The 70,610-nt window shown below is 38.9% G+C and overlaps 6 protein-coding genes and 1 long non-coding RNA gene across 9 annotated transcripts in view; 3 read left to right on the forward strand and 4 right to left on the reverse strand.

The window, feature by feature from the left end:
• Positions 1 to 945: 945 nt before the first annotated feature.
• Positions 946 to 6,600, reverse strand: LOC129743191 (uncharacterized). Its single transcript, XM_055735165.1, has 3 exons — positions 4,894 to 6,600; positions 2,978 to 4,838; positions 946 to 2,897 (listed from the first exon to the last, which is right to left on the reverse strand). Exons 1-3 carry the CDS (start codon positions 6,598 to 6,600, stop codon positions 946 to 948), a joined length of 5,520 nt encoding a protein of 1,839 aa, XP_055591140.1.
• Positions 6,601 to 19,743: 13,143 nt separating this feature from the next.
• LOC129745624 (uncharacterized) lies at positions 19,744 to 20,568 on the reverse strand. The gene is made up of 3 exons (XM_055738820.1): positions 20,420 to 20,568; positions 20,088 to 20,354; positions 19,744 to 20,021 (listed from the first exon to the last, which is right to left on the reverse strand). Exons 1-3 carry the CDS (start codon positions 20,501 to 20,503, stop codon positions 19,818 to 19,820), a joined length of 555 nt encoding a protein of 184 aa, XP_055594795.1. The 5' UTR covers positions 20,504 to 20,568; the 3' UTR covers positions 19,744 to 19,817.
• A 3,785-nt stretch (positions 20,569 to 24,353) lies between these two features.
• LOC129745618 (transcriptional repressor CTCFL-like) lies at positions 24,354 to 26,238 on the forward strand. The gene is made up of 2 exons (XM_055738804.1): positions 24,354 to 25,304; positions 25,394 to 26,238. The coding sequence occupies exons 1-2, from the start codon at positions 24,501 to 24,503 to the stop codon at positions 25,949 to 25,951; spliced, it is 1,362 nt and encodes a 453-aa protein (XP_055594779.1). The 5' UTR covers positions 24,354 to 24,500; the 3' UTR covers positions 25,952 to 26,238.
• Positions 26,239 to 26,463: 225 nt separating this feature from the next.
• LOC129745621 (post-GPI attachment to proteins factor 2-like) lies at positions 26,464 to 28,073 on the reverse strand. Its single transcript, XM_055738811.1, has 3 exons — positions 27,438 to 28,073; positions 27,149 to 27,370; positions 26,464 to 27,079 (listed from the first exon to the last, which is right to left on the reverse strand). The coding sequence occupies exons 1-3, from the start codon at positions 27,868 to 27,870 to the stop codon at positions 26,943 to 26,945; spliced, it is 792 nt and encodes a 263-aa protein (XP_055594786.1). The 5' UTR covers positions 27,871 to 28,073; the 3' UTR covers positions 26,464 to 26,942.
• An 873-nt stretch (positions 28,074 to 28,946) lies between these two features.
• Positions 28,947 to 40,527, forward strand: LOC129745623 (rho GDP-dissociation inhibitor 1). Of its 3 annotated transcripts, none has more exons than XM_055738818.1 (5): positions 28,947 to 29,045; positions 30,328 to 30,512; positions 30,576 to 30,685; positions 30,758 to 30,872; positions 38,565 to 40,527. In XM_055738818.1, the coding sequence occupies exons 2-5, from the start codon at positions 30,329 to 30,331 to the stop codon at positions 38,759 to 38,761; spliced, it is 606 nt and encodes a 201-aa protein (XP_055594793.1). In that variant the 5' UTR covers positions 28,947 to 29,045; position 30,328; the 3' UTR covers positions 38,762 to 40,527. The 3 variants fall into 3 exon arrangements, with proteins under 3 accessions (XP_055594793.1, XP_055594791.1, XP_055594792.1); XM_055738816.1 differs by lacking the exon at positions 28,947 to 29,045 and adding an exon at positions 29,060 to 29,371; XM_055738817.1 differs by lacking the exon at positions 28,947 to 29,045 and adding an exon at positions 29,713 to 29,865.
• A 27,631-nt stretch (positions 40,528 to 68,158) lies between these two features.
• On the forward strand, positions 68,159 to 68,761 carry LOC129745628 (uncharacterized). Its single transcript, XR_008737160.1, has 3 exons — positions 68,159 to 68,312; positions 68,399 to 68,562; positions 68,631 to 68,761. It is a non-coding gene; the product is annotated as an uncharacterized LOC129745628 (long non-coding RNA).
• Positions 68,762 to 69,825: 1,064 nt separating this feature from the next.
• Positions 69,826 to 70,610, reverse strand: part of LOC129745627 (glucose-6-phosphate isomerase-like) — an 849-nt gene continuing 64 nt past the window's right edge. The window contains exon 1 of the mRNA XM_055738823.1: positions 69,826 to 70,610. This exon is cut by the window's right edge and continues 64 nt beyond it. Coding sequence (XP_055594798.1) covers positions 70,173 to 70,589 — 417 coding nt within the window. The 5' untranslated portion in view covers positions 70,590 to 70,610 and the 3' untranslated portion in view covers positions 69,826 to 70,172.

Below are 70,610 nucleotides of genomic sequence, written 5' to 3' on the forward strand. Positions count from 1 at the left end.
CGTTATTGAGAACCCTCACGATCTGTCAAATAACGGGTCAATTTATCGGATTAATATTACCCCTTATTTCGAAAAGATCGATTCCCTTCAAAAGGGTAGTTTCAGATGTTAACAAATCCAAAAGCGTTTTTTTTTGTCCGGAAAACAGATTATGATGAGAAAGATTGTAAGTATTTTCGTTTAAATTATAATTCTCGCGTGAGCTTTCATTACGTCGAATGAAACAAAATTTGAAAAACTGAGATATTCACTAAAAAAGCTTCATTATAACATTATTTACCTATGTGATTGATAAAACAATAAATTTAAACCCTTTTAATGTATAAAATTTAAGACTTGCAAAATGACGAATGAAACAAAACCTTGATCGCCAATTTCAATGTTGCTTACGTCCCTTCTTCCAAACGGCGAATATGCAGAGGAAGAAAAACCTATAGCACATTCGCTATGGATTCCATGAGCAAAGTGTATACAGGTAGAGGTTATCAGAATATAAACCTGGCAATGAATATTGTTGTTACGCGAACTTTCGGAGTTATTTGAAGCAATCGTCCGTTTTATTTTATGGATGTGATAGCTCAAAACTGTAATTATTTTTCATTTTGATTAGTATTAAATTAGGTTAACAAATTTGAATGACTTACATATTAAATCTCCTAGTCACTATTTTCGTAACAACTGTTTTAATTTTGATTGTGAGTTTAGCCGAATATACTAGAATAATAAATTTAAGATGCTGATTTAAAGAATTTAGTAAAATTTTGATGATTTGATACCTCTTTCGATAAACGTGCTATATGGTTCACAATCGATTTCAGAATGACATTTTTATTTCCTGTTCTACAAAGCAGTGGAGCCTATTCTGACAAGTATCTAGATCACTGTCATTATGGTTTCTATATACTATAAACAGTATTGCTAAAATAGCACGCAACATCCTCCCCCTCATGTCACCGTAGTCTCTGCATCGGTGTCATGCACTCCGACATCTAGCAGTGCGATTTTGGTAAACGGTCTGGTTAAAATACCCTTGTTTGTTTGTAGATCTGCGGCTCTGGCTATGCCATCTTTACCCAAATGAGTTTTCAGAACCTTTCCACGTATCCAACGATTCCTGACACCCTCATCCACAATTACAACCAACTCACCCTCTTTTATCGGACGTACTTCTTCAAACCATTTTGTCCTACGTGTAATGGTTGGTAGGTACTCGACGATCCAGCGTCTCCAGAAGCATTGTAGAACATATTGTATCGTATCCCAACTTCTTTTGAAGGCAACAGCTTGTTCTACTGGTTTTTTCATACCCTGGCGCACTCCTTGAGAACTCATCAGCAAAAAATGATTAGGTGTCAGCGATTCATCATTTTCTGTTTCCAGCGGAATAAATGTCAACGGCCTCGAGTTCACCATGTGTTCTGCTTCCGCCAATACGGTGCTAAGTGATTCGTCATCAAGTTTCCTTTCTGTCGGTATCGATCCTAATGCTGCCTTAACCGATCTCACCATCCTTTCCCAGCACCCGCCCATATGCGGCGCTGCGGGGGGAATAAAATGCCACTGCGTCGACGTGTCGGTAAAAGTGCTGCTAAGTTCGTTGTTGATTTTCTGCATCTCTGCTTGTAGCTCACGACTAACACCCAAGAAATTGGTTCCGTTGTCCGTATAAATTTCTTCAGGCGCACCTCGACGAGCAATGAATCGCCGAATCGCCTTCTTACATGAATCACTTGTCAACGTCGCTGCCACTTCCAAATGTATAGCTCTTATGGTCAGGCATGTAAAGAGCACAACCCAACGTTTCACTGCTGATCTTCCCACCTTAACCAAGTATGGCCCGAAATAATCGATTCCCAAATAAGTAAAGGGGCGCAGAAAGGGAGTGATTCTCACTCTGGGAAGTGGCCCCATTATTGGTGCTGCCGGCACTGTCGTGTAAACCCGACACCACATGCAGTTCTTCTTGGCAAATTGCACTTGTACTCGTAGTCGAGGAATTCGAAACCTCTGTCGAATTTCGTTGGTCACTGTTTCGTTATTCGCATGATGGTGTTTCCGATGCATCCAGTCCAGTAACAAAACGGTGATCCGATGATTTTTGGGAAGTATTATAGGGTACTTTGCGTCATAGGGTAACCAATCAGCCGCTTCCAAACGCCCACTTACTCTCAAGACGCCTGCTTCATCTAGAAAGGCGTTGTAGCTTGCTATCGGACTTGATTTCTTAATTTTCCGTTTCTTCTCCAACGTGACATTCTTGTTATAATTCAAAACTGCAATTTCCTCACCGAACTCAGCTTGTGCTACTTTCCACAAAGTTTGCTCCGCTTTTCTTAGGTGTTCACTAGTCAATTTTTTCGACTCCATTTTCCTGGAATCGATGAAGCAATGGACGTAGCCTGTAGCACGTAACAGCCTTTCCCATTTGGAAAAGGGAGTGGGATCGACGATCGGTTCTGATAAAACGTGTGTGTTGATACGGAATGAACGCACCTCCTCGATTGTTTCCGGTACAGCACGATCTTTAGGCCATTCTTCTTGTTCATCGTAAAGGAAACTTGGGGCTCTAAACCAACGGCCTTCCGGTTCAAACGACGGTCCTTTCCCCCATTTCGTTGCGTCGTCAGCGACGTTGAGGCGAGTTGGAACCCATCTCCACTCGTCGATTCGAGACGATTCCAGAATTTCGTTGATTCGGTGTCCCACATACAAACTATACTTCCGTAGATCCGACCTGATCCAAGCAAGGACCGTTGAAGAGTCGCTCCAGAAAAAGGTCTGCTTGACTTCCAGTGAATGCTCTGATTCAATCGTTTTTCTAATCCGAACACCTAAAACCGCCGCAAGTAATTCCAAACGTGGGATATAGATAACAGCTTCAGCGGTGCAACCTTGGTCTTAGATGAAACGAGGGTACACCGAACTACACCACAATCCACAATTCTGAAAAATGCAACTGCTGCATACGCCTGCTCACTAGCGTCTACAAATATATGAAGTTGCAGGCTCTGGAAACTGTCTCTGCGATACCCAGGGAAGTAACATCGATGGATATGGACCATTTCTATTTTCCTCAAAAACTCTATCCAAAGCTTGAAACGTGCCACATTTTCAGGGGTAATCTGTTCGTCCCATCCTGTTTTTGATCTCCAAACTTCTTGTAAAAGTATTTTACCATGAATTACGAAATTTGAAACCATGCCGAGCGGGTCATAAATGCTCATCACGAGTCTAAGAAGTTGTCGTTTTGTGGGAACCACTTCACCCAAGATCAAATCAGTTACTTCCTTACGGAATACCAGTGAGAATGAGAAGGTATCCGTTATCGGTTGCCAAACCATTCCGAGAAGACGTTCCTCCACTACTTCTCCTGACTCACCATCAAATCGTAAAGCTTTAACGCTAGCAGGATCCACTTCACCTAGTTTCTCCAGAACTAATTTAGAGCTTGACAACCAGTTGACTATTTGGAATCCCCCGTTGGCATGGACCTTCGACACCTGCTCGACTAACTCCATCGCCTCCTCTGGTGTATCAACGCTTTGAAGATAATCATCAACGTAGTGTGAATCCATGATCGCTGCTGCTGCTTTAGGGTATCTGTCCGCATGTTCGGCTGCATTCAAGTTTTTCACATACTGGGAATGTGCAGGTGAGCATGTGGCACCGAATATAGCAACGTCGGCTACCATCGTCTGGATATCTTGATCTGGAGTGTCCCGCCACAGGAAAAGCTGGGCGGAGCGATCTTCCTTCCGCATAGTCATCTGGTGGAACATCTCTCTGATGTCACCTGAAATGGCTACCTCCCTTTCTCGATAACGAAATAAAACGGACAATAAAGAAGTCAATAGATCTGGACCTTTCATCAGCATGCTGTTCAGTGAAACTCCCTCGACCTTCGCCGCAGCGTCCCAAATTAGACGAACTTTTCCCGGCTTTTTATCGTTCAGTACAATTCCAAGTGGCAGGTACCATGTCCGTCGGATATCAAAGGATTGAATTTCTGCTTCCGAAGCCTGATGTGCGTATCCCTTTTGCTGATATGCTAATATTTGTTGTCGAACTGAGTTGTACAAAGCTGGATTCTGATGGAGCCGTTTTTCCAAACATTTGAATCGTTTTTCAGCCATAGGCTTACTTTCGGGAAACTCCACGTAATCGTATCGCCACAGCAACCCCACTTCAAAACGACCGTCTGTGCCTCGTTTCGTTGTAGATTCCAAAATGTGTTGTGCTCGAAGATCATCAGCTGATTTTCTCTCTGGAGCCACCGTTACTCCCAAACTCTCGAACTCAAAGAACTGTCGAACATATTCATGAAGATCTTGTTCCTCTCTAGCGCAAACATGCATTTGACGATGTGGCATACTTTCTGCTCCCCCTGGTAAGCAACCCTGCACCGACCAGCCAATGCGAGACTTCATCGCTACCGGTTCTCCTGTACCTCCTTCTCTGGCCTTCAAAGTTGTCAATAAATGCATATTGCTGAGACCAATAAGTATTCCTGGCACTGCTGAATTAAAACTCGCCACCGGAAGACCCCTGAGATGACTATATTCTCTAGACAACGCTTCGTAATTAATGCTTTGTTCAGGAAGACCAAGACAATCTACTGTATAAACTTTCGACAAAGGAAACCGAATTCCACTACTATTGGCTGCTATCTCTAACTCCACGATCCTGGTTCCGGAAATCGTTTTAGTTACGCCTCCAGTCCATTGAATACACAGAGACGTTGCTTTTCCTTCTGCTCCTAATTGTCTGGCTATATTGTCCTCTAACAATGTTACTGCAGAACCGTCGTCTAAAAAGGCAAACGTTTCCACCTTTCTTTCCTTTGGGACCGTACAGAGTGACTGGAAGAATTCGATACAGGATTGAACTACTCACTTGCCGATGGATAGAAACTGTTGCAACTGTTGTCTCAGGAGCCTTTGGTTCGAAATGCAGCAGTCGATGATGCTTCTTCTGGCAATTGTTGGTTCCGCATACTTCTCCTTTGCATGGCCAACGACGGTGCGGCGTAAGACAACGACGACATACTTTGCGTTCTTTCACTAACGACCAACGATCATCTAATGACATGTTTAAAAATCTAGAACACTTTTCCATCGAGCTACACTTTCCCTTGCAAGCTATGCACGATTTGAATTCTGCTCCCGTATCTGGAGGATGGTTTATATTAGGAACTTCAGTTAAATCACCAGATATATTCACGGCTGTGTGGGTGTTCACGAACGCTTTGTTCTTGGACTTGACCCGATCATCCCGACGTAACGTAATCTTACTCGTGGCAGCTGTAACCATTTCCATATACTGACCGAACGATTGAAGGTCCACTGTGGGTAGCTGATGTTGGTAAAGTGCCCAATTAAACTGAACGACAGGCGGTAACTTATCCACCAGCTCCTGTAGAAGATTTGTATTCCCCATATGACTTTCCATGCCGACCGCTCTCAAATGACTGCACATGTTCTGCACTGCGAGGCCAAAACTTACTAGTGTGTCCAACCGATCTTCTTTCGGGGCTGGAGTGGAACGAATTTTACTTATCATATGATGTACGATTTGTGTAGGACGACCATAAAGCGTTAATTGCAAAGTGGAAATAACTTTCGAAACGGTGGATGGATGCAAAAGAAAGCTATGAACCTCTTCTTTTGCTTTCCCCTTCAAACATCGCTGAAGACGTAAAAGATTTTCGGAATCGGAAAACCCACACGCATTCGAAGACTGCTCGTAGCTGGTGATAAACAGTGGCCAATCAAGAGGATTCCCATCGAATATTGGCAAGTCCTTAGCGAACACATGACGAGCTACCATTTGCGTGGGAGTTGGACCGTACTGAAACTGCGTATTATTCTCTACAGGGTGTTGAAAATCGTTCGGGTGTGTTTGAATGTATGTTGGTTGAATTGGTGGTGTGTAATTTGGAAAAATATTTAGTGGAGAGGGTGCCTGAGGTTCAAAGAACATTTGTGAACGCGCCCCAACTGGAGAGCTTATGGGTGCGGTAAACACATTTGAAAACTCTGGGTTCATATTTGCATTTTGGTTCGGAATCGTGGTACTTACCGGTGACGTAGCAGATGGAGGAGGAGGAATGTTACCTGTTCGGGGACTAATATTGAAAACACTATCCCCTAAGCTTGGTTGTCGTCCATGAGCTACATCTAACTCATCGCGTAACTGCTTTTCCACCCGTCGAAGTTGGTTCAGCTCGTCGTCACGTTTCTCCAAATCTAGCAAGCGCTGTCTATAGATTCCTTCGTGATGTTCCCGAAATTCTTGCAGTTGCTGCCGAAGATCTGCTTCCACCTTCCTCATTCTGTCTGCTTCTGCTTGCCGCTGTATATCCAAATGTTTAAGCTTTTCCGTCAACTCTATTTCTCGTTTCCTACGAATGTCGCTTTCCTTTTCGTGCATCTGCTGCAGCTCACGAACCTTGCGTACTCCAATCGTTTCGCGTTGCCACTGTTCGAAGGATGGTTTAACGGTTTTGGGTATAGTTCCTGTTGGTTTCCGGTAGCTTAGCTGATCCTCGAGCATGTTAACGAATGGTTGGATGTCGACTTTTGGAATGTGATTCAGGGACATGTCTGTCGATACCTCTGAGCCACCCTCGGGTAGGAAACCGATAGAAAGGCTGTCAATCGTTCTTCACCTGCCTTCTAAAGTCGATTCAACTATGGGAGTCGATGTCATTTTACCACACAGTTTCTCTATTGTTGCTGTTCCAGGTTCGTTGGTCCGAACATCGGGTTTAGGCGTTTGTCCAACAACACCTCGGCCGGATTTCTCGGTCGCAACCGCTTGCTCTCGAACCCAATCCGCAGTTCTGGAACGCGACTGCCCACTGTGGTAACTACGTTCACTTTTACCGTCCTCCACATCGTCTTGCTGTTTGAGTAACTCGTACCGTTTATCCAAGTAGGCACGATCCCGCTCCAATTTCGCATTTGCCGCGTCATTCTGCAGTTTTAGTTCCTCTTCCAGTTTCTCCAAATCCCTAGCAATTTTCGCTCGGCGAGTGCTGCTGGAAGTGGATTGCCCAGTAGCAGAGCTCGGTGGTGGTACTGGTATTCGCGGAACACAGCGAGCACAACGGTAAACGATATCTTTCGCTGTTTCTGTGGTAACACCTGCGCACGCAAAATGGTCCCATCTTTCGCACGATACACACTGCACCATAAATCGTTCCGCGCCATTCGGTCGTTTACAAAACCGGCAATCGTTCTTGTTAGCCCGGTCAACATCCACAAAACTCGGAACAAACGTATCACCCCCTGGGAATCTTTGTTGACGTTTTCCTCAACCAGGTTATGTCCATCTTGTTCTCGAGAAGCGCGTGTCTGTGAACGGGTCTGGGGCCTATTCATCACGATCACGTTCGTAATGTTAATATTTTTGAGTGTTGTTACGCGAACTTTCGGAGTTATTTGAAGCAATCGTCCGTTTTATTTTATGGATGTGATAGCTCAAAACTGTAATTATTTTTCATTTTGATTAGTATTAAATTAGGTTAACAAATTTGAATGACTTACATATTAAATCTCCTAGTCACTATTTTCGTAACAACTGTTTTAATTTTGATTGTGAGTTTAGCCGAATATACTAGAATAATAAATTTAAGATGCTGATTTAAAGAATTTAGTAAAATTTTGATGATTTGATACCTCTTTCGATAAACGTGCTATATGGTTCACAATCGATTTCAGAATGACATTTTTATTTCCTGTTCTACAAAGCAGTGGAGCCTATTCTGACAAGTATCTAGATCACTGTCATTATGGTTTCTATATACTATAAACAGTATTGCTAAAATAGCACGCAACAAATATTATTTCAGATTCTTGTTTTCAAGCGTTTTTAAATCGATACTCAAGCGGGCTTTCGAACGCTGTAAAATAATGCAACAAGGAAAAGGAACCGAACAGCAGCAGAAGCAGCAAACCTAACAACTAACAGCAGCAGGCTGATCGGCAGCAGCCTGCTGCTGTTAGTCACCCAATCACCCGATTCACACTTTTATTACGCATTAACTAATAAATTTACCGCTACACTCGATAACTCACTGAGTTAACATTCACTATGCCGAGAAAATTGAAAATTTATCGGTAATTGCCTCAGAAACATTTGGGCGTAAGTGCAAGTTGAACGAATCAAAGGACGAATGAGACAAATTTCCCCTCCAGCTGATCGGCAACAGAAAACTGATCAGCAGCAGCGAGCTGGTTTGACCGATGGCGCACCTGATTCACACATTTCATTATGCATTTACTCATCAATTTACCGCTACACTGGATATTTCACTTATTAAACAGCCACTACGCCGAGAAAATCGAAAATTTTCCATAGTATTTGCATCTGAAACATTTGGGCGTAAGTGCAAGTTGAACGAATCAAAGGACGGAAGAAAAGAAACGAATGAAACAAATTTCCCCTCCAAACGACGAATGTGTTCAGACGTATGAACGATTTATGTTTGAATATGTCGTATGTTCCTATATGATTAAAAAATAGCTCTAAAAATTGCAAAAAATTAAATTCACAATGTGCAATATCTGACACAATTAGTTTCCATGAATATTGCGTATTTTTAGAAGGATTATCGGCGAAGGAATAAAAATAGGATTTGAAAAACACTCTTCAAATTTCAGAAGCGTTTTTCTCGGTTCGGTGTTTCTGTTTCATTCGACGTAATGAAAGCTCACGCGAGAATTATTGTTTTCATTCAGAAATTATATTTTTTCGTAACATATTTCAGCACTGCATGGTTCCGGATGAGTGCGACGATAAAAAGACGATTGTTAAAACCCGAATCACGATGGATTGGTGGTGAATACACATACAAAATGAATTTTATATTTCAATTTTCAGTGATCTGAATAAATGAAATGAAACATAATATTTTGTGTAATTTATTTCCCATAAGCAGTTACTGAAATTGCATATGCAAGCCTTTTGGAATAAGGGGTAATTTTCATCCGCCACAAGCGTTTTGAAATAAGGGGTAATTTTGATCCGCTACAAGCGTTATCAGGCTGAGTATCCCTTAAAGGGTAAAGGGACTTTATCCGGAAAAAGGAGTTCTCCCAGTCTTATTAAATAACGGGTCAAAAGTATTCGTTAAGGGGTAGCCAAAAGTTAGCGTGTCGTCTACTCTTTTTTTAAACCGGTTTAAAAACAAGGGAAGTCGTGATGATTCTTCCACACACTGAACCCAAATCCACTCTTAAAATACACATGATTTTTCACTTAAAAACAAGGATCCAGTGATTTTCTTCCATTCAAGTGCGACATATACATTTCACTTGGCAGTCACTTAAATTTCAAGTGAATTTATCCCCATTCACTTCAGTCGTCACTTGAATTTGAAGTGAGAAAAAATATTCACTTCCCCATTGTAACAAACGGCTCGCTAGCTGACAACTAGGCAGAAACCCCCCGAACAACACCTCAGGGTCGGCTAAAGCTAACGCGAACAATGCCCAAGAAAACACTTTAACTTCACCCGTCGTAATTTCCCACTTTATTGCACTACGAACACACTGGTAAGTTTTGTGTCCCACTACCCACAATTTGCGGTTCTCAACCTTATCGTAACTCCTACCTTAAAACGGTGCCGTGGTACGGGGAGGTAAGGCTGCGGAATATCCACTCTCCCTCTCGTCTTCGGAACGATATCTCGGTGTGGACGAACTAGCTGCTGGCTACCACGATATAACGGTCCTCAGGTGGCGGCTTGACGAGCAGAATTTCCAGCGTCGCCTCAGTGCCGTAGGTAGACCGCGTGGGATGGGTGCCTAGTGGATCCGCTGGATCCGGCCTCGGAGCTGGGTCCACAGTTGACCTTGGGATTTATGCGTTCCAGATGTAGGCCTAACGGGTTGGTAAGCTTCATAAAGTTTGAAGCATAAACTTCGGGGTCCTGGGAACATGATGGGGAATTTAATGGTGTTAATTAGGGTGACTGTCTACGCTGGCTACGGGTTCGGTTTTTGTGGTTACCTGGATGTCTCGGTTTTGACAGACTCACGGACACGGACTCACGGAGTCTAAACTACGGTTCTGGACTTTGCTTCCAGACCATTTATTTTTAGTGTCTTCACCAAAAGTCGATGTGTTGGCTTTAGCAATGGCGAACCAGAATGAGCTGTCTCAATGCGGATATTGACCTCTCAGCCGCATATGGTAGCCCATGACGTCATCCCTATTTCGCCCCATCATGTTCCACAATACGCCATCTTGCAGGCCCTGATGGTAGCAGCCATCTGTTGGTGAAGTTCCGAACTTCTCTCGTCGTTAGGGTGTGGGTTGGCGTAGTGCTTGAGGTACACCATCTTTGAGGTCCTACTGGTAGCAGCCCTCTGTTGGTGAAGTTCCGAACTTCTCTGGTAGATGGTTGAGTTGGGTGTGGGTTGTCATAGTGGTTGAAGCAGGAGGATCACTAAAGGCAAACCAAAGCACTTTCTTGGAGCTCTAAATTACTACACGCACAAGATTTCGACAGAATTGACAGATCCCTTACCGTTGGTACACTCTCCCCCCGCTCGGGTTAAAAAAAAATGTTAGCAAGCTACACATTTTTTTTAAAGACATTTCTTACGGTACCCGACACATGACTGCTGAACCAGAAAATCCTAAAGAGCATTGTTAACACTGTTAAACGCTTTGTGAAACGACCAACTTCGTTCCACCCCTCCGGGCTCTAAGAGAAACCAGATATCTGTTGAAAATGATGAGCAATTCATTAAAGTGTACTTTGGGTCGGGGTCATAAGGCATCATAGTTGTCATTGCAACTCCGCGCAGTTTCAAGGTAAACCTCCTACTGACCATCAACGTCTTCGACTCCGGTCTCCAGCGATCCCAAAACTTTAAGTTACTGACCAACGTTTTGAAAGGAAAATTCCAAGTAATGACAATTGCAAAATTAAAACTATAAATTAAAAATCAACACAAAGCAAATAATAAACAAATTAAAAATAGAAAAACTTACACTAATATTACAAATTAAATAATCCGGATTTGTTGATTTATTCAATAATTATTGATTATATTTGCGATTTTCAAAATATTTTTTTTTTTGAGTGTACATCTTTTCTATAGTCGGAACTGATCTAGATAAGTTAACAAAACCAAACCTTATTTGAGTTTCTTTTGGTGGGAGTGTAATAAAAATCGAACTGTCAACCAAAAAAAAAAATAAAAATACAAAACCTAAAAGAACAACTACAAGGAAGTGATTTTTTTTTTTGCAGAAAAGCGTGGTAAGTCCTTACTCAATTTATTTTTTTGATTGTTTCCCCTATTATTCTTATTTTAGGACTATTTGTTTTATCGTGTCTGCGACGATCGTCGAATATTGGATGGGCCCTGATCTTTATCGTGTGGTTGCCCTACAAATAGGAACCATAGGGGAGGATCTAAAAACAAATTGGGCCGGGTCTTACAGCCTAAAAAAGGTAAGTTATTGTTGAAAATGGGACCTTTGATGCATTTGAGCTCTTGTGATGTGTGATGATACCGTTGTTGATCTTCGGAACATCAATCGGATTCACCGTTACTCCTCATAAAACTCCTCCGTCGATGAAATGCTATACAAGATGCAACACAATTTCTATCATCTTGTATGCAAGTTCACTGTCTGTTATTTTTCTGTAAGAATAGGGTGGATCCAAAAAACAAATAAATATATATATTTTTTTAAATTCTAATCGTAATTTTTTTTTTTTTTTTTTAATTCTATTTCACCTGCAGGTTTTCATTGCGATTGACTCTACAACTAGGAATTACGAAATGTACCTTCAAGCAATGACAGGAAGACAATTTTTTTTGGCCATTACCGCACTGGATTTCATCATGCCCGATTACTGCAGGGGTTCACGTAAGTTTTCTTTTAATATTAGAGTTTCTTCAAAAATTTTTTTTTTTCACCAAATTCATTTTATGGCCCGAACAAAACACAAATAAATGGACATTTTTGTTCCAAACTGAACACAACTACAAACCACTAGGGTTTCAGCATCATTTACACGTCGAAACAAATATTTTTTTTTCACGGTTTCCACGGTCAGCACGCATATTTAAACTCTATTTCAATACTTTTTCTTCAATCGTGCAACTTATCACTTTTAAATTGATTAAACGTAAGAAAGTTTCTTTAACTGGGAACTCATATTTTCTTGAACTTAAAATACTTGATGCACAAAAAAAAATTTTTTTTTTTCCACGACAAATTTTGAACCATCACATTATGCACGAAGGTCGGCGGCTGAAAAAACCCCTAGGGCTCGTCCGTTTAAATCCGACACTTCGTAGGAACTTGTTCCTTTTTTTGACATCACTATGCATGGTGTATAAACAGGACCAAGCTTTGCGTTAAAGTTGTTTCCAGCTGAAGATTGTTTGAATGCTCGTTTAAAAATTCGTTGTCCGACATAAAATGTCGGTGAGTATGGCTTGTGTCTCAGGTCGTATTTCTTTTTAGTGGATTCATGGCACTTCCTAAGGTTTTCTGTCACTATCTCATACACTTTTGTATTGACGCATTTAAACTTTTCCATGCGTTCTTCTTCAGATCTTTCATCATTTGGTTCCAATTCATGCTCTAATCCTCGCGTTACAATTTCACTGCCAAACAGGATCTTATGAGGCGTAAACTTTGTAGAAGCGTGAATAGTGTTGTTGAGCACATATTCTATCTCAGAGATTCGACTGTCCCACAGCCTTTGGTCCTGACGAACGTAAGATCTGATCATGGCGTTGATCGTTCGATTGACGCGTTCGACCGGATTTGCCTGGCTTCGATGACGGGAATTGGCCCAATGTTGCACCTCATATTTGTGTAGTAGGGCTTGAAACTCCTTCGATAAGAACGTTGACGCGTTGTCGGAAATCAAAATTTGCGGGACCGACAGCTTCCGAAACCACTGGTCCTCCAAAATGGTGCATAGACTACTAGACGAGATCTTCTTCACAGGAACAAGCAGGCTGTACTTAGAAAATACGTCGAGTACGACTAGCAAGTGAGCATTACCTTGCTTGCTCCTGGGCAGAGACTGTATGTAGTCTATGCACACAATTTGGAAAGGCCTGTTTGAAATCCGCTGCTTTCCCATTTCTGGGACGGTTGAATGGGTAACGTGTTTATTTTCTTTGCAAGACTCACACCGTGCAATCTGTTTTTTTAGGTCGCTTGCCATTCGCGGCCAATAATATCGCCGCTTCAACGATTCAATGCACTTTTCATATCCAATATGAAGTTTTTGTGCATGCTCCTGTTCCATCACAACAAGACGTTGGGATTTCGGAACACACTCTTTCCACTCGAAGGAGTAATCGAGTACGTCCGATTTAGAAGATACTAATTTATACAGTTTTTGATTTGTAATTCTGAAGTCGAGGTATTTTTCAGGATCATTTTGTACAGCTTCAAACAGATTTAGGTACCACCGATCATCTGATTGTGGCTCCAGAGACTCAATGGAGCGAGAAAGAGCATCCGGGACTATGTTGTCCTTTCCCTTACGATGCCTAACTTCCATATCATATTGCTGGAGTGTAATACTCCAGCGACTGAGACGGGAAGAGGATTTCCATTTAGCACGCATTATAAATGAGAGAGCTGAGGAATCGGTTATGAGCGTAAAACGGGTGCCTTCGATGTAGCACCGAAATTTTTCTATGCAGCGAAGGGCTGCAAGGCCTTGTTTTTCTGCGGCGTGGTAATTCAACTCAGCTCCCCGCAACTTTTCCGAATGGAAAGCTATTACCCTCTCCACCCCTGCTTGTACCTGCGTGAGCACACCAGCGATTGCAGTGTCGCTCGCATCTGTTTGGACGCAGAACGCTCTGTTGAAATCAGGGTTGGCCATCACAGGAGCCGTGATGAGCTTCTCCTTGATAGCCTGGAATGATCCTTCTGCTGCGTTATTCCACTGCACTCTCTTCGGCTTGTTTTTCAACAAGTCGGTGAGAGGTGCAGTGAGTTCGCTAAAGTTCGAGATGAATCTGCGGTAGTAGTTTGCCATACCGAGAAATCTACGCAAGGATCTGACCGAATTGGGTGCCTGATACCCCAGGATCGCTTGTATACGATCGGGGTTAGGCCGAAGTCCGTCTCTAGACAATATGTAGCCCAAGTACGGAAGCTCATAGCAGCAGAAGTTTGATTTTTGGAGATTGATGTAAAGGTTTGCGTCCCGCAATCGTCTGGCAAGCTCACGCAGTTTTTCTAGATGTTCCTCGAAAGAATTGCTAACTACAACTATGTCATCCAGATACACGAAAATAAAGGGTTCTAAGGCTCCGTGACCCAAAACACGGTCCATTACCTTACTTAATGTTGCAGGGCTGTTGACTAAGCCAAATGCAAGGCGCTGAAATTGGAATAAACCTTTTCCAGGTACTGAAAACGCCGTAAATTTTCGTGAATCCGGATGCATAGGCACTTGTAGGAATGCCTGTGACAAATCAATCGTCGACAGGTACTTAAATTTGCCCAGATGGCTTAAAATGCGATTTTGGTGGGGGAGAGGGTAAGCATCGCGTTTGGTACGTTCATTAAGTTTCCTGGCGTCCAGGCAAAGTCGGACTCCATCACTATCCCTTTTTTTAACCGGTACTATTGGCAAAGACCAATCTGAGTCGGAAGGTTCGATGATCCCCTCATCTAACATCTTGTCAACCGCCAAATGTATTTTCCGCTGAATTTCCGGACTCCACGGGTACGGATTTTTTCTGACAGGTTCAGCGTGTGCGAATTCTTCTTTCAGCTCAATCCGGTGTTCTAACAGACTAGTTTTGCCAAATTTACCTGGACCTGCTACTAAAAACATTTGCTTAACTTTCTCTAACTGACTTTTTTTTTCGTCACTAATTTCCTCTTCTTCTTCTTCTAGATCAATACCTACATCTTCGTCGACAGATTCTACAGATTCTTGGATGGTTGGTCGGATTCCGAACTTGCGCCAAAAGTCGTAACCGAGAATGCAACGCCTATTGAGATCAGGAGCTACGAGCACAGGCATCAACCTGGTGATTCCATTGAATGTGATCGGCAACTCGACGGACCCTAATACTTCTAAATGTTGACCTCCGGCCGTGGATAGATTGATGTTGGTAGGTATCAGTTTCAATTTTAAACACTTTATTAATTTTCTAGCTCCTATTCCTATCACTGTCCTAGCTGCTCCACTATCAAGCAGTCCTACGACTGAAATTCCCATCAACTCGACTTTTGCAAACGGACGAGAGTCATTGTTGAGAGTAACGAGCATCGTTGCAATCTCGATATCCTCATTGATGTCACCGTCCATGCGAGCATAGCCAAGTTGATGAAGAATCTCTGTCGTAGAATCTGTCTGTAGTGTTTGAGGTCTGGTGGAGTTTTCTCTAGACTTGCCCTGCCTCATTGGGCAGTCCCTTTCACGTTTTTTGAGAAACAGTACGGGCACTCTGTTGCCGGAAATCCTGGGAAACCACACGACATACAAAAACAGTTCCTGTCCCTCCTACACTCGGTAAACCCGTGCCCTACTTCGCGACAGTTGAAGCAAACCCCATGTCGCGGCGGAATGTAAGCTTTAACTATACGTTGCAGAGCGCTGGTTCCACTGGGACCAGGAATGGGTTCTGTTGGAGCCGACATATGACTTGTTTTCCAGCTCTTTCCGTTTCCTGAATCGTCCTTCTTTCTTTCACCTCTATCCAATGGCTTGCCAGAAGTTTTCTGAAAGTTTTTGTTTCCTTCTGATCGTGGCTGTTGATATCGGTCACGGTTTTGATTAGTAGATTGCCACTTTTTTTCCCGTTGTGCTTCAGAAAATCGCGACTGGTTGATTTCCTCCACAGGCGCTGATCTACCTAAAATTCTGTTTTCCCTTCTACTGTATAACTGCCAATTTATAGCATCAAACCGTTTACCAAATTCTTTCATTTTAGGAATTGAAGTAACATTGGCTGCAAGCATGGCTATGCGACAATCTTCCCGCGTGTTCCGGAATAACAGGTCAAATTTGCGCTGTTCTTCCCAAGGACGGGATAAGTTTCGGAAGATTTTGGCCATGTCAAGATAAAAATCTTGAAATTTTTCTCTCGGCCCTTGGCGCCGATTCGCAGCTTGGCGTTCGTAGGCATAATCCATGTCCACAGGTAAGAATTCTAGTTTAAGTTCTTCCACTAACTGTGCCCATGTATTGATAGATCCACTAACTTCCATATACCAAGACCTAGCCTTCTCTGTGAACAAATGGTGAGCATACTGAATAAGTTCTGCTTGTGAAAAGCCCTCCGAACGAGCAATGAACTCGACCTCCTTTACGAATTCATTAAGTTTTCGGCCATTATCCATGCCATCGTATTTGATCATCCATTTGTGCACTGGGAGACGGTTAGATTTTGGCATATTTTCTCTAGGATGCTGAGTTACGGATTCCACCTTCTCCTCCAGCTCCTTCGCTTTCAGACTTCCCATAGAACTGTTCCGTTCCTTTAGCCAGGCCAAAAAATCCTTGGGCTTTTCATTTCCTTTGTCTTCTTTACGCTGATCCTTTCCATCCTTGAGAGTGCTGTTAGTGACCTTGTTGGCACTTTTCTTTGCTTTTTTAGTGGCCAGCTTAGATTCCAAAGCTTGAACTCTTTGTAGTAGTCCTTGCATAAGGGTCATCATCTGTTTACATTCAGCTGCTACCTGTTCATCGCTGTCGCTATCCTCATCATCCTGATCGGTGCTATGTTCTGGTTCATTCCCATTATCATTCACTTCCGGTTCCAGTGGGTTATTCAAAAGAACCATATCTTCTACATGCTGCTCCTCAGGTTCAGGCTCAGCACGAACCCTATTAATGCTCCCATTGATTAAATCCAATTCTGCGTTCCGCACTTCTGGATGGGGTGAAGCCAGCGAAAAGAACACATTGATAAGTTTAAGGCATTCGCCTGCTATCAAGGCCAGGGACTCCAAATCATTTTCTTCAGTAGTGAGATTTTTCAATCTCTCCATTCGGAAAAGGATGTGAAGAATCCTGGTCTTGAAGCTCTGCTCAGGTGCTCTTTTTGCTCGCCCTCCCTCCAAGAAGCTGGAAATTGAGTTTAATTTTTCCGCACACACTTGTAATTCAACTTCCACTGATTCACTAATGAATGCGTGATCAACTCTTAACTGATTTTTTTCTTTTTTTAGATCCATTCGTAACAATCGTTCGCACTGGTTACGCGTCAGACTCGCATCGACAGGAATCTTTCTAATATGCAGCTCGTATTCAAGCTCGTCTTCCGTCAGGTGAGCCGGATTCAACGAATGATATTGGGAAAGCAGGTGTGACATTTCCATTTTGCTTAAGATGGTACAACGTTGCAGGTGAAATATTTAAATAGATTTTAAAAGAACGACTAACCAAAGTATTAACACGATGATTAGATTAGAATAAATTAGTTAAATTAAAATTTACATTAACACACATTAAAATAATAATTACAAATAAATGCGTATTAATAAAATGTTGCGATAAGCATAAGGACTGGACCGAATACAATTATTACACTGGACTACCAGGTCGGCTCAAAATCTTAGTATGATAAATTAACGATTTTGAAATTGAGTCCAAATATTAAGCAAACTGAAATAAATAAATTTACGTTACTATATTAACAAAACTAAACTACTAACAAATTAAAATCGGAGCCTAAATCAAGAAGAAACAACAGTATGCTTGATTAAAAAACAATTTTGAATATGGGCCAAAATGAGAAATTTAGAGCTAAGATACTAGAAAAATTAAAAGGTTTTTGGTTTTGGTTTTGATTTTTATTTCCTCCCTCCACCGAAGAAGAAAATTTTCCGGATTATCGTGAAAATTTGTACTTTCCGACTTTAATTAATTATTAGGTTTTTCAAGTTGTTGGTTGCTTCATCAATTTTCGTTAGACGTCCAGAACCCCTAGAAATTGGACGAATATCCCAAAGAATAGTTGTATAATCACAAAACGTAGTGTGTTAAGACAAATTTCTTCAAGCTTCTGGGCGTTTTCCCAGAGACTCACGCAAGACGGGCTTTTGTAAGAAGTGTCTACCGAGCAACTTAAATCGTTGTGAGCAATTTTAGTTGGGCGCCAAGTGTAACAAACGGCTCGCTAGCTGACAACTAGGCAGAAACCCCCCGAACAACACCTCAGGGTCGGCTAAAGCTAACGCGAACAATGCCCAAGAAAACACTTTAACTTCACCCGTCGTAATTTCCCACTTTATTGCACTACGAACACACTGGTAAGTTTTGTGTCCCACTACCCACAATTTGCGGTTCTCAACCTTATCGTAACTCCTACCTTAAAACGGTGCCGTGGTACGGGGAGGTAAGGCTGCGGAATATCCACTCTCCCTCTCGTCTTCGGAACGATATCTCGGTGTGGACGAACTAGCTGCTGGCTACCACGATATAACGGTCCTCAGGTGGCGGCTTGACGAGCAGAATTTCCAGCGTCGCCTCAGTGCCGTAGGTAGACCGCGTGGGATGGGTGCCTAGTGGATCCGCTGGATCCGGCCTCGGAGCTGGGTCCACAGTTGACCTTGGGATTTATGCGTTCCAGATGTAGGCCTAACGGGTTGGTAAGCTTCATAAAGTTTGAAGCATAAACTTCGGGGTCCTGGGAACATGATGGGGAATTTAATGGTGTTAATTAGGGTGACTGTCTACGCTGGCTACGGGTTCGGTTTTTGTGGTTACCTGGATGTCTCGGTTTTGACAGACTCACGGACACGGACTCACGGAGTCTAAACTACGGTTCTGGACTTTGCTTCCAGACCATTTATTTTTAGTGTCTTCACCAAAAGTCGATGTGTTGGCTTTAGCAATGGCGAACCAGAATGAGCTGTCTCAATGCGGATATTGACCTCTCAGCCGCATATGGTAGCCCATGACGTCATCCCTATTTCGCCCCATCATGTTCCACAATACGCCATCTTGCAGGCCCTGATGGTAGCAGCCATCTGTTGGTGAAGTTCCGAACTTCTCTCGTCGTTAGGGTGTGGGTTGGCGTAGTGCTTGAGGTACACCATCTTTGAGGTCCTACTGGTAGCGGCCCTCTGTTGGTGAAGTTCCGAACTTCTCTGGTAGATGGTTGAGTTGGGTGTGGGTTGTCATAGTGGTTGAAGCAGGAGGATCACTAAAGGCAAACCAAAGCACTTTCTTGGAGCTCTAAATTACTACACGCACAAGATTTCGACAGAATTGACAGATCCCTTACCGTTGGTACACCATCACTTCCCGAATAGCAAAGACCATCCCGCATAAATAAGGATTGTATCCAAACGATTTCTTAAATAGTCAAACGACTATTTAATGAAGCGTAAAAAAACCTTTAGCAAACGGTTATTCAAACTGTGAAATACTTTAGTTGAACCGTGAAATCCGAATTCACAGTATTTTTAATATGTCGTTAGGTTATGTAATTGTTAAAAACGGTTAAAACACTTATACGGAGGAACTGTTTCACAAACAGTTGAGATAACGTACAAAATTCACTTGTAGAAAAGTTTTTAGTGCATCAAACAGTTACTGCTAAAGTTTTCCTTAAAGTTATCTTGTACCTTAACATTTACAATAATAGTTATGACAAGATTTGACAAAACGTTCTTCCAACGTTACAAAAACGGTATTCAGAACCGTGCGTGATTAGATCACGTACACATACACAAATGTGAGTGGAGTTATCGGATTCGAATAAATAAAATACAACATTTTCTTTTCACTATTTTCTATTATTTTAATTAACTTTTTCCGGTCAGCTTTTATCATCGCCTGCGTATTTCATTTAATTCATGTAGTGGGAGGTCCTCACGGCTGGGGAACTAGAATCGGGCGCTTGCTGTAGGTTGCAGCTAGCTAGAAGCAGTTCCGGCGGCTTTTCTGCCCGGTTCGAACGGCAGCCGAATAATTTTGGGTGATGGTTGCGGTCCCTATCCATGAGCTCCAGGGCCCTAAGAAATCGGCTATTGGAGGCCATAAATACGGGTTTCTGCAAAGAAAAATTAAACAGATTAATAATGGTAGATTGTTTTTGGTGTTTTTAAATGTAACTTACGCTTTTTACCCTTTTCCGCTTTTTTCCCTTCAATTCGTTCCGGGTGGAAGAAATGCGATGGTGGTAAAGATCCGATTGAGGTTCCATTGAAAGGATCCTTTTACCCAGGTGGAGTATCCTGGAGAAGTTGTGAAACGCCAACGGGGCTGGTCGCAGGAATCTTAAACACTGCCAACGGGGCTGGCCGTCCGGACGCATTTGGTTACTGGAATGCATTTTTCCCCCAGCGGGGCAATTTTTTTTAGTCGCCATTTCCTGGGTGTGTATCTGAAAATGAAATACGGGAAATACGGTGAAAAAAACGGAAAGTAAAGAAAATTGATAAAATTTACCTGATTTGTTTGCAATTTATGTTTCGCGGCTAACTTTTTGGGGATAAATTCACGAAAACGCGCGAAACCGGACGGCTGGAACATATCGCGATTTCGAATTTCCGAAGCACTTTTCGTCTGTGGGCAGTGGTGCCAAGTATATCGATTTTTTTTCAGAACAAAAGTTTTTCAAATGTGATTGCTAAATTCTTTGACAGTAATATGTGAAAATATTTAATAAAAATTTCAGATATTGAAAGGTGTGGGAGACGGGATGGGGGGTGGGGGGGGGGGGGGGTTGTATTTTATGAGGTAAACATATACTTAAAACGAAACTATGTTTTTTTAAACTTAAGTTTGTAGGTGTTTGACAGAACCGTGACATCAATATAATTTATTAATGAATGTGACACAACTAAACTTAAGATTAATGATGTGATACAACTCCAAGGCGTTTATTCAACTGAGCAAAACAAACGTAAATTAATTTTGCAGGCTCTCTTGCTTGAAATTTGGATTCATTGGACCGTCTTGAACCTGGCTGCATGGTATTAATATTCTTAATTAAATGAAAAAGTTTTAAATATATGAATATTTTCATAAATGTGTGCTGATTTTTTTTTTGCAAAACCATCTGGCAGCTCTGATCAGCGTTTCGGTCAATTTTTGACGAGAGTTTGACATAAGTCATGGATGCTAGGTGTAACGGTTTGCGATCATTTTGACATTAAAGAAAACTTGAAGTTAACCGTTCATACCATTTATGAACCGTTCTGAATACCATCACTTTTCCACATGAACGTTCATATTTCGTTCTTATCGATATCGAACTAAAGTTTAATGTAAAAGCTACGTCTACAGAGACAATCACTATTCCTGGAGCCGTAGATGAATCGTATAGACTGTTTGAGATACAGTTTTTTAGTATGCGGGATGGTTTTAAGATAACTTAACAATGATTTTCAATTTAACAATCAATTTCATCGTAGTTTCTAAATATCTTTTAACCGCATTTTATTATGAAATCACCATAATTTTCACCGTCACCGTGAAGTATATCTTAAATTCAAAATATTTCATAGTGACAGGAGTACGGTTCCACAATAACTTTCTTGTGATTATTATTGTTACACACACTAAGATTGCATTTATTCCGCTCGGGATAACGATTTTTCGAATCACAGGGAATAGCTCAATTATCACGAAATTCAAACCAATTCTCATCCGTATCTCGTGATACTTCATTTCTCCTGAAATTTAGGATGATACTTCTTCGAGTGCACAGGAACTTGAACTATCCCCGTAAGTTCAAGACAGTGTCCTCCAGAATCACGGGAGACACATTTCTTGTAATTTTTTTTCTCTTGCTCCCATGTTTAAAAAAGGATTTTTTCTCTCTTTTTCACCAGTGCAAAAAAAAGTTATAACCGTTAACCATTTCTGCTTGTCGTTTTTTGCGGTTACCTACTGTCGTTTTATTTGTTAATTTTTTGGTGGCCGGTACTCGCGCAGATTTTAATTGATTGATGGTTATAGAATAGTGTTAATTGAAATTTAAGTTGAGGCTGCGAAGAACGCATTGCATTGAAGAACAGCACGGCTGTGTGGACAAACTCTACCATTGGTCAGGATTCTTTCCCCCGTTTTGGAAGCTTTGGTTGGCCAATCGACTCAGCTAGCTGACATGGACCCGGGGCGCAAGGCTTTAAATTCCATAGTTCACCCGGCGCGTAGGTAAGTTTGATTGCCATCCAGCGTTTTGGTTACGAAAGTAGTGAAAATCTTTTTTTTGTTTGTTTACAGAGGACTGTCTCGTCTGTGGTGTTTTGAAAGTGAAAAGCGTTGAGATGTGCAAAACTAGTGAAATAAGGTGAAATATAATAAAATGCTTGAAATATATTCTTCTTGTTGTATTTTTTTTTTCTGAACAGTGCATTGAAAGCAAATAAAAAAATAAAAGAATTTAGAACTAAGGGAGAGGGTAGCAGAATTCACGACAAACGGGTGAAAACCGTTTCGAGCTCACAGGAGATACTCGTTTCGAACCTACAGGACGATTCTTTTCCTGAGCTGTTTTGCTGTCCTGAAATCGTCCTGTAATTTCAGCTGTTGAAAATACAGGACGAAATCGATCCGACCACAGGAGAAAAGATTAAGTGTGCAGTGTACTTCATGGTGAAATGCAAATCCAAACGTGATTTAACTTTTGCTATTTCTACACGTTCACAATTAACCGTGTAGAAGCCATTGTTTACGCGCGCATTTTTTGCGACCGATCTCGTGAGCTGGTTATTTTTTTTATCGGAACTACTTAATCCGGGCAAATTTGGAACTTTTCCGTGGATCGGAACATGATGGGCCCATCTGCGGTGGTGATGGTAAGTACTTTTATTGCATATATTGCATTAATGAAAAGACTGATAAAATTCTTTTCTTTTTAGAAGCTGACGTTATTCCGCAGTTCCAAATTCCGACGAGGGCAGCTGACTAAGGAATTAAACTGGTGGATGCCGGGAGTCGCTATGGAATGGAAGTGCGATTGCGAGTCTCTGAATTGCCGTGATTTAGTGTGTGAATAAGTGTTATGAATAAGTGTTGAATAAAAATTTGAAACAAATTATTCGTTTTTTATTCAATTAATCTACGGAATGACAAATAAAAAAACAGGAAAAAAAAATCTCAACATGAGCAAAGATTTTTATTTCAGTGGGCAAACCATGAAAATCATCGGATTTCTATGGTTTTATTGTGAAAAACTGGAAGCTGAAAGAACCATGAACTTCATATTTTCCAGCTTTACAATGTATGGAAAATCGCCATTTTTTTCATGGTCACGCTGCATAACAATACCCCTTTTTCATGGTTATTTTCGTCAAAAGTATGAAATGTATGGTCGAAAAATATGAATTTCAATGTGAATTCACGGTATCGAGGACGATAATATTAATGGTCTGTGAATATGGAATTCATGGTTTTTTCACGGTGCAATCCTATTCGGGTTGAATTCCAAGTGAATGTCGGGTCGGTTGTGTTTATTTTCAGAGTTCAAAATGGCAAATTTTAAAGAGCAGCGTTTAAAGCTTATGCTGGATTTGGATTTTCCCAATTCTTTACTAGGCGATTTTGGCGGTAGTTTGTGTTAAAGGTGATGTGAGGATAAGTTATTTAAAGGTGTTATCATGTTTCAGCTTGTGGGTTGAACTGGACAGATTTTCTGGTTTGCAGCAGGGAAGATTTAGAAGTCGCACTATCCGCAGTAATCGATCTGCCTTGGGATTACGATGGAATTTTCCAATCAATAAATTTATGGTGAAAGCGTAATGTAAGTATTTGAAATCGAAGTGGTGTTCTATAAATGTTCTTTTTTGTTTAAAAAACGCGTGAGATAATTAACTAGAAACTTACTTGGAAACTCAGATAAATTTCACTCGAATTTCCTAGTTTAATTCACTTGACCGGTCACTTAAGTGCATTCACTTGACCCATCCCATCACTTAAAATTCAAATGAAATTACGTATGGCGAGAATTCACTACAGATGTCACTTATTTTTTAAGTGAAAATTATTTAGGGTGCATCACCAAACACAAGGTGTGTATATATTCAGGAGGTGTTACCGAATGTCGAATTCCCGATTCAGCCATTTTGGCTATGTAGGCTATGCAACTATGCGGAACTCATGAAGTTTGTTTACCAACAAACCACCGAAAAGCTGAGCAAAAAATAAACAAACTCATTTAGAGCCCCGCTCACTCCTCGCCTACTTACTGTGAAAGTCGGAGAACCTATAGTGTATCAAAAAACCTTGGCCAAACATATAAATATTGAGTTCTAATTTCTAGCAGTGTAAAAGGTGTTGGCTGCCGGGATTTTCTAAACCAGATTGAACCTGTCTACCAACATTACAGCTCACTGAAATTTAGTTTTAAAAAACTGGCAACACTGCAACTTCGAAACGAAAAAGTTTGTTGTTTTGCCATCAGGCGGTATAAATGGTTTTGTGATTGCTATGGAAAAATGTTTAAAATTCTCTTCTAATTCGGTGTAATTGGTTAAAATATTTTAGATTTTAATACGAAAACGACGAGCAGTGAGGGCGTAAAATGGAACAAGTTATTCTGATCGACGACGAAGAGCTAGTGGATCAGATGGTCCTACATCAACAGCACCAACAGAGCCATACCATAATGCATCAAATCCCGCAAGGGCAACAAATAGTGTACCAACTTGCTGCAAGCCCTGGTCCTAGCCGACAAAGCCCTAGCGTAGCGACTGCAACAGTACGTCATACGCCTTACCAAGCGCCGCATGCAAGGGGACAAAAACAACGGATGGCCACCGCTATTGGAAAGCTTCCTCCCACTCAGCAAGCGGAACCACCACTCCATTTCCAGTACACAGTTCCTGCCACCTGTACCGTATCGAATCCTGACAACCCAGCGGACATCAACTTCGGCTCGATTTATGTGGATGGTCAGGACGTGTACTACATTCAGGAGATAGAAGACAGTGCTGTGCCCGAAGAAGCCAAACAGGAACCGCAGCTGGTCGAGTTTCAAGATGCGGTACAATTCGCCGAGGAACTGCAACCAGTTTCGTTGGAACACGCACCGCAAATTATATATTCGAACGCTGACAGCACCGCTCATCAAGAAATCGTTCCTGAAATGGAAACACCTATAATCCCGGATATGGAAGCACCTATAATTGCTGCTGTAGGCGATGAGCAGCAACCGAATGATTTGCTAGGGGATGATGATTATTTTACCGTGGAACCGATGGAGCTGTCAGAGGTTTGGAACGATCTGATAACGGCCAACCAAGAGATTCTTATTCTTCTGGAACTGCAGGATCTGAAGGCACACATGGTAGACGCGAGGAAAATCGAGGACCAGCTAAAGAACATTGTAAGCTTGGGTTCGGTCATCACCGATTACCTATTTTGGGCATAGAAAGAAAAAAACAACATCATTCAAACGAGATCTCTTTCTTCCAGGTGTGTGAATATTGCCCGAGAGTCCTGCCGGACAATCGATCCTGGAACCGGCATATCGAGAAAGTGCATTTTCAAACGACCAGCTTCAATTGCGACAGTTGCTCGGGTAAATTTAAGTATTACGCCCGTTTCCGGGACCACCTTAACGGACATTCGGGCAAACGGCCGTACAAGTGCGACGAATGTGACCATCAGTACGCATTCCGGATTGGCTATCTGGTGCACAAAATTCTGGATCACATGAAGCTGAACGGCATCTACGTTTGTCCCCAGTGTCGGTTGGATTGCAAAGATGCGCTCAATTACAAGCTGCACCTGGCCGAGCACATCGATTTCGTCCCGGGGACTGTTCCCAAAGTTAAAAGCAAGGGTCCGGAAAAGGTCGAGACCAATGGAATAAGTGTCGTTTCTGGCACTGCCGCCGCAGGACCGGCAGCGGACGAACGAACACAGTTTTTGACTGCTTTTCAGAAATTTTCCAAAGAGCGTGGTACAAGACCGCCATCTTTCATGCCTGGTAATAAAAAGAAATGGACAAGAGCAGAAAAACCCTACTAGGTTAATCGAATTACCTTTTTATTACTTATTTTGTTAAAAAAAAAACCTCAACCTATCATAACGACAGCAGTGTCATCACTACTGCTTGGCAAGTAAAATTTTGGAAAGCTTTTATTTCGTTTTATTGATATCATGGATCAATTTGTGAAAGCTCTGAAAACAATAGTTTGATTTAATTTTCTTTGATTGTATCAATGTAAATATATCTTGAAGAATCTTAATGATTTAGATTTTTTTGATGACATACTTTTGGAAAAATCTGTAAATGTCATGTTCACCAAAGTTGTCTTCAGCCCTCTACTGCATGGATTATAAAATCGTTTCGTAGTCGAGTGAAGTGACAGACGTTCATTCTCAAAGTTCATCCGAAGCTCCTCACCTGGGTTTAACCCACTTTTTGACGATAATGTACTTAATTTAAAATTTCCCCCTACATTTTGATACCTACCTGAACTCTTTGGATTTAAAATAAAACGAACTTCATCTAGAAACGTTTCAGTTGAATTAACACGTTTTCATTTAAGAAACTTTTATTGAACTCAATAAGTTTTTATTTAAGAAATTTTCAACAAGTTTCTCAAAGTATAGTAAACTAGCGCCAAAGCATAGGTATATGTAGGTCTATAGGTACAACTTAGTCTATTTGTACAAACACAACAACCAGTAAAAACTGCTATGGTATAGAATCATTCCGATGGAAAACAGAAGAATGTAAGTTCTCCAACAGTGATTGGCCAAATTTTATGTACCAAGCCGCGCTGATTATCGTCGTTCATATTACTGAATAATGCTGTCGTTGTAAGCAGATGTTTCGACTTATCCATTTTCGATTCCCGAACACTGGCTTCCAGTGTGATTTCCGATTTACAAGTGGTAGTTTTGTGGGAATCCAGATTTGTTTTAGAATCTATTGTGTTTTGGTTATTATCTATCCCTGCGTTCCGCCTTTCTTAAAGTATATGGGATGATGGTCCTAGCTGTCGTCCTAATTCTACACAGCCGAAAAGTGGATCCCGCTTCGCCAGTCAAAGTATAGATACGCGCTAATGAAGTCCCAATAGGCCGTCATGTGGAAGCCTATATTACTGTACACGAACACGTACTCGCTCAAGGCGAACAGTGAGTAAACTAGAAGATTAAAATTCGATACAGTTAAATTTTTTCATCATTTTTTTCAAAATTTAGAAGGAAACTTACTTCCCGGTTCGCAGTGCGAGTTGTGTCTTACGAAGAAATACACCGCCAACAGAATGGACAGCAAATTAGCGATGAACAGTCGCTTCTTGAACATTATCGATTTGCGTTCAGAAGGCGTCAGCATTGTGTCCTTTTCGCGCGTCATCCTATTGATCGTTATCAACAGCATCATGTAGATCATGGACGCAATGACGAAGGTGCTGAAGCAGAACTTGTGAATTTCTGTAGAAAAAAAAAACAAATCCGTTTAGATAATTTTTCTCTTGTTTTGAATGAATTCCCTACTGACCATAATCGGCCACCGAGGTCCACAGCGTGAGCCCAACCAGTGAACTCAGTTCGACAATGTTGAGAATACAAGCCAGATAGGCCAGCTCTTTCCGGCGTTTGCCCAGCAAGCCCACGTGGAAGTTTTTGTACAGAAAGGCAATCGCATAGCGGGGTGGAGCATGTATTAGGACGCAAAACTGCCACACGAAACGCTGTGGCTGGTAGTTCCCAATGGCAGCCGACAGCGATGGCAGGAAGTTGTACACCAGACAGTGGGTCGAGTTGGCTTGGTCAAAATTATAGAGCAAGGACCACACTACGCAGAACAGAAAACCAACCACCGGAAACATTACCGTGGAGACGGCCAGCTTCCCGAATCGTATTCGGAACTGGCTACGTCCGCCCGTTGGGTCGGCTGGATCACCGCCTAAGCGTTCGTACTGGGGAAGCATTTCTCTGGATGGTCAGATATCCGTAGCAGTACTTCCGGTTGCAACGCGTACTATGACTATCTTTTCCTGCTATAGTTCAACTCATAAACAAGCGGACGAAAGCAGCAGAATCTTCATTTTCTCGCAGAATCCGTACACGAACCCGGGATCAGTCTTTTGTCGAAGAAAACGTAAACAAATAAATCTCGTGCGTGCGATGAGGCGCGCCGCGGTGAGTCGGAGTGGGTGGTGTTTCGCGCAAAGAGGGTGACATTTTGAAAGCTACACTGAGGAAAAAAATCAATTATCGGCAAAAAGCATAAGCGTTTTACCGGGATTATTTTAAGTTTGTGATTTAAAATGTTAACATTTACATTCTTTTTTGATAAATCTATTTCAATTTCCTTAGCCTGAACTAAAAGTTAATTGTAACTGACAGGCTGCGTTGTAGTTAATAAATTAAAAATTTTTGATATTTTCTTTCAAGTTGCAAATAAAATAAAATTTATTTACAATGGATTATCGCCTCTTAAAAATCTCATACTTTAAATCTGAATCCTCAATCTGAATCTTAAGTGTGAATCTTGAACATAAATTTGTTAATATTCAGATTCAGGATTCAGATTTAAAGTTTGAGATTTTTAAGAGGCGAATGAATTGTAAATTTAATGCCTCTATAAAATCAATAAAACAAACCACATTGAGATTCGGATTCAAGATTAAAATTTAAGATATATCTGTATATACAGGTTCAATACTCACATTAGGACAGGATTCAGTTCATAGTTCAAATTTTTGCAATTCAAATCAATTCGAAATTTAAATCTAAGATTTAGTTCAGTTTATGATGACAATTTCTAACATCATGTTTCGAAACTTAAATTACTTAATTTATAAGTCAAATTGTACATGAAGTTTAAAAAAAAAATGGATCCAGATTGAAAAAAATATCAAAATGTTCGGATTTTTTGTGCATGAGATCAATATTAAAATTCATTGAACAGAGCTAACTGTTTTGGTGTGCCCTTTCGAAATGCTTGTCCAGAAACGTCAAAAATTCAAAAAAAAAAAATCACCGCGGCGGGAGGAAAACATCAGCAAAAAGAACAAGAAACCCCTTTGGGACAGCCATATTTTTGCAAAAAGTGTTGTGTGTGATTCGTTTTTGTCCAGCGATCAGCAGCGAGGAGGAAAAAGTATTCGTATTTCTTTTCGATCGGTTTTTGATGCATAATTTCCGTTCCGGTGTTGTGGATTTGGTGCAAAAATTTATTCCTTAGAACGTTTGTGCCGTTAGTTTCTTTTTGTCGTTTGCTATCGAACGCGGCGGTATTTTGTGTGTTATCTCCTTTTGTGTGCTTCCATTAACATTTTTTGGTTCCTCGAAACTCGTTTTTTCTTCTGTGTGAAGAAAAACAGCGCAGAAAAAGAAGCATTCACGTAGAAAACCTTTTTCCCCCGATTAATCATCAGGGAATTTTCCCGAACAAGTTGTGAGATTTCAACTTTCAGCTTTTGAAACGTAAGTGGATTTGGCTAAGTTTTAGTGATTCGACTTTATCGAGACATCGTTATCTCTCTGGGGGAATGATAAAAATCCAAAACGATGTCTGAATGTTGAAAAAAAAAGGTGTCGATTGCTTATCTATAGTCGACTCGAGTCGAAGAATAAAGAGGCAGCACAGATGGGGGAGTACATTTTTTTTGTTCTTTTATTCTTTTCTGTGTCGCTGCAACTCTGGGGATCAGAGCAATTGGGTGGGATTTCCTGTGCGGGAGGTCGGTCGTATGTTTATGAAGAAATTTCAGAGCAGCTCAAAAGGAACGGGAGGGGAGAGTTATACGTCATTATCTTAAATTAGATCTTTGGCTTTATATTTGGTGGTGCAAAGCAGATCTTCCATACCAGACAAGGACAGGGTTAAGGGGCAGGCGGTTGCCTTCCGACGAAGCTAACGGGCCACTCGAAGCAATATTGTTTCTCGAGTAACTGGATGGTGTACTTTGAATCCATTCGTAAGTGATGGTAGTTAATGTGTATTTTTAATTGATCTCTTCCAGTAGCTCTCTTGAGAAATGTAAACACCTGAAACTCATTAAATGCGATGGATAAAGTTCAGATGCTTAATCTGCAATCAAACACGTACGCGGATTAAAGTGTGAATGCGTATTATGTTGATGACTAATTGGTAAAATATTTAGCAGTCATCCTGATATAGGTATTCGTTTCATTGCAAACCTCTAGACAGACAGTGGGGTGATAAAAATTACTGATGACTTGTATCACGTTTTTCCACAACGATACATGCGCTGAACAATCTGAACTATTTTATGATGTTAATGTGAATGTCACGACCTAATTTGATAATCACATTTTGCAACAGGTTGAAGATTATCAGTCAAATGTTCGAATCCATTCCTTAAAACTCAAATCCAAAATAACTAAACCTTCTGCTTTCTTCCAATCATCTCCTCCAGCATGTCCACGGAAAAGGAAGTCGTTGAGGGGGTCGAAGTCGAGGGAGAGGAGCATGATGCCAACTACCAACCGCCGCCACAGAAGACCATCGAGGAGATCATGGCCGCCGATGCCGAGGACGAAAGTCTCCGGAAGTACAAAGAAGCTCTGCTGGGTGAAGCTCAATCCGAGACAATCGTTTATGGTATGCACTATCAGTTTATGTTAAAAAAAACAGTATAAATCAATTTGATTTCTTTTTATACAGATGATTCCGACCCTCGGAAGGTCATTGTGAAAAAGCTGTCCCTCCTCGTTGCCGATCGGGATCCAATGGAGCTCGATCTGTCGGGAGACGTTTCTAAGCTTAAGAAAAATGTAAGTTATCCGTTGAATTGATTTAATCTCAATTTATAAAATTAACACTATTTTGTGTCAACTTCCAAACAGGTGTTTACAATCAAGGAAGGTATCCAGTACAAAATTCGCATCGATTTTGTGGTGCAGCGGGAAATCGTACACGGTCTGAAGTATGTACAGAAAACGTACCGCATGGGCGTGCCCGGTAAGTGCAATTTTACTTCCTAAGAAAAACAAACTGAACGGTGTCGGTTATGCTAATTGATGGTCGTGTTTTTGCATCCTTTTTATTTGTGGCGTAACATATTTGAATGCAACTTACAATGGGACGCTCTATAAACCTACCTTTTTACCGTCTCAGCAATTCATGGTAAGCGAAATGTGCTGTAAGATGCTTTGTCAAAATCAAGGTTTCGCTAGGTTAGAACTGATTAAAAATGTTCGGGGAACATAATAGTTATGTACAAAAAGCCATTCGGTTTAAGATTCATGCGCTGAGTTGCACTACAAATTACCATCTATCTTTTCGAAAAACGTTTTCTTTTTACTGACCCTAGTGGGTATCCTAGGCATTTGCTCAGCCAACCTGCTACTTAGATATGGATTAAATGTTTTAGGTATTAGTTGTCATCCATTTAGTAGAGGCATTTATAAATTCATTGTTATTTTTTTCAAACATGGGACACCAAAAAATCTGTTCAAGAAGATCCATTGTAAATCCTCCCAAGCTTGCATACTTATATGGTTATATTTATTAGCCTGGCACTAGTTCAGTAAACAATAGCCGAGTGGCACCCTCGTGCTTTTTTGATTATTATAGGATAAGATGCATTGTTAAATGTTCAATGTCTAGAAAAGAAGCTTAAAGAGATTTATGAAAATTTTCAATGTTTTTGTGTAAAAACAACACTCAGAAAAATCTTGGTGTTTGAGCCAAAAAAAAATAAATTGATTTTGATTCAAAAAAATTCTATTGAAACAAACTCTTTTTTTTTATTTGATACAATGTATTAAGAGTTCGATTCTAAAGAAAAATTTTTGAAACAAAGGATCTATTCTTTGAATTAAAAAAATCCTTTGAATCACAGAATTTGTTTTCATTTCAAAGGTGAAAAATTTTTTGAAATAAAGGAAAACAGATTAGAAACAAAGGATTTTTTATTTGTCCCAGAATCAAAGTAATTTTCCTTTGTTTGGCCTCTTAACAAAGGAAAATTCCTTTGTCATAAAAACTTTTTCGCTGCGTGAATACGACGTATTCGAAAAATGGCCAAAATAGATGAAAGCATGAAATTTTACTACAACTTCTCACAACTTGCATTAGAACCGGGTTACTTATCTAAGTTTTTATGCAAACCGGGAAAAGCTGGAAAAAATTTGGATTTGTTTCAGCTTAGCGGAAAACCGTGAAAAAAACTGGAATTTCACCTTGCAACTTTGAACAATTTAGACTTCGACTTTGGCTGCAGCGTCCCAGATGAGCCGCACCTTGCCGGGTTTCTTGGGATTGGTGACCGCGCCGAGGGGGAGGTACCATGTGCGTCGGGGGTCAGCCTGTTGCAGCTCATCCGGAGTCGCTCGATGGCAGTAGCCTTTCTGCTGGTATTCCTCGATCTAACGCACTATGTTATCCCGCATCACCGGTTCTTTTCCCATTCTTTTTTCGAGACATTGTAGTCTTCTCAGACACATTGGATAGCTGCCTGGAAACTCTACGAAGTCGTACTACTTCCAAAGCAGGCCGCCCACTCTTTTCGTAGTCTTTTCCATGATTTTCGTTGCTCGAGTGTCTTCGCCACTCAGCACTGGCGTAAACACTTCGTCGAGCGTCAGATAAGTCTTTACTGCCTCGTCTAAAGATGAATCATGTTTACAGTCAAAAATGTGATAAGTAACTGAAAGTTGGCGTTGACTCGTCGCGCTTGCCACCGTACACACACCAGCCCAGGCGGGTACCGCAGTCGGATCTCCTACTTCGCCCTCTCGCGGCTTGAGCGGAACCACCAATCGTAGATTGTCAACTCTTATGAGAAGTTGCGGACTGGTATTCTCATAACCATCCACCGGAATTCCTCGAAGATGACGAAAACGTGACTTGAACTCTTCAACCGGCAAACTCTGTGTTGGTAAGTTCAAGGAATTTGTTGTTCCGACGTTTGGAATCTTGTACCGCTTCGATTTGTTGATGCCGAAAATCTCGAACGTCACTCGTTGCGAATCGTTCTCGACCTGCGTCACATTGAATGTCCACTGCAAGCACAACGGGTGGGAGTGCCCGTTTAGTTGATGTTTTTCTGCCAGACTCTTTTCGGACAACGGACAAACTACCTTTGTGGAGCATGATTGGAAGAACACGGTACAGTAACGATGAAAACGACGACTGGTCTACGTGATGCACAACATAATTCGATGTCGGATTCGGACCCGAGTTGGAGGATGCCGTTGATTTCTCCGCCGAATGAAGAAGTGCGTGATGACGCGCATCGCATCCATCCACGCCGCAGCGAGTGTAGTGTTGTTTCTACACGAACAAGTCCCATGACTGTACAAGCACGTTTTACAAAGTCCCAAATTCTGGATGCATGGCCATCTGTCATCGATGGAAATCTTCTGGAACGATCGACATTCTCTGGACTTATGTCCCTCTTTCTGGCATACGGCACACGACAAAACTCGTTTCTTAAACTCCGCTGCACCTTGGTAGCTACTCCGCTCCTTCGGCTTCTCGAACTTTCCCGCGACGCCACTGTGCACAAAATTCCGGTCCGGCTTGGACCTTTCAGGCTTGGACTGCCTGGCTTTCGATTCGCCGGTGTACGACGTCACGGCGTATGCATCGTCGACAGTTTCGTCCATAAAGGTCCCGAACGTTCGTAAGTCCACGGCCTCGACTGTTGTGATGTATCTTCCCCAAAGCATTTGGTATTCGGTCGGGAGCTTTCTCACCAACTCCTTTAGTAGCGAGGGATTGTTCAGATGATCGTTAAAATTCGCGGCCTCCAAGTGTTCGCAAAGACCCTGCACTTGTGTCCCGAAGTCGATGATAGTGTTGAGTGCTGATAGACTCATTATACTATCATCGACTTCGGGACACAAGTGCAGGGTCTTCGGCGGGGGTGAAGATCTAACTTTCTCAATTAAGGTCTCGATGATCAAATCCGCTTCTCTAGCATTTTGATGGTTGCTGGAAAGGATCCCTCCAGGCACCGTTGAAGGCGAATCATGTTTCCGCCGTTGCTGAAACCACAGGCTTCTGTGGTGTTCTGGTAGTGGCTAATGAAAACAGGCCAGTCGGCAGGATTTCCGGAAAACGTTGGTAAATCCCCCGAGCAGACTTGGCGCGCTGTACGCTGCTCTTGAGTTGGCCTAAGTGGCCTCGGATTGACTGGAACACCACTATCAATTTGCCTCGTTGATTGTGGGGGCAACAGCTGCCGTCTCTGCGGCACTTGCACTGGCTCCTCGACAGCTAACGATGTCGGAATAGCCTCAGGTCTGGACATCAGCTCCTCCGGCGCCACACGTTCCGGTTCTATCGTTGGCTGCCTTCTATCCGCTTGCATGGATGGCTTCTGCTGACTGGGTTGGGCAACAACACGCTTGCTCTTCGGAATCGTTCCTGTCGAATGCGTAGGACCATCCACTAAGGCTTCCGGAAATGGTTTCGGAAGTCGGATTGATTCTTCCGGTCAAGCTCGAACACCTTTCAATTCCCGCTGACAAAGTTTGAGCTGATTCTCAAGCTCACTTAACTTATCTGCTGACGGCTGCTGGTGCTGTTGACAGTCGCAATTAGCTCTCGACGTTTTGGGAAGTCATTCGCTGCTTCTTCCGGAAGTGGTAATTTTGCTGACGATTCTTGGAGGATTGTTGCTCCCATTGGGCCCAACAATTCGAGGCCGGCTTGGCTCGCTACCCACTCCGTCACACGCTCAGATCTTTCGGCAAGGTTCACATGCTGCCGAAAATGAACATTACGTTGTTCGTCTTCCTCTCCCATGAGGGATTCCTCGATAATCCGGTAGCGCTCCTTAACGTAGGCCTTCTCGATCCTTTTCTCAATCTCCTTTTATTCCTCCAGGCGCTTTAGCTCCAAATTGAGCTTTGCTTTTCGGACGGAAGATGAACTCCAGCGGACGAAAGATGCCACCAGCACTGATCACAGGCCACCATATTGTCCGCTGAATCCGGACGATCGCAGGCAACACAACTGCTTGAGTGGTCCTGATTGGTGGTGTTAAAATCATCCTCGCTCGACGAGTGAACCGTCGCCATCGGATGATTATTTGAAGAATTGTTAGCGAGAGTCAAATCGCCTTGTAGCGAACTATCCGGAACGCGCACAGCAATAATGTGGTCCGATTGGACGTAAAGGAATAGTTTCTAATTTGGCAATTTCGAGACTACCTCGACCTCAATTCTCCTTGCGCAACCGCTCAAACTTCACTTTTCTCTATTTTTTTAACAAGCCTATCTTCCGCCTTTACAAACTATAGCTTTACTTTACTTTTCACTTCCGTCTTTAATCTATCTAACTTTTTCTTATTCTTCCTACTCTTATTCTCTCGCTTGGCGAGATCTGTCACACGCAGGGGTGTCGTCAGCTTCCGGTCTTATTGCCCTTGTGGCAACAAGCATGAACCAAAAAAAATACGATTTCTAAAGAATTGAGGACGATTCATGAGAACAATATCTTTTCCATCCACAAAGAGTTTTTTTTTATGAAAAAGATACATATGTCTGACAAAAGCAATAAAGAAAAGAAACAATGGAATAAATCTAGAGTTTGTCTTGATTAGGTCGTATGAACCACTTGGCGTGTTTCGAGAAAATCGCTGTTTAAGATTTGCTAAACATATTTAATTCTTATATTAAAAATATCGCTCAGAATTGTTGCAAAATTTCATATGCGATGCAGAAAAAGATTATATATACGCTCGTGTATTAAATACAGGCATAGATTTGGTTGTTTCTGTAAACATGCACATACAACCTTTTGCGTTTTATATTTTTTTGAAACGTCGTTTTGCAGGTTGATGAATTTTCTCTTAAAATCCGATTTCATTTGTCTAAAACTTCACTAATTCCTGCTAACTATCTTCAAGTACTACAAAGTACCATGATTAATATTCTTATGGAGATCTGCACAATTACTATCATGTGATGAGAAGAAACTTTTGGTGTTACAATTTTCAAAGTACCTCAATAGGGAGAATAAAAGAAAGAGGACTTACTTTTGAAGATCTGGAGTATTATCAGGATCCCCACGGGTGATATGCTGTCTACAGATTATCCGTATTGCACAATAATTGTGAAGCGGGTCTTGCCAATGTATTTAAATCTGCTTCGCTTACATTTCTCTACCAGTGGAAAATATCCTCTTCCTCGCTCCAGCAGTCTGGAATCGGTTCTGCGAGGGACTGCGTGCATCAGGAATATATCTATCCGACTGGACAGCTGGTTACTCTCTATGGCCCCGATAATTGCGGTAACACCCACTGCCACTGTAATTTAAAACAAAAATACGAGGCTGAAAACTTGTCCGACCATGATAGAAGCGTTTTTTGAACTTACCAAGTCACAGTAATGAAGAAGTTCTACTTTAATCACTCTCACAAACGACGCGACGCGCTTTCTGCGGAAATGCATTTCGTCGTAAAAACCACTTCGCCGAAAAGTGTTTTTGCGACCTTTGGTTGCACGGCATTTCAGTGCAGCTCAAAACGTCGTTAAAACCAATTCGCACGCAAAAATATTTTATTCATTATACGTCTTAAATTCAAATCAATTTTTTTCATGTTATTTATTGTTTGAATAAAACTAAATTTCTACATAACATAGAGCATGCATTTATCAATCGTTTGCAGCCAATAACTCCATTTTGTTTATATTGGTTCATACGACCTAATCAAAACAAACTCTAGAAATGCTCCATTTGAGTTTTGAAATCAGAATCTCTCGATATTGTTTGTATTTTTGATTGAAATAGGTTTACTGGTTGTTGAACTTAAAGTATGATTTTCCTATGGAAACATTCGTCCAAAATTCTACATAAATCCCATTTTAAAGTTCATGACTGAAATATTGTACCTCCCGTAATTTTGTATCCCTTCGATACCAAGAAAATCAGCTTTTTTCACTGGGAAAGCCAGAAAAAACTTGTGATTTTTTAATCAAGAAATCGCTAGCATCCCTGTGAAGTGTTTCTGTTTCCTTTTGAGAAAACGCAAAACGAAGATGTGAATCTAGCTGTGATAAAACTCCGATAAAGCTGTTTGGGAAGTGATATTCGGAGAGAGTATTTGTGGGCAACGTCTTACGAAGCAGTTTTAAAACTCCGATCAAGCTTGTTGGAGAGAGAGAGAGCGACATTACCTACATTCGGGGAGAAGATTGGGAGAATGTTTTATCCCTGCTATTCCTGCTTTCAACTAGGATAAAGCTGAGAAACATTGTTTGTTAACTACTTGCTTAAAACTATCAGGTGGCTTGAGGCCAAATCCAGCCAAAATATTGTTGGGACGTTGTGGGCCTTCATGAGAGGAAGCAACCGCTTCTGGAGGCACTCTTTCATGTACACCTGTCCGTTCATCGTGTCCTGGGTCACGAAAGGTGCACTCCGCTTCCCGCGCGTGCAGATAGCTTGCCAAACCAGAAATTTCTTTGCATATTTGGACATCTTCTAAGCGCGGACATGCTCCGAAACGCTGAACCTATACTTGGCTGTGAAAAACAGGTTGCCGGGGGTATGTTGGAAGTCGGCTTTCACATATGTTTCGTCGTCCATGATGCAGAATTCAACTTTCTTCAACATGTTGAGGAACAACTTCCTGGCACGGGTGGAAGGCTTGTTCTGATGCTTTTCGTCGCGATTAGTGGCCTTTTGTACCTTGAACATTCGAAGCCCAGCCTTAGTTTTGGACTTCTGGACAACACTTCGGCTTAGGTGCAGCTTCTTAGCCACATCCCGAATGGAGGCGTTCGGGTTTCGGTTGAAGGCCCCAACTACGCGGTTGTGATTTTTGGTGTTGTACGGAATAATTTTTCCTTTACTTCTGGGCTTCCGATCGGTGGTCAATCGTTCCTCGAACCGCTTAATGACTCGCGACACCGTGGAATTCGCGATTCCCAACGTTTTAGCAATGGAACGATGCGAGAGGTCCTTGTTCTCGTGATGAATGCGCAAGTTTTTGTCACGCACGAGCTGTTCTTTCGACTCCATTTCCGCGAGTTTTGATCACAGGACTTTAAAACTTGCAGGATGTAAACAATGCACTATGAACTAAATCCACTCAAATTTTCTTTAAATTCTACCCAATGGTTAAAAGGTTAGAGCAATTTCATCGTAGACACCCTTTATAGATTCTTCAATAAAATTCGAGGTTCCCATGGCAAGATTTCTCGATAAACCCCGGAGTCCAGGGCGTGGATTAGCGCTCTTATATGGCCATCTTTTCTTGATGTCACTCCTCCCACCTGGTGGTGGGTAATGGTATTTGGAAAAACCAAAATTTTCCAGAATTTAACAAAAACTCTCCTGTCACTTTCGAGCACAGCCTACCAAGCCTATAACATTTTTAAACGACTATAACCGTAACAAAAGACTAATCTCTAGCAGCTTTTTCATCTATTGCTATGTATATGTTCATTCTTAATGTCCTACATGTTGTTTGTAGAGTTATTTTTTGAACTAACACTAGTTTTATATGATTTTTAGTTTAGTAAGGCATGCTTACATATCTATATTCAAGGATTGTTTAAGTAAAAGCTTTTTATGCAATCAATGCAATCACCTTTAGATCTTTAAGAACAGGGTTTAGGCTAGATACTAAAGTAATGCACACGAAATTACATGATCTGTTTTCCCCTTCAATTTGCAACTCACGACATATGACAGTGGACAAAATGACCCAGATGGTTGGATCGTACCCGCCAAAGAAGGAACTCCAAAGCTACACCACCCCGTTCGAGGAAGCCCCCTCGGGGATGATGGCCCGGGGAACCTACTCGGTGACGTCCCTGTTCACCGATGACGACAAGAACGAGCACCTCAAGTGGGACTGGAGTTTCGAGATCAAAAAAGACTGGCAATAAACAAGCCACGGGACAGAGACGGTGTTGTTTATTGTTATATTATACTTTACACATACATACATACAGGTTTAAGTAACAACAAAACTTATATAATCAATGAAGAATATTCATCGTGCATGATTCATGGAAGGTGTCTAAAAGTGTCAAGGAATGCATTTGTCGGAAGATGATAAAACAACAATAAAAGTGCGCGCATTTACAGCAATTTGTATACACTGTGGAGAAAATTATAATTGATAAAAATAAAACACTGTAACGTACTGCTTTCAACCAAATCAGGATAAAAAAAGAATGGTGCATTGCACCAATGATTTCAACAAATTCTTCACTGGTTAGAATGAAGATAAAAAAATGCTCACGGTATGAAATTTATTGCTTTCAAAATATTAGAGTTATGGTTCAGCCAATGAGTAATGCTACGCGGAAACAAAAACAAAAATCGATGAATGCTTTGCTTAGGAAGGTGTGAATGAAAGAACTGCGATCAATGTGGCTCTTTTGAATTCATGTTAGGAGTTTTTCTTCTGTGAACTGTTCGAAATATTGTTAACCGATCTAGTGTTGGATCAACCTTAAAAACTTATCGCGGGACAGATTAGTGAATATGGTAGTATTAACTGCGGTATTATCCTTTCGTTTTTCTTTGCCAAGGCATTAGCATTCTCTCTTGATGTATTTTCTTATTAGAGACTCAGTCAAAAAACGTATTGAAAAGCGCTTATTTCTATTTTGTTGTGTGCGCATAATTCTAGGGAAAAATAAACAAATGTTCTGCCAAAACCCATACAAACGTGCTTTATCAAGCAATATAAAATCACCAACGCTGTATAACCAAACAATTATTGACTTAAAAAAGTAAGAACAAAACATGTGTGTATATCCGAAAGTGCTACCTTTTTATCGTAGGTTAAGGGTTAAACAGTGAAAAACACAATAAAACAACCTGCTAGTGAGCATTCAGAGGAAATCTATGATGACGAGATTAACTCGAATCATAAGCATCTTTATTAGGGAACCAATCAACCGAAACCCTTTTTATATCACTATTACTGCGCAAATTGTAGGTAAAGCCGCGTATCGACATTGCAATGAGATTACATAAATTGAATACTTTTCCTTTTTCCATCAAAAGCGGTTGCAACAAGTAGTACGTAGCGTAGAACAGATGTCATGGAAACGCGTTTTGTTCCGAATAATTTTCCGTGACCGCTTCACTGCTCAAAAGATGGTACATATTCCCCTGAGAAGTCATTATCGTTTACAGCAGACAATCTATTGGTTTATGAAATGAATTTCTAGTTGTGAAAATGGCTGGTAAAGAGGAGTTATAAATATCGATATGAGTACTATCACTAATATTTCCAAACTTCGGACTGTTCCTAGCAACAACAACAAAAAACATCAAACGCATTTACCTGTTACTACAAGCCATTAGTTCAATTGATTAGCATTTAAACCAATAACTGCAGCAGCAAAAAATTCAGTCAAGTGTCGCCATAAAATAGAGCAAATTATAATCCAGTTCCAACAACCCACCCGGTGGTGGAGATTGGTTTAGTCAAGTCAGTCAGATAATTGTTTTAAAGTACATACTTAGATGGAAAACATACAATCCTACAGATGTATTGATAGCTCAACCACAGCACAGAAATTCAATATCAACAGAACGGAAAAAGTGAGATAGGGAATGAAAGAGCCACTTAGAAAGGGCCGATAGTTTTTGTGCTCAACTTGTTTCAACAAAGCAACTGGAAATCCTAAACCGATTCGAGCTTTTCATTTGCGTAGTTTGATGTATCACACGCCATGTAGATCTTTTTGGTATTTCAATTCTATACATGAAATGTTGCAGTTCTTTGGTGCTCGTTTGTTTATATTTTGAATGTTTATTCGAAGGTATTTGGACAAAGTAATACTGCACTGGGCAACCCATAATTTTTTTTTATTCTGGCGCGATTGTTGCCCAACATATTCTGTTCAAGCACTCCTTTTTCATTTATACAATACATTAAAACCTAAATTTGAAGAAAATTAAAATCTCTTGTACCGGTGATTTTTCAAAAAAACAGATTGCTTAAATTTACTCGTAAAAAAGTATTCTAATGGTGGCTCCAGAGAGTGAATCATGTTTTGTGTACCTTGATTTTAGATATGCTGGAAGTGATCAATTGTCGTATCTGTTAGATCTCAGAAAAAATCTTCCGGACTGCTGTGAAAGATTTTTTTTATTTATTAAGATCCTTAACAACTTAGTAATTATTTAAAATTTTATTCAACAAAGTTATCGAAAGATTCCCTTTTATTTAATACTAGCTAATTTTACCCGGCCTTGCTCGGGTTCACATAAAATATAAATAAAAATTTAGTCGTTGGACTTTCAGTTATTTTGGAAGCTTTGTATTCATCATTATAACAAATTTTGCCCTGTTTTGCCATGTAAGCTGTTAAAGTTTTGGTAGTCTTGATTTTGAATTTTTGATTGAGATTATTTACTGTTTTTTTTAAACTGTGACCCAGAGATGGGTCTTGACTCAAACATTCAGTCAGCGAAACTTTTTTTGTAGAGAAATGAATCCAACTGTAAGTCGAAATTTCAGGGACTAGACTAGATGAAAATTAATGTAGAAAAACATGTAAAAAAATTCGGCTTGTCTCCCGGTAGGACTTGAACCCACATCTTGAGCCTCTCCGGGGCCCATGTATTAACATTCTACTGCAGGAGACAACCTGGCGTATGAAAGTTATACTGGTCGAGTGTCGATGTCTATCGAATTGAAGGGAATTGTTTTCCCATGTGATCATCATCATTTTCGTAGTCTATTTCTATTCCCATCATTTCAACTTACGGTAGTTGGACTCAAATTTGGATATTTTAGGCACGGCAAGATTTGCATTGCCTTCTCATATACTGCACGGGTTGTCAGTTATGATGAGAAATGATGCGTTTGCCGTATTTGGATATCGATATTGCCGTGCCTAAAATATCCAAATTTGAGTCCAACTACCGTAAGTTGAATATCGGTTGACAAAATGGGTGCCATGACTTTTGGATCGTGTGATTAAAATCGACAGTTGTATGGGAGGGCCTCTTTTCTTAGGTGGGAGGGGCTCAAAACTATTACTGAAACCTTACCATATTCCAAACACATCCATGATTTTTTGTAGAATTTTTAAGAAACGTTTACATGAGTAAATTTGAGCTTTTAAGTTTGTATGGGAAAATTGAATATTTTGTACTGAAAAATCAACATCGTTTTTGTTTCTTCTGTGGAACCGAGCCAGCTTACAGTTTTTGTGCCAATTTTTAAAATTCCTTAGGGAAATTTTTAACAACTTTGTCGAAGACTGTAACTTCGTATCTTATTAGGCATATTAAAAACACCAATAGTCGGAACATTTTTAAGACCAAATCTATACAACATTTTAAAGAAATATTAGCTAATACGCGACCAACAACTTAGCCAGCTTTTTATATATTTTCCTTAATCAATCCTAATTATAAGTTTTAATTTTTTTTGCTTATAATTATATGTATTAGTATTAGTATTAGTATAAGTAGTTATTTAATTATTTAATTAAATTCCCTTTTTTCTAAGTGGATCTCTTCAAAGGAAACTTTTTCCACTGAGATTCACTTTTAGTGTTATTTGTTTTGCTTAAAGTTACATTACCTCGCACATTAAATAAAAAAAAAATGAGTTCTCGGCATGAGTAAATTTTGAACGCGATCTTGAATTCTTTTATCTTAGCTGCCAGACGTGCCGAGAACTGATGTGTCCATTACCAGGAGGCTCAAATTGAGTTTTTTGGTGTGGGGGAGTGTGGCGGGCCATTAAGGAAAAAAAAAAAGTTAGCTGTTTAACAGAGGTATGTCTTTTGGCATTCATAAACAACAAATTCAATTGACATCACTGTTGGAGCCTCGCAAAGTATTGCAAGAAAAGTAGTCATGCAGTACCTCGCTAGGCGCCCTGCAGGGATGTCAAATGAATTTATTGTTTATTAATGCAAAAAGACATAACCCTATTCAACACCTAATAACTTTTTTGCCTAATAAGATACGAAGTTACGGTCTTCGACAAAGTAATTCAGCGGAAAATTTCCCTAAGCAATTTTATAAATTGGCACAAAAACTGTAAGCTGGCTCGGTTCCACAGAAGAAACAAAAACGATGTTGATTTTTCAGTACAAAATATTCAGTTTTCCCATACAAACTTAAAAGCTCAAATTTACTCATGTAAACGTTTCTTAAAAATTCTACCAAAAATCATGGATGAGTTTTGTACCAAAACGAAGCTTTTTAGACCCCAGGGATTGAGAAATTTACAAATGACCTCAAATCGACTCAGTCTACTGTATAGTCCAACTCATCTTTGTATATTAGATTCAACCAAGAATCAAATCAGGCAAAGATTTAACAGATATGAGAGTCATTTATACCCCTAGATTTCACTTAACTTTTTGCGATATTGAAAACTTAGTTTGTTTTAATAGATTTGTTTGAAGCCACTTTCACGGTTAATTAACTCAGACACAAGATATTAATTTCAACCCAAATTAAAATTACCGTAATTCAAAAATTTTTATTTTACGCCTATTTTTTTTAAATTTATTTCAGTAACAACATTAACATGAAAATTAAGGTTAGGGTGAATCAACGCAATCGAAACATTCCCTTTAATTCAACCACGGTATAAGAAAAGTAATTAAGGTTAGAGTCACAATGCATTAATATGTTCTTCGGTTTTTTTTTAAATTATTTTGAGGACCGCCCTAGTCCACACTAAAAAAATTGAGTCAAAAACGACTTTTAAACATTTTGATGGTCCAATGTGTGATTTTAAGCGAGTTGAAATTTTGTTTACCAACCCATTTTGAAACATTCCATATAAAACCACAGGAATCCGAAAAACGAGTCATTTACAGGAAGTCTATTTTTGACCAAGCCTTTTTCGAATAAACACAATTTATGCATTTGAAAGACATTTGGCATCAACTCTAATTTTCGATTTCCTTAGATGTTTTTCAGGGGTAATAAATCGAAATTTTCAGTTTTTTGAGGAACTGAAATTTGGCACAGGTCAGTTCTTTGGGCCAATCAACAAAATTTATTCTTCTAAATGTGTTAGAAAAGTCATTATATGTATGTTTGTATGTTTTTGATGGATACTTCGGTTATAAAAGTGCGGTGCTTTTATACTTGAATATAAAATTTTATAAATCGAGGCATAGCTCAGTTGGTACATTACTGATTTCCGATTCAATGTCCATGATTTTAAACCCAGGAGTAAACATAAAAAAAAATTAAAGGTTTCCAATGCTTTTGCGCCAACTGTATAGACCGACTCGAAGTTTTATAACAACTTTGATTGGAACAAAACCGAGTAAATAATTGAGGAAATAAAAGATCAGCATTACAAGCGATTTTTTTGTTCTAAAAAATCTCAGGATTCTCTTGATTTTTACCATACTTGCTCTTGAATTTAAATCCAAAACAATAAAATGCTTGTATAATACTCTCATTTTTATTATATTAGTTAATATATGAATAATTTGTTTAGCTGTAACAGTCACATAAGTTTCGTTTTAAGATTGAGGTCATCTCAAAATTATAGAAATTTGTATACCAAGCGAATGAATCCATTTTAGAGCAAAGTAAAATCAGTAAATCATAACCACTTCCACTTGCATTACCCAACATGAACTCTTTTTGGCAATATTTTGTTTATTACTGAAAAGCTACAAAATTGGCCATGCAGCAAAATAGTGAGTTGTCATCGAGGAGCTTCTCGACACTAAGGTTGCTAATCAAAGCGTAATCAACAATTATATTTATGCTATACCTACTGATTGAAAACAAACGTTAGTTAAATTTAAAAAAAAACTTTTTAAACTGATTTGCAAATTTTTACCAGGATCAAATAGGAAAACAACATTAATGAAAAGTTGCGTATCACATGATGAAATTGAGCTTGGCAAAAAAAACTTGAAAAATATTATCTGGGCCAAAAATATTGGGTTCAGCTTTTAAAAACATGCAACTTTTGTTCGGCAATATCTCAGCTATTTTATGACATATTGTATATCTTTTGATATCATTCGAAAGAACGTGAGCTAAACTTTCCTCGAAAGTATTCAGCTAAATGTATATGTTTGCTTTTCATGACTTAAACTTTGCTTAAAGTTGAAACATTTTCCAAAAACTGCAATTAAAATTCAAACCCGATCATCTCAGGGGTGGACTAAATTTTAAAATTTAAATTGGACTCGTATCCTTATTCCATACTGTTCAAAACACATTTGTTGAATTTCGTTCAAAAAAATTACCAATGTCGACCAAAAGTTTGGGATCACCCTTCAGTATGTATATATCGACCGAAAGTTTGGGATCAGCCTTCTAAAACATGCAGTTTTATTCCTTACATTTCTCTGTTATTTAATAACGTGGTGTTTATCTGGTAAACTGATTTGGAAGCTAATAAGTTATATTTGCTTTGTGGATATTTAGGTAAATAAATCGGCTGCAAAATGACTTTCAACGATTATTAACAAATTGCATGATGGCTCCAGAGAGTAGTTTAGGTTGTTGTTCGCTTACATAATTTTGTTTGTGTAGTATTAGTTACAACATAACTCTCTAAAGATATAATTACCATCAAAATTGTTATAAGTATTAACCATCATCCGTCTCAGAAATTTTTACCCGTTACAGTCCCTGGAGTGTCAATTTGACACGTCTGACTAAAATCAATACTCTCAACCGATTTTTACAAAATTTATAGTTCTGGAAACCTGTTTCAGACATTATTAATATAAAACATTTCAGTTTTTCGTTATTCAAAGTCTAAGAAAAAAAAATCCGAAAAACATGCTCCGGAAAAAAGATTGTAGATCAGCTACGGAATGCTAAATCACTTAATGTCATTTCATCTCTTGGACACTAATGAAATTTTTTTTGAGCATTCCGTAGTTGATCTGCAGTCTTTTTTCCAAAGCATATTTTTTGGGGTTTTTTCTTAGACTTTGAATAACAGAAAACTGAAGTATTGTATGTTAATAATGCCTGAAAAACCTATTTGAGTTACATTAAGGGGTTTCCAAAACTATAAATTTCGTAAAAATCGGTTGAAAAACAAGAGAGATAAAGCGGTTTTAAGCTACGAGTATCAAATTGACTGTCAAGGTCTGATTAGGGAGATTTTTTTCTCCTGGGCTTTCAGGATGCGTTCATAAAAAGGTAATGGTGCAAAATTAAAGATTTCAAGAATTCATTGAAGTTCCCCGGAAGAATTGTATGATTTGGATGCACCCGAATAAAGTTACAAGCCGCCGTCATCCTTCAAATTTGTTGAATATATGTTTCTACAATGTGGACCTTCTTTGATACGTTTTTTGTTTCCAAAATAGAGTTAAAATAAATTAAAAGTAGGAAAAGGTAAATTTGAATATATTATTGCTGAAAATTAGAATGTATTCATGCTATGTAGTTCACTTTAAAACCTCAAAATGAGGTGAAAAGTTGATATGTTAATTTTTCTCGTAGTTGTTAAGGACTCCAATGTGCCAATTTTCGAATACATATATCGATGTGCCAGTGGGCCTAATGGGGGCTCCAGAAAGAAAACTGTATTGTCATTCTCAACCATTGATTGGTTTCTATAATTTACTCAATTTGATCTTATCGAAATAAAGTTACACTTGCCTAAATAAGTTATTACTGAAAACAGCACTGATACGTATGTGAGATATGTTTATTATTTAATATATTATGTTGAACTAATATTGAGCGTTGTTTACGTTTGACGGACCTGAGTTTCTAGTTCAACGAAAGAAGTCTGTTCAGCTTCAAGTCAACCAAATTTTGCCAGATAGCTTTTATTTTATCACGCCTTTTATACCTAAATTGGAATCTAGTTGACTTAAACATGCTGAAAACGAAACGAAACCCCGCTATCAATTCACATTTGCATTACCTGCCGTGATTTCGATGGTATCACGCAACCTGGGGAGAACTGAACCCTAAACAAGCTATCATAAAACAATCACACCACATCGAACTCATTACCCTAATCCGTTCGGATTGTTTAAGAGTGGGCCCTTATTTAAGCGGTCCCAGGTTTTTACCTGTTGTTTTTATCGGGCCCATTTTTGCGGTTTCCACCGGACGCTTCCGTTTTGATTTTTTTTTTATGATTAGCGATTTCAGTTGGTTCTGGAACCAACCCGTATCCGGGTCCAGTCGACTTTGAATTTGATTGACGATACGAGCGCGAATTTCTCCCCACCCAAGTCCAAGCATTCTAATCGGGTCAGCTGAATCTACGCAAATTTTCCCGTCGTCAGCCGTCGTGTCGTGCTGCGGAGTGGAGAAGGCTGCTTTCCATCAAAAATCTATTAACAACTCGTTCCCTCCTGAGAGAATTTGGGATTGTAGGAACATACATTTTATTTGTGGCACTTTTGACCTCACTTATTGACCCAAATGTGCCAGTTCCCCCGAGTCGGAATCAGCAATAAAAGCGTTATCAGAAGGCGGGATTCGGTATCGATCAATGAAAGTCGAACTCTGGAAGCAGTTCAAGCGGTTGTGTTGTATTTTTTCATAGGGTAAATTATTCAATCCACCCATTACCGAATTCCGTAGGGCGACAGCCAGGTCGAAAATTGTCCGGTCAAAATTGTGCGTTATTTTTTCCCTACTGAACCAACGAAAGTCTGGGGCTATATTTATGAGAAATTTGCATGACCCAGGCGGATATGGTTGATTGGTTTATTAGTGGCGATAAAACCGAGATTGTGGTCAACCTTTTCGTGTGACTTCTGGCACCGCCACTGGCATGGCATGGCGACTAGCGACGACGAATTTATTATGGTTTGTTTCTATAATTTTTACCGAAATTAGATTTTTCGCCAGGGAGAGAAGAGAAAATCCTGGCCAAGCTCATAACTCCACCAGGTTGACTACCCTTTTATACGCTTTCCACTTGGGTATGCATGACTAAGTCATGCTCGTTTTGGTAAGTTACATGAATTCGAGCTTTTAAAATTTTTATGTGAACAAGGTACTTAGGCCAAAACGAGTAATAACAAAGTCAGAACTTAATTTATTTTGCTTAAATTTCGTTGTATGGATCCACCAGTTTGTGGTCGTTGCAGACTGAGAGTTTGTATATTTTTTAACGAATAAAACCTATACAAGGGTGTGTTCACAAAAATTTAATGAGTGAACTCAAAAATTTATGATGTCCAAGATGAATTTATTCGGTCTCGCGCGAAGCTCACTTAAAACATAAATCGAAAGGGATAGTTTCTCATTTTGAAGATTGTGAAATCAGAATCAATGAAAAACTTTTTTTTAAGTGTTTTCAAAGCCTTTCTCTACTACAAACATCAAACTGAACACCAAAAGTTACCTGATTAAGAGGTTTATGGGCTAGAAGTTGCTCGTGTTGAAAGTTTTACTCAATAATAATCCTCAAATATTGAACATCATCATCTTTCCCATTTAGAATTGGCCATTTCGTTTTGGTATAATGAAATATCGAAAATAATTGGTTATATCTGTTAACTAAAGAAACTTCTCAAAATTTTAATTTTCCAATTATCCAATTAATTTTTGAATTTGAAGGTTTGGTTCGTGTTTAAGAGACATCTTCACGTGAACATAATTAAAAACCTCGATGTTTAATTTCCCGACATGGGCAACAATTATAAAATAATCAGTCGGTTAAACCTCATCGGCTCTTCGGCTCAGGAGACAACTGGCCTCTTACTTTATTATTATTATTTATTTATGAGATTCTATGCTTTTGCCTTTGATCCTAACTAGGTACAACATATCTATGATAATAATATCTTAAGACCATTTCTCAGTTTGATTACATCACCAAATGCGTTGTAAAGCGTCATCATTCTATAGATTGGTTCTTTACGAGCGTATTCGATTTGGAAGCTGAAACGGTCTCACGTTTCGCAAGTTGCTACAGTACCGTTCATAATTGTATAGAAATTGGAAGTTGTCGTGACTCTGGGTATCGTTGCTCGGATTTTCACGCACACTGTTTATTTTATTCCCAACTTTTTTAAGCAGATACAAAATCGCGTCCGTCGCATCCGAATTTGACTAACTGAATCTCGTTTCCCTCCAACGAAGTCACTCACACCGTTTTCTACACGCAAAATAATTTTCACTTAAAAAATAAGTGACATCTGTAGTAAATTCTCGCCATACGCAGGCTTCGGACGACTCCTGAGGTGTCACTCATAAGTGCAAGAGCAAAGCTTCACAAAGAGGAGTGGAACCCACGCTCTTGTGAGCGCTAAACCGCACACACTCTGCTCATGCTTCCCAGAAAATAAATGTTCGACACTCACTTACATGAGTGATGTGTGCTCCGTCAGTGTAGCTCTTAGAGCGTGCTCTTAGGGAAATTAAGTGTGTTTTTAGGAAACCGTCCTTCCCATCATCTGAATAGCAAAAAAAGACGCTCATTAATGGAATTCTGTAGGCAGCGCTTTGAAAGCAAAGCGTGCAAGCGCTTGGTGACGAGATTCAAATTCCAATGGTTTAATGAAATTTATGTAATGTAAAGTAATCGTTTACAGTTACTCAAAAACATATATCTACATTATTATGACAATAGATGAATGGGGAAAATTTCATTATAAAATTTAAAAAAAACTTGTACGTACATTTTGATGACTGTTTGATGTCACTTGACTTAGAAATTGCATAAAACATCTGGCACTGCCATTTTTTTAGATCTCTAAGGGATTCATATGGAATATTTAAGAATTTCACAACTCGCTGAAAATCACATGTTAATCATTTGAATTTTCATAATGCATATTAAACTATGTTTCAGAAAACCGAAAAAGTCCCACAAAGTCAATTTTTGGCAAAAAAAATCTTGAACTGCGGTCCTTCCACAAGCATTGATCTCTTTACGTGTCCTTTACCCACTAATTTTTCGTTTATTCGGGTGTTTGTAGACCAAATATCTAGCTTTGCATGAATTTTAGTCACAAAATACTTCCTCTTTGAGTTCAAGTACCGTCAAACAGGGCATCATGTAACAGCGGGGTTAAATGCAACATTTGATTACTACAGCCCTGTTTTATTTTTATTATTATATAATGCAATCAAGTTGTCTTTTAATGCCTACAAAATGATGATGAAATAATTTCTCACATCTTAAGTTAGTATTTTAAAGTTTTTCATTTTCATTCAAAGTTTAAAAAAATCAAAAAAAAAAATAAAAATAATTTAAAAAATAGAGCAAAAGAAGTACAAATTTTAACATTTTTCGAAGCCGTAAAATACTTTCCCCAGTATGACGGATTGGCTTAATGATATCACCTACAAACATTTTTTCTGATTTAATTTTTCTGTAGTATTTTTTTAGTATTTTTTACCCCTAAATGTATGCAGCATCCTTATGTTCACAAAAAAAAATCAAAAATCAGTTTGAACAGATCCTAAATTTACTGAAATTGGTATTTTTATGCGTAATGGTTTTTATGGCATCAAAAATTTATCAAAAACAATACATTTATATACTTTTTCATTAGATTTTTCATTTAAAACTAAGTTTGTTGCATGTTATCAATTTTTCTTAGTATAGTGAAAATCAAATGTATTTTGAAAATTAAGAATAACTGAAAAAAACAATAACTTTCCTGACTGCGCCAATTTGATATCCCATCAACCTTAAAACATTAAATGTATAAAGGTTATGATTATCCGTGGACGTGGGTTATTTAGAAGCCATTTTAGTTGAAAGTGTTGCATGTTGCCCCAGTTGACGATATGTTATTATTTTAAATTTTGTTAAAAATAACGTTTTTCAAAAACGCATATTTTGGTCAAAATTGTAGCCTGTAACAATTGTTAGTCACATAGAACTCCATGAAAACGACTTGTTTCTGACAAACATTTAGGGTATTCTTTGCTAGTATAGGCTAGTAGGTAGGAGAGAGTGGGGATACTTGATCCCCTTTTCTTATTTTCATCATATCTTTTAAGAAAAAATTAGCAACTCGCCGTCTTTGACATTTTCTGACAGCTTTTAACTTCAAGTTTCTATGCTCCAAAAATTAGAACGATACTTGAACCCGTTGATGAACTAGAAGCATTTTCGTGGGAGTAAAAAAATTGCGATTTTTCTGAAGTTAGGGGAAACTTGATCCCCTATTGAAGGAGACTTGATCTTTTATTCAGGAAGCCCTAATCCTTGTATAAAAATCAAACAAAACCCCAAGATAGAATGTTAATTTACTATTTTGGTCATGTTTATTCTCATTTCACAGTTTATAGCAGACATAAGAAGAAAATTCTATATCTTTGTCTCAACGCTAATAACATTGCATACTTAAAGGCGCTATTTTTTATAATTAAGAGAAAATTAATTATTTTTGGTCTTTTCTTCAGACAATTGTTTGATAAATATTAGTTTTTGGATAAATATTAGTAATTTCGTGATCAGCAATCATAACGATCAATTTAGAAGAATAATATGCCAATTGGAAGGGGGATCAATTGTACCCAACTGTAGGGGATCAATTATACCCATAATCAACATTTTAGAAAACTTTTTCTGAAAAAAGTGGAGAGTTTTCGATTGCTTTGAAAATATGGCATTATGAAGTTCATTCTACGCTCGAACGATGTATGCATTGGAACAAATATTTTTTTCATAATTTTCCCATGTAAGAAACATTTTGAAGTGATGAAAAAAGATCTTCAAGTTACATTTTGTGAAATTTTTCAAACAAAGTTCAATTACTCGAACAATTATTTTGTTAAAAATTTTTAAACTACAAGTATTGTTATTTTGCTCATTTTGGCACATTTTTCTAGAACATTTGATCTTTGTATGACATTCCAGTTTCGAGATATAGCTAAGGAATCAAGTATTCCCAGGGATCAAGTATCCTCATTCTCCCCTATTGATTTTATTTCACGAATTCAAAACAATCTAAATCCAAAAAAAAAATCTTGTTGATAACACCCTCGACACTAGCTAGCGGACTGCAAAATTAACTTTCAATGTTCAATCAGCACCACTATACTGCAGATGACTTATGCTACCTTTACCACCGTGGGGGAGCAATTTAGTTTCACCCGGTAAAGAACTTTCGGATCGGTTCTAAGCGTGACTTATTTGGTTTGTTGTTTGATAGAGACTTATATTGAACCAAAGTATATAAGAATATATTGTTCTCATCTATTCCGGCTTGATGTTATTATCTTTTTGATTCATCTTCCAAAAAAAACAGCTGGATACGAACCAAAGCGAACAGCACCATCAATTTATTACTTGGACGCACATTGTGTACACCTTAGGAGTACTCTTTAGGTGACGCTCTTATAGAGCGCTCATTTCAATTTTGAGTGTTTTGTGAGTGACGAAAAACACTCCCTGTGTGTATGGTCACTCCGCTCCTATCGACCACTCTTGCTCCGCTCACAACTAAATTCAAAGAGCGGAGCTGATTTTTACACCGCTCTTGTTGGGCTCTGAAAAGAGTCCGAAGCCTGGCCATACGTAATTTCATTTGAATTTTAAGTGATGGGTCAAGTGAATGCACTTAAGTGACCGGTCAAGTGAATTACACTATGACGTTTGAGTGAAATTTACCTGAATTTCTAAGTAAGTTTCTAGTAAATTATCTCTCGCGTTTTTAAATATAAGAAAATTTATAGAACACCACTTCGATTTCAAATACTTACATCGCATACATCGTAATAAATTTATTGATAGGAAAATTCCAACGCAATTCCAAGGCAGATCGGATGTTACTGCGGATAGTGCGACTTCTAAATCTTCCCTGCTGCAAACCAGGAAATCTGTCCAGTTCAACCCACAAGCTGAAACATGATAAATTTTAAATAACTTTTTCTTACATACACAAACTACCGCCAAAATCGCCTAGTAAAGAATTGGGAAAATCCAAATCCAGCATAAGCTTTAAACGCTGCTCTTTAGAATTTGCCATTTTGAACTCTGAAAACAAACACAATTACAACCCGACATTCACTTGAAATTCAAGTGATGGGGAAGTGAATATTTGTTCTCACTTCAAATTCAAGTGACGACTGAAGTGAATGTGGATGAATTCACTTGAAATTTAAGTGACTGCCAAGTGAAATGTATACGTCGCACTTGAATGGAAAAAAATCACTGGATCCTTGTTTTTAAGTGAAAATCATGTGTATTTTAAGTGAATTTGGGTTCAGTGTATATCTCTTTCTCTCTCTCACCAAAAGTAGTACCAAAGGAAGTCACTTGTAGTCGTTAATGTCGCTCATTCTATCAATCACTAATCTGCCAGTGTTTCAAGTTTTTCTTTATTTTCTGATTTCTGATTTCATTTTCTTTGCCAATTACATAATTTGTATCAACAGTTACCGCTGATGTGTTTTTATTAGATTTCAGGATTTTATTCATTTTAATAGATAGGGTAAGTGAGCCTTAACTTGGCATGCTCCTTATCTTGGCATGCCAAAATGCATTTTGGTCATTTGTATGTCAAACATGTGCCTAAAAATATAAAATAAATCAAACATAAAAGAAAATCGCATTTGTCTACATTCTGCATAGCATTTGTCTGCAATTGAATCTAAATAACTGCGTTATAATTTATTTTCACATGACGAACTGGAAGTAAAATTACGATTTTCAGAAAAAATCTGAAATGAACCTACCTTGCTAGTGCATCTGCCACCTTTGGATCGATTTAAAAAACACACTTCTCTATGAAAAAATCACTAAAAAATACCGTTGGTTACAGCAAAACGTGGCAAAAAATATAAAATTATAACCTACTCCAAACAACGTACATATTTGATCTAAAATTGAAAAAAATAAAAACATTTTTTTCGCCTAATCTTGGCATGAAATTCCACTAATTGAGGTTTGTATGTATGTGTGAGAACGAAATCAGCAGGCAGACGGTAGCCGGCAGCCGGCAGCCGAATCGTCGGCCGTTAGTGCACAGTGGTCTGGAAATTAAAAACCGGTCGAAAGTAAAAAGAATGATTAAATTGAAATAACTTAAAAATACCATAAATGTATTTTGGACTATAATCAATTTATTTATCTCTCAAGCGTATTTGGCATCTTAGTTGGAATTACAATACTGAAAGTTTAGCTGCCTTTTTTTGGTAAATTTCTAGGACTTTTCCTCTCAATTTCTGAGCTCGAAATCAACAGGATTCGGATCCGAATCGATATCTTGGATCTCAACGCTGAAGTAACTTTATCCATACCCAAAAAAGAAATCTACAAATGAAAATAAGGTCCAACGTATTTTGATTTTATTTTATTTGTGCTGGAGATGAACATTTGCTGTTTATGTGTCGCTTTGAAAGGAATGGTTACAAAGTTCAAATTATGACATTCTAAATATTATGTTTATTAAAAAAAAAAGTAGTTGCATTACAATGTTGAAAAATTATGTTATTAAGAGCTAAATTTTATTGTTTTGAATTTCATTTGAAATCAAAAATAATATTTTGACCAAGTTTGTTTTATATTATGGATCACTGTGCATCAGAAGAGGTAACGTTAGCTTCGTTCAATCGTTAGTAAAAATCGGTTTCAACTGGTTTCTGTTAACTGATAGATGTTCAACGAGCCAATGTTTTGGTCGAAACTAGTCAGGTCGTTGTTCAATGGAGCAAGTTGAAACTAGTCGAAACCAATCCAGCTCGGCAGCAGGATTAGTTTCGACTTGGTAGAAGTCGGTCGAAGTCAATTGGAAAGAGACAGGTGATCAACTATCAATCCATTTCTACTTGTTTCGACCCGTTTCTACTAGAGTTGATTGAACAGACATGTTGTTGTTTTCCGTAGGAAAGGAATATGCGAAGGAAGCGCTGCCGAGTTTGGATGATGATTTTGCATGAGTGCGAGTGGGATGCAGCTTGAATTTCACCCAGCTTGTAAATTTGTTGTTCGCTTCCATTGGCTATAGTCCCCAAACGAACGAGTGAGATGCAATCTATTTCTATCAGGCTGGCTGGAGTGAGCGATAGTTTGTCTTGTTTTGCTATCCGGGTGTACGCAAACGATTGCTAGAAAATTCCTAAGGGCGACATTTTAAATATGTAGGTATGATTCAAAGAATCGTTCGCTTACTTGAGTTTTAGTTTTAGCTTGCTTCTTGCCTCGGTCATAATGGTTTTTTAAATGTCTCTCCTCCTTTTATGGGAGTGAAATAAAAAAATATGAACATTCGCTATCGTATGTTAACTTCAATGGAAACAGATCTATCATGATTTCATTTTAAAAAATTGAACAAACGATTTGTTTGCTCGGTTAATAAACATATTTATGTTAACCAAGGCGATATTTTGGAACCTTTTTGTTCTAGATTGTCATTCTGATAATAGAAATTTAAAACACACCTAAAACTGAAACAAACAAATGAAACTTTTTTACGTAAGATTATAATTCTGCACGAAAATATCAATTCTAAAAATTGGTTGACATTTCGTACTTTCGACTTTTTGAAAACAACACAGAACATTGTTGTGCTTCCTTCCAGGATATTATCAACGAAATCGTGGGGGCTGTTGTTGTATTAGTGAGGCAAATTTCTTCTAGAGGCGGCCAATTTAAGGAACTCATAAAGGGCCACAATTCGGAACGGGGGCCACAATAAGGAGCATTTCAATCAATAGTTTGATCAGGTTTATATCAAATTATCCACCGCTTTAAAGCAAGGACATATTTTTACTACATTTCAGGCTAGTAAGCAATCATATTTGTCGAAGGACTTTTGAAGGTACATATTACAGGAAGACTACAATCATGGGAAATATAGTCAACCATGCCTTAGGGGCCAAGTTCGGGTACATTTACCCTACACACATTATATTCTCTACAGAAGTCACTTCGACTTTGAATCTACATAACTTTTTACTTTGTTAATATTTTTTGATAAAATTTTCTGTGTAAGGTAGATCAACTATCACAATGTTGTTTCACAAAATTTGAACGTTCTAAAATTTGTGTGGCCTAAGATACAGTATTTCTATTAGAGATGTACCGAATATTCGGTTGGCCGAATATTCGGCGCCGAATACCGCCAAAAAACCGTTAAGCCGAATATTCGGCTCACCGAATAGTTGAGCTAAGTATTCGGCCGAATAGGCCGAATAGGCCGAATATCTACTACAGACTTGTAAATTTTTCAATTTTTTTGGATAATTTATAAAATATCCGAAAGTAATGTTGTAAAAGCCACACAATCATTGAAAACTTATGGTTTCAGCAGTTATTTACGAGGAAAATGACCTTAATGGGTTAAATTCCTACAAAATAGGAAAAACATGGTTTCAGTAAAACATCTAAGTTGTATCCGCGTATCTTTCACTGAAGATCGTGCAGGAGAACGCTGAACGGTATCGTTTTATACTTTGATTATAGTTTATTAGAGAGGGATATATTACGGCTTGCCCATAAATCCAGATCAGTCAAATCTGGCCAGGATGTCCGGATATTGAAAAAAACTTCGCAAGTTTTGCTCGGGTTTATTCAGATTATATGCTAAATCAAATAATAAACTCAAATTACTCTTTAAAATGGTTTAAATTTTGTGTTGAATATGGATTTTTCAAAAATTTCAAAATATTCAGAAATTTTGGCCTTTTTAATATTTTTTTTTTTTAATCGTCCTGAATGCCTGACCGTGTGGATACGTGTGGATGAAAGTATGGTATGCTTTAAGTTAAATTTCATCTATTTTTTCAACAACTATTTTGAAGATATCTTGCTCAAATCCGAGCTTCATCTAATTCAATATCAGAGAAGCAATTTCAAAAAGCTTAGCATCTGTTTCGACTCGTTTTATCCCAGATTTCACAGGAACGAGACAAGTCATCTGATGTCTTTTCAGTTATTGGTGACATTTTAAAAATCTGAAAGACCCCTACCTAAAAAATATCTTGTAGATCCGATCATCCGATAATATCTGGTTGAAAATTATCGACTTAAAAACACAAGGGGTATTAATATGGAAGAAATAGAATGCATTTAACTAATCGCATAAGTTTTTTTTTTAATTAAAAACCCAATAGAATATTCGACCGAATATTCGGCCGAATATTCGGCCGAATATTCGTTTGGCCGAATAGTTGAAAAGGTCAATATTCGGTATTCGGCCGTTCGCCGAATACCACTACACCTAGGTTTTTTTTACACGGTTTTTTTTTACGCGGTTTTTTTTAACACGGCTTTTTTTACACGGTTTTCGGGAATTAACACGGTTTTTTTTACACGGTTTTCGCGAATTAACACGGTTTTTGAGAGAAAATATTCTAAGTCCTTTTCAAAGGAAAACACTTAGAAACTTTTTGAAGTTGGGAAAATCTTATCTCTTAGACTAAGAACATGATACATGAGACCTGAGACCTGGGATCTGAGACCTGGGATCTGAGAGCTGAGACCTGAGATTTGAGACCTGAGACCTGAGACCTGAGACTTGAGACCTGAGACATGAGACAAGAGACCTGAGACATGAAACATTAGAAATTAGACATGAGACCTGAAACCTGGAAACTGAGACAGGGGATATTAGACTTGAGACCTCAGCATGAGACATGAGACCTGAGACCTGAGACCTGAGGCATGAGACAAGAGCCATGAAACATGAGACTTTAGACCTGAGACATGGGACATGAGACATGAGGCATGAGACATAAGTCATGAGACCTGAGATATGAGACAAGAGCCTTGAAACATGAGACCTGAGACCTGAGACAAGAGACTTTGGACCTGAGACCGGAGACAAGCTACTAGAATTAGTACCGCGAGAAATAAGTTTAGCTCCGATTTCAACATGCGACCCCTCTAATGAAAGGGTTTGACTTGTAGGTGACGAAAACTAGTGTCGCGAGTTCGCTAATACAAGCTACTAGGGTTAGTACCGGTAGAAATTATATTAGCTCCGATTTAGACTTGCGACCCCTCTAGTGAAAGGGTTTGACTTGTGGGTGACGAAAAATAGTGTCGCGACATCGCTAGTACAAGCTACTAGTTTTAGTACCGCGATAAATTAGTTTAGCTCCGATTTCAACTTTCGACCGGTCAAGTGAAAGGGTTTGACTTGTAGATGACGAAAAATAGTGTCGTGACTTCGTTAGTACAAGCTACTAGTGTTAGTACCGCGAGAAATTAGTTAAGCTCCGATTTCAACTTGCGACCCCTCTAGTGAAAGGGTTTGGCTTGTAGGTGACGAAAACTAGTGTCGCGAGTTCGCTAATACAAGCTACTAGGGTTAGTACCGGTAGAAATTATATTAGCTCCGATTTAGACTTGCGACCCCTCTAGTGAAAGGGTTTGACTTGTGGGTGACGAAAAATAGTGTCGCGACATCGCTAGTACAAGCTACTAGTTTTAGTACCGCGATAAATTAGTTTAGCTCCGATTTCAACTTTCGACCGGTCAAGTGAAAGGGTTTGACTTGTAGATGACGAAAAATAGTGTCGCGACTTCGCTAGTACAAGCTACTAGGGTTAGTAACGCGAGAAATTAGTTAAGCTCCGATTGAGACTTGCGACCCCTCTAGTGAAAGGGTTTGACTTGTTGGTGACGAAAAATAGTGTCGCGAAATCGCTAGTACAAGCTACTAGTGATAGTACCGCGAAAAATTAGTTAAGCTCCGATTTAGACTTGCGACCGGTCAAATGAAATGGTTTGACTTGTAGGTAACGAAAAATATTGTCGCGAGTTCGCTAGTACAAGTTACTAGGGTTAGTACCGGTAGAAATTAGATGAGCTCCGATTTCAACTTTCGATCGTTCAAGTGAAAGGGCTTCACTTTTAGGTCATGAAAAATAGTGTCGCGAGCTCGCTAGTACAAGCTACTAGGGTTGAAACTAATTTCTACCTGTACTAACCCTAGTAGCTTGTACTAGCGAAGTCGCGACACTATATTTCGTCACCTGCAAGTCAAACCCTTTCATTTTACCGGTCGAAAGTTGAAATCGGAGCTAATCTTATTTCTATCAGTACTAACCCTAGTAGCTTGTACTAGCAAAGTCGCGACACTGGCCCTTATTCTGCGCCTCGAGTGACGTGACGATAGTCGAGTCACCCAAGTCACTCTATTCTAGCAGTCGGTTTAGGTGAGAAACGTCACTTCGGATGAACTTTGTGAGTTCTTACCCTATTCTCGTAGTCACCCTGGGTGAGAATCGTCGCATTTGCGTGACCATTTTAGGTGACAATTGTCGGTACCTTTTCAGGTGGTGACGAGATAGAAATTTAAAAGAAATTTTATTGAACACGGAGAAGTTAGGCTGTAAATACCGAATTTCACTACAGTATGATGGTTTAAGAATCAATTAAGAAAAATTCACTTTCATATTTGTATTTTTAAATTTATTCATACAGCGAAACATTTTTTTACAAGACGTTATTAATAAAAAGCATATAAAATTGGGCGACGGTTAACTTTATTTCACTGTTAATATTCAACATGATAAAAAAACACACTTATATAGCACTTCACTCCATTTTATTCGATTCCCGTCGCTGGGGGAAAATTTCACTTGCACCGAGTAGTGGTTATTTCGGACAAATTAAAGGTTCGGCTTCGAAGTCCTGCCCTAAACCATTCTTCCTCACTCGCAGTATCCCACGTCTTTCGCCATGTCCCGCGATCAAATCCGCCTTTTGTGACCCGGCTGGTTGAAGCAGCAGCCATCGATTGTTGTGCTTTTTTTTGTTCTTTTCGATGCGAATTCCGGATTCATCGTTTTCACTTAGGGCGCACAATAATGCCCGTTTTTTTTTCTTTTGTTGCTTGCTGTCACCTTACGACCCGTTGATGGCCAGTTACGAACCGAAATTATCACAAAAAACTTGAAAAATCAGCTCGGAAAATTCGAATTGCGAGCCAAAAAAAACAATACAGAACAAATTCTACCATTTTGACAGATGCGTTCATTCGGCCACTCACCCAGAATGAACCTCTGTCACTTTACCCACGTCGACTCCGGGAATAAGGTGACAAATCTCACGGTGACTCCGAGGTGAGGTGACAATCATCACGTCACGCGCGGCGCAGAATAAGGGCCACTATTTTTCGTCACCAACAAGTTGAACCCTTTCACTAGAGGGATCGCAAGTCTAAATCGGAGCTTAACCAATTTATCGCGGTACTAGCCCTAGTAGATTGTACTAGCGAACTCGCGACACTATTTTTCGTCACCTACAAGTCAAACCCTTTCACTAGAGGGGTCGCAAGTCTCAATCGGAGCTTAACTAATTTCTCGCGGTACTAACCCTAGTAGCTTGTACTAGCGAAGTCGCGACACTATTTTTCGTCATCTGCAAGTCAAACCCTTTCACTTGACCGGTCGAAAGTTGAAATCGGAGCTAAACTAATTTATCGCGGTACTAAAACTAGTAGCTTGTACTAGCGATGTCGCGACACTATTATTCGTCACCCACAAGTCAAACCCTTTCACTAGAGGGGTCGCAAGTCTAAATCGGAGCTTAACCAATTTATCGCGGTACTAACCCTAGTAGCTTGTACTAGCGAACTCGCAACACTATTTTTCGTCATCTACAAGTCAAACCCTTTCACTTGACCGGTTGAAAGTTGAAATCGGAGCTAAACTAATTTATCGCGGTACTAAAACTAGTAGCTTGTACTAGCGATGTCGCGACACTATTTTTCGTCACCCACAAGTCAAACCCTTTCACTAGAGGGGTCGCAAGTTGAAATCGGAGCTAATATAATTTTTCGCGGTAATAACACTAGTAGCTTGTCTCAGGTCTAAAGTCTCATGTCTCAGGTCTAATCTTTCATGGCTCTTGTCTCATACCTCAGGTCTCATGTCTTATGTCTCATATCTCATGTCTCAGGTCTCATTTCTAATGTCTCATGTCTCATGTCTCAGGTCTCAGGTCTCAGGTGTCATGTCTCAGGTCTCATGTCCCATGTCTCAGGTCTCAGGTCTCGTGTTTCATGTCTTAGGTTTCTAGTCTCAGGTCTCAGGTCTAATGTCCCATGTCTTTGGTCTCATTCTTCAAGTCTCTGATCTCATGTCTCAGATCTCAGGTCCCTGGACTTAGGTCTCAGGTGTCATGTCTAAAGTCTCAGGTCTCATGTCTCTAGTTTACATTCTCAAGTGCAGGTCTCAAGTCTCAAGTCTCAGGTCTCAGGTCTTAAGTGTCAGAACTTCAGAGCTGCAGAATTCGAATGGTCTTTTTTTACACGGTTTTCGGGAATTAACACGGTTTTTTTTACACGGTTTTCGGGAATTAGCACGGTTTTTTTTTACACGGTTTTCGGGAATTAACACGGTTTTTTTTTACGCGGTACGTATATCAGTGTAAAAAAAAACCTTACTGTATTCGGTACATCTCTAATTTCTATGAAAATCGGACTTTTCGGAATTTTGCCATTCAAACTGCAATATCTCAAGAACTGCGAAACGCATGTTATTGAAATTTTGCACAGTTTTGTTTAAATATGTATGAAGTGACCATGTCAGAAGTTTTTGAAAAGTTCTATTGGTTGGATAAAAAGTTACGCGAGGCACACTAACTCTGGTATGAACCTAAAAATTCGATTTCTATAAAATTTTGGACGAATGTTTGCGTATGCAATTTTTGCAATATTATGTTCTGTTGAACAAGTAAATCAATTTCAATCAAAAAATCATCGTCCAAAATTCTATAGAAGTCGCATTTTTTGGTCCAACCATAATTTTTTTTCAAAAATTTTAGGCATGCTCAACTATCACTCTGCAAAATTTCAAAAATAGGCGTTTCGTAGTCTCTTAGATATTGCAGCTTAAATGGCAAAAGTCCAAAAAAGTCCGATTTTCGTAGAATTACTGTTTCTGGGTCCACAATAATTTTAGAAAGCTCAAATTCCGTGAAACAATAGTGTGATAGTTGATTTATTTTAGATACGTAAGAAGTTTGATAAAAAAATATAAACAAAATAAAAATTTACGGAGGTTCAATGTCGAAATGACTGTACGCGTGTTTCTCATTTCTATTCAATAACGAACGGTACTGTACGACCTTCGTTTGGAGAAATTTGTGATACTAAATTCGGTGAAAAGTACTTTCCTCTGGTCAAGTCTTTTAAAAAACGAGCATCTGTTGATTTCCTCCGAGTTTCGAATGACTCCAATCCTACTAACATACACAAGGATCTGTATTCCGGCATTTCTTCTTGCCACCCAAGGTTTCTTCTTAGAAATCTTTTTTGAACCCTTTCAATCCTGTTTTTATGAACGTTATATTACGGCTGCCACACTATACTTGCGTATTCAATAGTGATTCCGATAGGCCCAACATAAATAGAGACAATAGTGTAAGAATTGTCTAGCTCTTTAGACGAGGATCAATATTACAGCCACAATTTTGAAAATCAAAGTCGCGTTTTTGAAACACAAAACCAACGACTATTTCAGCGCTGTCAGATCATCTGCGTAAGATAATCTGCGTATATGTAAGTATGTATGCAGGTAGCAAGGTCCAGCCTATGGCTGTGTGGCTTGGCCTTCGAATTGCTTCTAGGTCTTTCGAGGCCGATGATTCGTCGAGGGAACGCATCCAACCTTCGAGACCTACAATGGTGGGCAATCAACTCCGGTTGCAATAATCTCTTCAGATTAACCCCAAATGCATTCCCTCTGAAATATTTATTAAATATAGTTACTTATATAATGAAACACACCTTACCTGTCGGCAACTTATGGGATTCGAACCCAAAAGTTTTCTTGCCGATACCGGGAATCGAACCCAGTACGCCTGGGTTACCAGACTCGAGCCAGCCTATCCACTAGACCACATCAGCGCAACTTTTAGATCATCTGCGTATATCAACACAAACACGTCATGCATCACTCCGGGAAACTCGTTCATAATAGTGACGAAAAGAAGGGGTCCCAAGTGACTCTCTTGTGGCACGTCGCTGTTGACCGAGAATACCATGGATCTCGCATTCCCTATCTTCACAAATTAGACTCTTTCTTTAAGATATGAAAGAATCCACTGAAAACAAATTCCTCTGATCCCATTTTTACACAGCACTGACAGGAGAGCATTTATGTTAATCACGTCAAAAGCATTTGACATTTCATTATATATAGCATCAACTTGTAAAACCAAGTCTTCCAAGTTCGTAGCCATTGATCGATCACTTTTTCAAAAAACCTTGCTACACCCAAAATAATTTTGAAATTTTTTCTACGGGATTTTTCACGTAAATTGAGATTTTGTTGCATCATATCGATTCTACGTGAATTTTGTAGTAACTACAGAGTATCAAGGATGCCCTGGTAAAAGCTGCTTTACTTTCACATAACTTACATATGATTTTCACGTAAATTCCAAGTAGATGATCTAAATCCGTTTTATACAATTGTCTCAAGCGAGTGGTTGTTAATTCTTATTAGAAAAGAATTGTCAGCCAACTGTTGTGAAAATTTGTGTGTCCCCGGTAGAGGAAATTGACAAGCATAATTAGATTTAGCTTTGTCTTTTTGGTAAGTGTCTTTGACTTTTTGATGATTCTAAATAATAATAAATTGATTTTTGTTTCCATATTTTGATAGCAAGGGATGGATCTGGATGCATGTACCCTTCCGAAACTGGTGCCGGTTACTGTTTTTTTGGTTCGACTTCCCGGAATACGAAACACAGGACACCATATAGGCAACAACGGACAAGGTAAAATTATGTTTTAATTAGATCATTTATTTTTCATTTCTGAATACTTTTCCATTTTTTCAGCATTCCGCAAACCGCCCTGCGTTGCTGGAACTGCGGGAATTGAAGTGTTTTATTGTGGTAAAAGTGAAGTGTAAGCGAAAAATATTGTGAAAATAAAGTTAGTCCTAAATGAAATTTTGTTAGTTTTTCATTATAAACATAAACAAAAATATAAATTGACCTACATTTCATTCCAATTCTAAAAACACTCTTCGTAGCTTTCATAAGCACAGTGAGTTGAGTTCACTAAAAATTCACGTAAATTGTAGGTAAGGCCCATGAAGCACGCATTCTTATAGGGACGTGTTTACATATTGATCTCGTAGGATCTACGTGAAAATCAATTGGATAAAAATTATGTAGTTTTTCACGTAGCCACGACGTGCAGATTATTTTGCGTGTAGAAGTCCGATATTTATTTTCCCTTCTAACCAAGCAAGGATACATTTGGTCATAAATTATGGTCTCGAACAGTTTGGGTATGGCAGACAGAATTGTTATCCCACGATAATTTTCAGCAGGCAGTTTTGAACCATTTTAATGGATTGGCACAATGTTAGGAGATTTTCCAACATTTCGGAAACTGACCTCTACGAATTGTAGTTGAGAAGAGCATTAATAACGGCTCCACCAAGGCGTTAACGCATTTTTTAAGAAACGAATTTGGAATTCCATCAGGTCCACTACCTTTGGATTCATCAAGCAGCAAAATTTTTCGTCGAACATCCGTGATCGATATTCCCAGCTCAGGAATGACTTCTGTCGCGGTTTGGAATTCTAGCTCTGGAACTGTATCGTTTACGTTGTAAATGCAGTGGAAATATAACAGTACTCACCATCGCACCACCGGATTAGGCTTTATCGCCTTCAAATCGAGCTAGTAAATTTTACAGAAAATCAGCCGTAAAGTACTTTTTATGCAGAAATCCCGCCCCGTGTGGTATGACAGCAGAAAAAGTTGGGACGCGTCGCAAAATTACTCAATTTTTTAACATTTTAATTTTCGATCTCGAAGTCCAACGACCGACGATAATTTGTTCTGTAAATCTCGTTAAAGTAATAATCGATCATGCTCCAATTTTAAATAATACGTGTTAAACGCGGCTGATGTGCTTGGAAAAAAACTTTGTACCATCATGTCACCATTTACCGACCAGTTAAGCGGTATTTCAACTTCAAACATGTGTAATAAAAAAAACGATTGCAGATTTTTATTCGCTTTCTTTTCCAATACATCTCCAAACTGCTCTACTTTCATTACAAAATTTAGCGGAGCGCGAAAAATGTACGCTTTTCAAAATAATTAACTAAACTTGGGGGTGTTCAACTGGACCTATTACCGCCCACTCGCCTTTTTCCGGTACCGATAATGTTTTATTAAGGAAAAACTATCTAACAACACGGAAAGGGTTTTTTTTAGTATTTTCCATGTAAGGAGCTGTCAAAACCATATTTCGGATCTTGAGAGAATACATTTTGTGAAATTTTTCCTGCAAATTTTAACAAAGTGCGTTGACTGACAAAACTATGGTTCCCGGCCAACAGCCTCAAGTAACCGGTTACTTTCAGCAATAAAACATCTTTTTTTAACATAATCCAACTAAACGCTACTTACAATTTACACATTTGACACAATACGTGCGATAAAAACAAAGAAATTGTGCGTGACCGGTCATTAGGAACCAACACTTTTTTTATGCACCAATTACCGCCCATAACAAAACGCTCCGAAAAACAACAACTATTAAAAAATCGAAACAAGGCTCATCAATACTAGACTTTCTCATAATTCCTTCTGTTAGTATTTGTTGAAAACATTCTGTATAACATCTGTTTTTTTTTCGTAAAATCTCCTTCAAAAACATTTCGATTGAAGTTTTTTGTGCTTCAATTCCATCAAAACTTACTTCTACGATACATTGAATTTTTTTTTTCGACAACTTTGTCTGCCTGGTACCTGCTCAAAAGTCCATTTCGCAGTCCATTTAACAAATTTTTCTTCTGCTCACGATTTGATCACCGTATTTAAAAAATTGTTTTTATTTTATTTGTAGACAACTTTTTGACTTGTAGACATGAAGTCAGGCGCGGATCTAGAGATTGCTCTTAGGGGGGGTGATTTTGTAAATTTTCAAAAAAAAATGACCAAAATTTTTTGAGTGATTGGGAAAACGGAAAACCTTGACAGGAAAAATGTTGATGATAAAGATGAAGAGAATTTAGCAGCATGTAAATAATGTTAAACATAATTTAAAAAAAAGGTTGTTCAAAGAATTCTGTACATCTGTTTAGTCTTAGGAAAAACGTAGACAAGTGTTTTTTACTGGTATGAAGTTGAATTTACGTTTATTTATCTAGTTGGGGATATGGAATGACCATTTGTTTATTTTTATCAGATTAGAAATCCATGAGAAAAATGTTCAATTGGTATGATTTCAACTTACTCAAATGAGCATCTCTGGTTTTATGGTTAAAATAATGTCTTATTAATTTTGAAAATATTACAATATTGGGGTAAAAAAGCCATTTACACAAGTTTCAATTATATTTAATCGAAATATTTTCTCTTTTGAGTTCCAATTTTAAACCGTATGCTGCTTCATTACTTATCGAAACCCGTCAATGTATTTATTCAATAATTTTACATATTTTTCACTTGAATATCCATTAAAATAACATTTTAAAGACGTGAATCAATCTAAAACAAATAATCATTTAAAACACAAATAAGCACGTATCTAAACAAATAAAATAAAGATTGCTTATCATTATATTTAATTATATTGAAGAGGTTTTCTGAATAGATTTTTCTCTTTATATCTTATCGAATACTTACAGTGTTTTTCTTGCTGTGATTTTTGAGAAACAAAAGTCAGTGGCTTAGTAACAAAATTTTACAATTGAACATTTTTATTAAATCCACCAGTGAGGTTAACTGCAAAGAGCGGACAGACTTTACAAAAATAACCTTGCTCAGTTTTGGAAAAAAAACTAGCCAACTTTACAAATCGTTTTTTTTTCAACACTTCGACTTTTCAAATGCTCGTAGTATGGAAACGAAAATTGTGGTGGAGGTACCCAGTGTCTAGTTAAAATGTTATGATCAACTTGAAAATAAATGATGACTTCTTTCAGGCCTTTTCAGGAAATCATTCAGAATTAGTCACTATCAACCAACGTTTCTGGTACTGGCGCTTACAACAACTCTGGATATCGGTTAATAAAGAAAACCAATCTCCTGACATGCTTAAGAAAATTCCTTGAAGAGTGAGGTGCTTTATCCTTTTCGCACGCCCGAAGCCAACACGAAGTTATACACGCGCATACTGTTTATACTCAATTCAAGCATATTTTAAGCAGCTATTTAAATCATATGCACGCGCGAAAATGGTAATGTTAATGTTAAGATAAGTTGACATATGAAAAGGTTATATTTCATCTTAATTGAGTTAAAAAAATTGTGACCATTTCACTGATGATTTATTTTTTCCGCTTGGGGGGGGGGGGGGGTGATCACCCCCATCACCCCCCCCGTAGATCCGCGCATGCATGAAGTCGGATCTGTTTTTTGGCCAGTGGACGAACCAGACACCTCCTTACTTCCATGGAAAAAATTACTACCGGGAGCTATTTGGCTTCCAAGATATTGAAAGTTTTTTCTTTTCTTAATCTGTTGCTCTCTTCATTGAAATTCATATAATTTTTTCATGACGCGAATAAATACTGCAGATGCACACCTACTTCAATGATAGGTCGTTGCTTTTCATAAGAAGGTCTTTTAAAAATATGGACATTATTTTTTTCAAAATGCCGTTTCTTCAACTTTCCATAAGAGCTTCATATGAACATTGAAAGAATTTCATAAAAATCTATTAGAAAACAATTTTGCACTCTAGAAGGCGCTTCATAAGACGTATCTTATGATAATTATAATTAGAATTTGCCCGAGTGTGTGTTGACTTCCATCGACTTGGTCTTTTCGACGTTGAATTTAACAACTGCCGCCTTGAAGCTTTCGGTAAGGTCAAACGAAGACTAGGTGGAAAAGAGTTCCGAAATTCGTTGTTTGTTCCAGTACTAAACATTTTACTTTAAATAATTTCTTTACTGATCCTTGTTCAAAATCACTTTGCAAAATGTATTTTATTCTTTTTAACAAAAAATGTTACCAAAGAACAGGATGTAAGAAAAACTTAAAATTTTCACAGAAATCTTCAACTAACATATTAATTTCTGATAATGAGGCTACTTCCTTCAACCATTTCGCGCTTCAACGGTTTCGCATGTCAGAACGCGCACATGACTACACGGAAAAAAATTGCATGGGTTTTTCAAATACAGAGTCATGATAATTTTACTATATCCATCATTTAGTATTTTCGACCATGATTTAGTATTTTCCACCAAAAATCTGGGCGATAATACTACGACATAGTATTTTTACTATGCGAACTTTGACAGCTCATAGTAATTTCCTCGTGTCTAAATTACCATGCGCATGATGTTTTGACATTACACAATTCGTGTTCCTAAAATTACTATGCCCATGGTAACATTGAAACATCGTCATTTGTGTTGTCGAAAATACTATGCTCATTATAAATTCATAGTAATTTTACCAATGTGCTTAGTTTGAGTGTTTGTTTTTTTCTGGTCAGCCGGTCGCGCCTTCAGAACGCCGACAAAAATGTTGCGCGGGTACGTCGACGAGGTGAATGCTGTTTCAACTAACCAGGTGCCGGCCCACTGGGAGTGAAAAATAAATCAGCACTTTTGTCGAGTCGGAAAACGCAGTCTCTCAGGTAAGTAAAATTGTATTTTTTTTGTTACTTTTAAACATATTCACTCCGATCCGTTTTTTCCGATCTTTCTTTTGATTAATTTTTAGCTGTTCCGTTCAATGCATCCCGAATTCCCCGGCCGTGGGGACCTCCCTTCTAACCAGCCACGGAAAATTGACCAGAGAATCGCAGTTTCCAGAAGATTAACCTTGCCCCCTTTCCGGATCGTTGGCCTCAAGATGACTGCCAATAAATCCAAATCGATTCCAGCGTAAGTAGAACATTTACCAAATTTGATCTGCTCATTAACTATTTTTTTTGTTTTTATTTTTTTTTCAGAGCATAACGACAGTTCTAAGCAGACCATTGTAAATTGTGTTATGAATATAGAATGAAAATTTGTGATAGTTGTAATTAAAAAAAATAAAATGTAATTTATTTAAAAATAAATTATATCTAGATCTCGAAGAAATCACGAAGAGTGTTAATTCTATCGTACTTCAGTATAGTTATACCATGGTGCATGGTAATTTGGTTGTCAAATCAAGCAACATGTACTCATTTATATCATAACATATCATAGTTTTATCATGAAACATATCAATTTTACTATGCACATTGAAAAACAAACCCATGATTTCATTGACAATTTTACTATGAACGTAGTCGAAAATACTATGCGCAGCCAAAATAAAAACAAAGTAAAACTACTATGCGCATGGTAATATCAAGAAGAAAACATTATTGACTCAAAAATATGGTTGCGTGTTGTTCCTTTAAACCACGGATTTAGTAATTTTACTATGCTTTTTTTTTGTGTGTAATAAACAGAAGTTCCGGTTCTGAAAAATACTCCGCAACTATTGCCGCAGATACCGACACCCGATAATTTATTTACTAGGCATATTTTTACTGCTCGTAAATACCATCATTATGAATATTCATAATAAGTTGACCAACTTTTGGAGCTGCCACCAATCATCATTATCATCGTCATCATCATCACCATCATCTAGGATAGGGTAGCGCAGAATTTGATTGTTCCGAAGCCCCTTAAAATGGCACCCCCTTCCGGTTTCGGAAGTTAAAACGAACCAAAACGAAAAAACAAAGAAGGGTTTCTTTTCCTTTTAATGATGTGGTAAAGAAAATCCTTTCCTGTTTTCGTGTCTTTCGATTCCGTTTCATTTGGTCGCTGCTGGCAGGTAATTTTCATATTTCGGCAAAGTGCCATAACTTTGTTTTTTTCTTCTTTCTGTTTGGAAAAGTGAAACAAACCAACCGAACTCTGATGACTTCTCTCGGAGTGTCCGGTTGCAATATTACCGTAAGTCGAAACAGGGAAAAATATTAGACTAGGACATGCAAACCTTCGCTGCAGGATATTGGGATGGATTTGGTTAGTATTGTTCTGGGTCCGGAAGTCTTTTTATGGCAATTGTTACAAGGTGTTTATTGTTTGCCATTTGCTGGTGAGCGGAAGGAAGTGTGATATTCGTGAAATGGATTTGGTCAAAACAAAAAACCACATTGGTAACTAGGTTCTTAAACGACAGTGTTTTTTTTATTCTGAAAGCATCTTTTCAAAGGTTTTTTTTGCATGTACGATTATAAGTAATTGCACCAAATTTTGCTTGCACGACGTGCTACTTTCTTAGCAATTTAGAGAGATTTATATGCCTTGGTAGGTCTATTTTTATAATTAGTTTTAGCGTTCAGTATTGTTTTTGCCCTAAAACGTACGTACGTTTGGTAATAATTTAAAGAAATACATATCTCAGCATAACATTAACCATATAATATGTGTACTTTTTGAGATGTGAGTTTTATAGGTTTGATAACAGCTACAGCTTAACAGTGGAATACTTCCATCTATCCATTTTATTCCCAGTGTGTTTTGATAAAGTTGATCAGGCCATTCGTAGAGGAATCGTGTGAGGTAGTTTTGTTGGGATCGGCCAGATCGACCTCGATGGCCTTGGCCAGGGCTTTGCCCAACTCAACGCCCCACTGATCGAACGAGTTGACGTCCCAGATGACGCCCTGGGTGAAGATTTTGTGCTCGTACATGGCAATCAGCGCGCCCAGCACGAATGGGGTAATTTTCTTGACCAGGATCGAGTTGGTCGGGCGGTTTCCGGTGAACACCTTGTGAGGTAGCAACTGTTCCAGCTTGCCTCCGGACAAGCCGGATTTTTCCAGCTCGGCACGCGCCTGCTGCTCGGTTTTGCCCATCATGAGAGCCTCCGTCTGGGCAAGATAGTTGGCCAACAGGATCTTGTGCATGCCACCGTCCATGACTGGGTTGTGGGTCAGTAC

Source organism: Uranotaenia lowii, chromosome 2 (assembly GCF_029784155.1).
Source record: "Uranotaenia lowii strain MFRU-FL chromosome 2, ASM2978415v1, whole genome shotgun sequence".
Taxonomy (NCBI): domain Eukaryota; kingdom Metazoa; phylum Arthropoda; class Insecta; order Diptera; family Culicidae; genus Uranotaenia; species Uranotaenia lowii.

What these genes read in the sequence shown, in the direction of transcription:
- LOC129743191 (XM_055735165.1), bottom strand. Translation starts at nt 6,600, where the DNA reads ATGTCCCTGAATCACATTCCAAAAGTCGACATCCAACCATTCGTTAAC. An exon ending in CAGTTTCTATCCATCGGCAA is followed by an intron (nt 4,839 to 4,893) that starts GTGAGTAGTTCA and finishes ACGGTCCCAAAG; the next exon opens with GAAAGAAAGGTGGAAACGTT. An exon ending in TCATATATTTGTAGACGCTA is followed by an intron (nt 2,898 to 2,977) that starts GTGAGCAGGCGT and finishes GTTTCATCTAAG; the next exon opens with ACCAAGGTTGCACCGCTGAA.
- LOC129745624 (XM_055738820.1), bottom strand. Translation starts at nt 20,503, where the DNA reads ATGTTCCAGCCGTCCGGTTTCGCGCGTTTTCGTGAATTTATCCCCAAA. An exon ending in ATAAATTGCAAACAAATCAG is followed by an intron (nt 20,355 to 20,419) that starts GTAAATTTTATC and finishes TTTCATTTTCAG; the next exon opens with ATACACACCCAGGAAATGGC. An exon ending in AGCGGAAAAGGGTAAAAAGC is followed by an intron (nt 20,022 to 20,087) that starts GTAAGTTACATT and finishes TTTTCTTTGCAG; the next exon opens with AAACCCGTATTTATGGCCTC.
- LOC129745623 (XM_055738818.1), top strand. Translation starts at nt 30,329, where the DNA reads ATGTCCACGGAAAAGGAAGTCGTTGAGGGGGTCGAAGTCGAGGGAGAG. An exon ending in ATCCGAGACAATCGTTTATG is followed by an intron (nt 30,513 to 30,575) that starts GTATGCACTATC and finishes CTTTTTATACAG; the next exon opens with ATGATTCCGACCCTCGGAAG. An exon ending in GTACCGCATGGGCGTGCCCG is followed by an intron (nt 30,873 to 38,564) that starts GTAAGTGCAATT and finishes GACATATGACAG; the next exon opens with TGGACAAAATGACCCAGATG.
- LOC129745618 (XM_055738804.1), top strand. Translation starts at nt 24,501, where the DNA reads ATGGAACAAGTTATTCTGATCGACGACGAAGAGCTAGTGGATCAGATG. An exon ending in AGGACCAGCTAAAGAACATT is followed by an intron (nt 25,305 to 25,393) that starts GTAAGCTTGGGT and finishes TCTTTCTTCCAG; the next exon opens with GTGTGTGAATATTGCCCGAG.
- LOC129745621 (XM_055738811.1), bottom strand. Translation starts at nt 27,870, where the DNA reads ATGCTTCCCCAGTACGAACGCTTAGGCGGTGATCCAGCCGACCCAACG. An exon ending in GACCTCGGTGGCCGATTATG is followed by an intron (nt 27,371 to 27,437) that starts GTCAGTAGGGAA and finishes TTTTTTCTACAG; the next exon opens with AAATTCACAAGTTCTGCTTC. An exon ending in CTCGCACTGCGAACCGGGAA is followed by an intron (nt 27,080 to 27,148) that starts GTAAGTTTCCTT and finishes TTAATCTTCTAG; the next exon opens with TTTACTCACTGTTCGCCTTG.